The following is a 72,089-nucleotide window of genomic DNA, read 5'->3' on the forward strand; positions in this document are numbered from 1 at the left end:
GCATTGAGACTTTTTTACTATATAGTGCATTTCCCGTTTATAAAGAACTCTACTTCATAGGCTGTATCAAAGACAGATATCCAGGTGACCATCACATATAGATGAATAACATTTGAGCTCATTTTTTATCATGACTAGACAAATCCAGAATTTTAATTATTTCTCCAAATAGGGAATAGGGTTCTTCTCAATGTGACTGATTAACTTTCAGATTATGTCAGTGTGAGTTTATTGACTATGAGTGGATATTTTTTATTAGTGCCTCAAAACAAAACTTGATGTTTTGCATCTTGCTGCTTAATTTGTACCTACTTCATGTCTGAGAACACCTGCATCCTGGAAAAAATATTAAGTTGCTGAATGTTGTTTTAAAATTTCTTCTCTACCCACCTCCTCTCCCTTTCAAGTTTCCTCGTCTCTGCAATTTTCCAGCCATTTGATGATTTTACAATTGCTGACAAAAATAAATAGCAGAGTGTACTCTCAGCTAGAAACATTTGCTAAGAGTATCTTCACTGTCTCTTTGTGGTAAGGACTGGGGTTTCCATAGAGTTGCTTCTGGTTGTCCTAAACTCCTTGTTGTCATTCATTCCTTGCAATTTGTCACAATCCCAAGAGATGCAGATGTGGAGAAGAAAGAGAGAAAACCTCAAGTTTTCCTGCGAAGGCAGCAGAAATGCCCTCTGGAAAACTGACTGTCTCCAATCTATCTATGGATTACTTACTAACATGACTCAGGTCTTCATAAGAAAAAGTAATCTAAAACATTCCTTGAGTTTGTCCAACATCATTATAAACATGTTTTTTAAAATGGGTGAAAGTCAGAGGCAACAAGCCAGCTCATGGGATTTCTGTTTTGTGACTATTGGGTTGATTGTTCATTACTGAGTCACAGGATCCTTTCAGTTGGAAGAGACCCTCAGGATCAATGAGTCCAAACATAACCTAACTCTAGCACTAAACCATGCCCCTAAGAACTTTGTCTAAATGCCTTTTAAACCCCTCCAAGGATAATATATGCAGAGTCAAATAATTTCCTGGATGCTCCCTCCAGTTTGCTTCTGTGCTGCATTGTGGCCAAGAAGGACTTTAGCCCAAGTATCATAGAATTATTTCTGTTGCAAAAGACCCTTGGGATCATCGAGTTCAAACATAAACTAACTCTAGCACTAAACCATGCCCCTAAGAACTTTGTCTAAATGCCTTTTAAACGCCTCCAGGGATGGTGACTCCACCACTGCCCTGGGCAGCCTGTTCCAATGCTTCACAACCCTTTCCTTGAAGAATTTTTCCTAAACTCCAATCTCAACCTCTCCTGGAACAGCTTGAGGCCATTTCCTCTTGTCCTATTACTTGCTACTTGGGAGAAGAGACCAACACCCTCCATGCTACAACTTCCTTTCAGGTAGTTGTGGAAAGCGAGAAGGTCTCTCCTCAGCCTCCTTTTCTCCAGGCTGAACAGCCCCAGATCCCTCAACTGCTCTTCATCAGGCTTGTGCTCCAGACTCCTCACCATCTTTGTCACCTCCTCTGCACTCTCTTTAGTACCTCAGCATCCTTCTTATAATGAGGGACCCAAAACTGAACACAGTATTCAGGGTGTAGCCTCACCAGTGCCGAGTACAGTGGCATGACCTTGGTCCAGACCTGCTTCTTTACTGAATCTCTTTTCTGTCCTGCATTGCTCCCTTTTAATCATCAGTCCTTATCACACAATTAATTGAAAGAAAACTGATCACATCCTAGAGGCATGAACATCAGGAGGATGCTTGGCTGACAGAAAAATAAAAGGGATCAACGTTGCAGCAGCAAGAACAACATTCAGCAAAGTTGCCCATTATTTCAAAACAACTTATTCCCTGTAGGATCTCTTGTGCAAATGAAGGGTGATGCTTGTTTGATCAGCCCTTTTCTCCAGGCTGAATAGCTCCAGTTCCCTCAACTTCTCTTCATAAGACTTGTGCTTCAGGCCCCTCACCAGCTTTGTCACCTCCTTTGCACTCTCTCTAGTACCTCAATGTCCTTCTTATGATGAGGGGCCCAAAACTGAACACAATATTCAAGGTGGGGCCTCACCAGTGTCGAGTACAGTGGCACAGTCACTCCCCTGGGCCTGCTGGCCACACTATTCCTGGTACAAGCCAGGATGCTGTTGGCCTTTTTGGCCACCTGGGCGCACTGTTTGCTCATATTCAGCCAGCTGTCATTAAACACCCCAGATTCCTCTCTGCCAGGCAGCTTTCCAGCCACTCTTCCCCAAGCCTGTAGCTGTGATCCAAGAGCAGGACCGGGCACTTGGCCTTGTTAAATCTCATACAATTGGCCTCAGGCCAACGATCCAGCTGGTCCACATCCCTCTGTATGGCCATCCTACCCTCCAGCAGATCAACACTCCCACCCAATTTGGTGTCATCTGCAAACTTACTAAGGGTGCACTCAATCCCCTCATCCAGATCATTGATAAAGAGATTAAACGGAACTAGACCCAGTACCGAGGCCTGGGGAACATCACTGGTGACTGGTCACCAACTAGATTTGACTCTGTTCGCCACAATTCTTTAGGCCTGGCCCTCCAGCCAGTTCCTTATCCATTGCAGAGTCCACGCATCTAGGCCATGAGCTGCCAGATTCTCCAGGAGAATGCTGTGGGATACGGTGTCAAAGGCTTCACTGAAGTCTGAGTACACAACATCCACAGCCTCACCTACTAGACAGGTCACCTTGTCATAGAAGGAGATCAAGTTGGTCAAACAGGACCTGCCTTCCACAAACCCATGTTGACTGGGCTTGATGGTTTGTTTTTTTCGTATGTACCATATGATGCAACTCTGCTCCATGACCTTCCCTGGCACTGAGGTTAGACTGACAGATTAGTAGTTCCCCAGATCCTCCTTCTGGCCCAGATAAGTGTCAGGTTTGCCAGCTTTCAGTCAATTAGGACCTCCACAGTTAGCCAGGATTGCTGATAGATAAGGGAAAGTGGTTTAGTGATCACATTCACCAGTTCCCTCAACACCCTTGGGTGTTTCCCATCTGGTCCCATAGACTCGTGGGTGTCCAAGTGGTGTAGCAGATCCCCTTGAATTATTTGGGCTTCATTCTGCTCTTCACCCCTGTCTTCTGGATCAGGGGTCTGGGTACCTGGAGCACAATGGGTCTGACTGAGGCAAAGAATGCATTTAGTAGCTCAGCCTTTCCTTCATCCTCTGCCACTATATTTCCCTGCACATCAATCAGGGGATGGAGATTCTCCTTAGCCCTCCTCTTGTTGCTGATATATTTATGGAAACATTTCCTGTTACCTTTTACAGCAGTAGATAGGCTCACCTATAGTTGGGCCCTTCTAATTTTGTCCCTGCTTAACTTCATGGCATTTTTGTATTCATCATGAGCAGCCTGTCCCTCTTTCCAAAGGTTATAAATTCTCTTTTTTTTTCCTGATTCCCAGCTGCAGCTCTCTATTCAGCCAGGCTGGACTTCTTTCTGTCAGCCTGCCTTTCGGCACATGTGGACAGCCCACTCCTGTGCCTCTGAGTTTACCTTGTTGAAGAGAGACCAGTCTCCCTGGACTTCTTTGTCTTTAAGGACTGTCTCCCAAGGAACTCTGCCAACCAGCCTCCTAAACAGATCAAAGTCTGCCATTTGGAAGTCCAAAGTAGCAGTTCTGCTGACCACCCTTCTAACTTAAAGAGGTCATAGAATCATAGAATCAATTCCCTGAGTTGGAAGGGACCTACAAGGATCATCGAATCCACCTCCTGTCCCTGCATATGCCAAACCCACAATTCACACCATGTGTCTGAGGGTGTTGTTCAATCACTTCTTGAATGTCAGGCTGATGCAGAGCTTTTTTACTCTCTTCCTCTTGTATAAATGGTCAGGAATCACAGGGAAGACTCTGCTAGAATTCAGAAAGATATTTCTCTCCCTTCTTTTCACAGGTGGATAGTGCTGATGGTTGAAATGGTCACACCAACCCTTTCTAGCCTGCCTGCTCCTACACACAGTCATTAGGGTGTTTCAAAGCCCTTTTCAGGGAAGAAATTTCAGATTGAGTTACTGTCTCTGCCCTGTCCTTTCTGGCTGCAAGCAGTGGTATAAGAAGATTGGCAGCCCTAGGGCAGCAGGATGTGAGTCCCGATGCCCAGGGGTGACTCCTTCACCCTGATCCCAGCTTTGGGAACATCCTCAAAGGGACTGTGGCAAAGGGTGTCCCCAGGGAGGTCACCACTGATGGGAAAGCCCACAGTCTCTTCCGCACAAGATTATTAAACATGATAAACTGCTTGGGCCTCTCCATGGGGGCTTAATACAGTGTTTGAGCTTGCCTGACTTGCTACAAACTACTCCTAGCATCTGAGAGAGGAAGTAGCAGTGAGAGGGTTTGGTGACATCCCTCCATAAAGAATGATCACTAATAGTTTTGGGAAAATGTAAAATGATGAGGACAGATATTTTAGCAGGGCCTGTAGTGATAGAACAAGGGGTGATGGTTTTAAAGAGAACGAAAGTAGAATCAGACCAGATATAAGGAAGATATTTTTTTACAATGGGGTTGGTGAAACACTGGCCCAGGTTGCCCAGAAAGGTGGTGGATGCCCCATTCCTGGAGACATTCAAGGTCAGGTTAGATGAGGCTATGAGCAACCTGATCTGTTTGAAGATGTCCCTGCTCATGACAGGCTGTTGGACTAGGTGACCTCTGAAGGTCCTTTCCTTTATGATGAAGGTCCTTTCCTTTTATGATTCTGTGAAAAACTCTGGTTATGTCTACAAATCTAGTTTCCACTAGGTTTACCAGCAAACAATATAGGAAGTTGGATTTATTTTGAGATAAGTCTTGGTATTATTCACAAAGAAAAGGTATAAAATGCACACCAAAGTAATGATTAATGTAAATTTATGATTAAGCAGGCAGTAAATTTTAAGCTACATTTTTAGATACCTGGAATGTTATAAGAATTATTCCTCCTCGTACATTAAGTTGCTGTCATGGTTAAACCCAAGCTAGCAATACAACCACGATAACTGCTCATGCACCCCCCTCCCCAACTCCCCAAATAAGAGAGAGAATCGAGTGGGAAGGGGGAAACTTGGATTGAGATAAATGCAGTTTAATAAAATAACAAAATACTAATACACTACTAGTAAATATATATAAAAAATAGAAGTAGAATATAAAATAAAAGATACTGAAGGAAGTTCCTCACCAACTCCATCCACACAAAGCAGCCAGTCCCAGGAAGCAGCACCTGGTCCCAGACAGCTGATACCAAAGAGAGAAAAAAGAAAAAAAGGCAGAAAGGCTCAGAGGCCTCTGCAAAATGGCAAAAGGCCAAATTAAACATCCCAAACAGAACTCCCCCAAGTAGGTTCTCTGAGAGCAAAGGGAAGAGCCAGGGAAAGAGAGATCAGAATATCCTGACTCTCCTGAAATATAAAGCATGAAGCTAATGGGATGGAATACTCCTACTGATCAGTCTGGATGACAGTCAAGCTCTGCCCCATCTCTGCCCTCCTTCCTCAATGTCTCACACCTGTGGGCAGAGTGCTCAGAACCTCCTTGGTTCTCAGACCAGAGCAATTAAAAACATTAACTCTGTCCCGAGGTGTTATCTCTTGTTCTCAAACTATGTCCAAATAATGACTATGCTAGCTATGAAAAATAAAGGTTTCTAATTGCTTGAAGAAAATTAACTCATTTTCAGTCAAACCAGCACAGTTGCAAAGAAACTTTTTAATAAAAATACTGAATCCTGAAACACACGTGAGAACATATGGAAAATACAGTGTTGGGAAAAAAGAAAAGGAGATAGTTTGCAAGAAAAAGTACCAAACACGTCCAAAAAGACTGGACTTCGGGTTAGAATTGTCAGAAATCTGCCTTCACATGTGAGCCTGCAGCGAGCAGCAGAGGGCGCTGAGATAAACTGATTTATTTTAGACGCTGGCCAATAACACGGATTTGCTGGGAGCTGGATATAGAGGCGGTATCTACTTTACGATAGAGACTCAAGCTGAATTTCAAAGGCAGTACAGGACTGAAAGTCCTGTTCTGAAACAGAAGCTTGACTAAGAGCAGGCAAACTTAGAAATAAATAAATAAGGAACCTGAGACATCACATGAAATGAGAGGAGAATAACTTGTTGAGATCGTGGGGGGGGGTTTCTGACTTCTCACCAAAATGGTCATGACGGCGTTGTAGGTCCTCTCCCTCCCAAGTCCATTAACTGACATCTCGTTGAGATTATTTGAATACTTGACCTAGGTTACACACTGCATTTAAAAGTGGGGGATAAAAGATTTATTCCAATTATAAGGTAGAGGTTCAAAGACCGAACGGTCTGTTTAAAAAAAAAAAAAACAAAAAAACAACGGTGTGAATAAGAACCTGTAGCTTTACCCTCGCAGAAAAAACACTGCTATCAGCATAATTTCTAGCAGAGGGAACATTTGGCTGTATGGAACTCCTAGCGATGGGTATGACCGGTATTGGGCGGAGGGAGAAGCAGCATCTTTCGGAGGGGAACCCCCATCAGAGGGCGCCGCTGCCCCGCTCAACGCGGCTCCGCAGCGCCCGATTCTCCGCGGCCGTGGGGCCGCTGCGATTGGAACGGAGAAGGGGGGGGTTCCTCCGGCACAGGCAGTGCTGTGTGTAAAGGTATCCTTTTTTTTCCTTAAAGCCAAAAAAATAACATATATTCCTTTGCAATTACAGCTGCCAGGCTGAGGCTGCAGTGCCCTTGCTCAGCTCACCGCTGGAAAAAACGGAGCTTTCGTTCGAAGAGATTGTAAAAAAAAAACATGACCCAAAACTGCCGAAAAAACGTCTGGTTCCACCCCCGCCCCCACCCCTTTTTTTTTTTTTTAGGTTTGAAACTGCAGCTTGTAATGGTCAGTTCTGAGTACGCGTCTTGCGTTTTGGACCCGTGATTTGTTGCACGTTTCGGGTATAAATTGATGCAAGTCTTACCATTTGAAAACGCTTAAAGACGCTGCGGGGATGGGAGGTGCAAAACAAGCACAAAAAAAAAAAAAACAAAAAAACAAAAAACACGAAGTACCTTTGTTCAATTTAATTTTCTAAATTATCACTTCAGACACTTTTGTCATGTTTTGCAAGTGCAAGCGAAATGTAATAGTAGTGGGACTTGAAAGTAAGAATTTAGTCTATACCATTCTGATAGCAGAAAGCCAGTGGTCGTCAAATCTATTTTAGTTTCTTCTTTTTTTTTTTTTTCTCCCCTCCTCTCCCCTCCCCCAGCATATTTAATTCAGAGTGCCACGAAACTGTAAAGCATTAGCTGACAGGAAGAACATTCGCTCTGCCCTGTGCCAGCCTTCCAGGACATGACTCAAAGACTTTAATAAAAGTGATGGCAAACTATCCCTTTATGAGCCTGGTATTTTTCTAAGAGGGTCATTCAGATCTATAGGTGCATAAGGGGGTGGCTGCACGGGTATCTCCGCACATCCACATGCAAATCTCATCCATCCTTTCTCCTTTTTAAGCATTTTTTAACACTATCGCTTCGGTTGAAATGATATGTCCAACTCCCTCAAAGATGTGCCCTTTTCTCCTCTTCCTCCATGCAGCCGTGTCTGTGCTGAGAAAAAAAAAAAAAAAGACTCATCTCTGCTTTAGCAACTTCCATCGTTGTCCAGCTCCTGTTATAATATCTGTCTGCTACTTTTCTCTTGCCTTTTGAGGGCTGAGTTTTCACAAGATGTACACTTTGAAACAGGGGGGTGGGGGGAACGACAGCTTTAGAGACTGTGGGAAAAAGGGATGATTTTATACTTTCTGCTTTAATTTGAGGCCACAATGAAGAAAAAAAACAAGAGCCCACCCTTCCCACCAGCCAACAAAACACCACCAGAAGTGTGTCCTGATGAAGTTCTCCTTGTTTCCTAGATTATATATATAAAAGCATCTTTACCTGTAAGAACTTTGGAAGTACAAAGGACATTAAGCACTTTCCTATAGGATCCCATGCAGAATAACAAAGATTTGTAGGAACCGTATAAAGCTTGACATTTCCAGAGACAGGACCTTGTATTTAGGAGCACCTTCTTTTTCTCTGTCTCTCTGCCTCTGTGTCTTTCTTTTTCTCCCCCTTTTTGCCTCCCCTCCTGCTGCACCAGCCCATTGCAAAGCTCAATTGTTTCCTTTCAAAGGCAGAGATGGGCTCTGCTTGCCTGCAGGTCGCCTCTTTGCGGTACAACGTGTCAAAAAAAAAAAAAAAAAAAAAAAAAAAAAGTCGGACAATGAGAACGAAGGGTTGCCTGGGAAAAAAAAATAAAAAATTAAAGGTTAAAAATGGTCCAACTCCTCCTCTCTTCTTCCAAACCAAGAGCTACCCGGGAAAGGCACAAATCCAACTCTGTTTTTTACTCTCTTTCAGAAAGTAGCTAAGCGCTATTCAAACGTGTGCAGAGGAGGGGTTGCTAGACTGATTTTTATTTTTCCCCGGAAAAAAGTGTTTCCAAGTTATAAAATATACAGCCCAAGTCTGAAGTGTAAGGCTTTCAAACGGAAAGCATTGATCTAAATTCAGTCCTTTTAGATTTGCTTGAATGTGCTTGATGAGACGCTGTTTTGGTGTTTTACTGCATATGAGGGGATAATTTCTGGACATGTAAATAAAAGCGCTTTGCATGGGGGGAAAAGCATAATATCTCGTTGTAGATGATGAATCACCTAGTGCAGAGGCAACCTATTCTTTATTTTAATATAAATAGGATCGAAAAAAAAATCATTCATTTATCCATTATTTCTCTTCATCTGTTTGTCTGTCTGTCTGTCTATCTATCTATCTATCTATCTATCTATCTATCTATCTATCCATCTACTAAAATAGCGGATATATGCACTACGTAATACATATATTTGATCACTGTATATCCACATATATACGTGCAGATGTATAAATATATACGCAAATATGCATTTATATACACTCCTATATAAATTGACCAGGTTTGTATGTATACATGCATATTTAACGTGTAATATACATGTGCCTACGTATGCAAGAATATATATAATCTACATATATAAATGTACCAATCTATGTATGTCTGTACATAGAAAAAGTTTTGTGTTCTGAGGTATATGTGTGCATATGTGCATGTATATGTACATCTGTGCAACTGTGTATATGTATATATCTTTATATGCCTGTGCATAAGTCTAAGTCTATATATGTGTGTATATGTATATATAGTCACATATATGTCTGTAGGTATATGTAACTATGTAACAGATAATGTTTTTTACTGTCCTATTGAGGCAGACTTCTGCAGCCTATTGTTTCAGACAACAGATATAAGTTGCGATGGAAGAGGAACGTCGGATTTGGTGTCTGTCCCCCATTTCCAATTATAGATGGATCATTACAGACAGAGAAGTACTGAGAATCCAGACATCTGCTCTTCACATGAATGCACTCACCTCCTAGAGAACAGCCTGCCATCATGCTCTGGAAACTGGTTGAAAATGTCAAGTATGAAGATATCTATGAGGTGAGTATATTATATGCATATGAGTAAGAGAGTATATGTATATTTAAATATACATCTACTATATAGATGTAGGCATGACTATATAATACAGATATAGCTCTGCATATACATACAGGCAGATATAGAGACGCATACACCAACAAATATATAGAGACGGGAAACCAAGAGTAAATGCTTAAATGCTTATTTATTTGCATATTTGTATTCAGCATGCCAGATCCTAAACTTTTTTTTTTTTTTTCCATGGAAAAGCTGTTTGATGCGATTTAAAACATCAAAGAAATGATCTGGGGGTTGGAATGAGGCAACTTAAAGGCAAGAGTTTAATTGTTTAGACCTCGAATTAAATATAATTCGATTAAATATGGACAAATGTCGAGGAAAAAAAAAAACTGAAGATAGAAGAGAAACACAATCTAGTATTCAGGGACTGGATACATTTCTTTCTTTCCTTCTTTTATTTTTATTTTGCATCCATTCCAAGCTCAACGTGAATGTATAGGGGTTTTTTTTCTTTTTATTGTTTTCACAATCGGTTACGTTTTTTACCACTTTTTATACTTACATACCAATGATGTGCATGCGTATATATACTCACATTAACTAAGCGGCACATACATTCTTGCACTTATGTGAGTACACGCACTCGAATTGATACATTCAAAGGCAGCTCCGCATAGACCTCAGACACGAAAAGTTGCGCGCTTTATTCAGACCTCCTCGTTATTTCCGAGGTCAAAAAAGCACACCAAGAGAAAAAAAAAAAAAAATCACAGCGTAAACACCACAAAACCTTTCTTAATTTCACACGGTTTCCCGACCCGGATCTTTCCCAAACGGGCCTCGCGAATTTATTTCTTGTAAGTTGACTAGCGTGTTGAATTTGCTTTGAAACGGGAAAGAAAAGGGGGTGGGGGGGGGAAGGTGTAAGGAAAGGCGCTTTGCAAAATTATACTTTCCTTTTTTTAATTTTAATTTGTGAATTTGGGGGAGACATTTGCGGCGGGGGGAGGGAGGAGATTTTCAGAAGCGCGCAATCCGCCGCCACCAACGCGGGGGTTGAGCCGTGGGGAGGCGGCCGGGCAGGGGCTGAGGACCGGGCTGGGAGGGGGCAGGGGCTGGGGACCGGGCAGGGAACGGGAGCGCACCCCGGGGAAGCGCCGTCGGGGCCGCACCGACCCCAAGCTCCGTCGCGTCTCCCGCATCCCTCCCCTCCGGGAGCGCGTTCGCACTTAGAGCGGGGAAACTCCCGAGGAAAAAAAAAAAAGGGGGGGGGGAAAAAAACAGAGGAAGAGACAGAGGGGAGGGCACAGCTCCGGCTTTTCGTGGCCGGAGGAAGGACGGGACGAAGGGAAGCGGGGGAAAAAAGGTTCGACCAACCGCACGGGAGAAATGTCTTCGCTCCTCAAAGCTGCCGTCAGGCTAATTATCAACTGGCAAAGCCCAGCACATGCAGAATGAGCACAGCCCGGCGTGTGCGTGTCTGTGTGTGTCCCGCCGGCGATCAGCCCGCTGAGCCCTCATTGCTTTTCCCTCCCCGTCCCCAGGCACAGCCCGGTCATTGTCTCTGCCCGCAGCAGCAGGCGACAAAACATCTCTCCTTCCTAGCCAGCGAGGCCGGGGAATGCCGGGGATTTGGGGTTTTGGTTTGTGTTCTTTTTTCTTTTTTCTTTTTTTTTTTTTTCTTTCCCACCCTCATTTTGAAGAGGATTTTTAAGCCGCTGTGTGTTTTAGGGACACTCGTGTTTCCAGGTTGCCGTGGGAGAGAGACAGAGGTGGGGGAGAGGTTGGGTGAGCTTTGGGGGTCTACCCTAACTTGGGGGTGCGCTCCAAAACAGTAACAGTAACGTGTAGCCTAAAAATAAAAATTAAAAAAAAAAAGGAAAGAAAAATTGGGTTTTTTGTTGTGTTTTTTTAAGAGCTGAAGCCTTCCAGATTTATCTCAAAATAGATATGTATAATGTTTCTCTCTCTTTTTCCAATTTATAATTAACAACATGATGGTAGGGGCGTCTCAGCCACTTAATCTGTTCTTAAACCAAAAGTGTGTGTATGTGTGTGCGGGGAGGGGGGGGGAGGTGCTGCTCTGGGAAGTGTGAGTCTATTTAGGAAGGAACGTAAGTTGAACTTTAACAGAAATGGCAGACAGTCCAGTTGAACGGGTTCCTGCAACATCAAAAAGGTTTTATATCGCCCCTGGCTTTGCCTCAAAACTATAAATTTACTGTCCCTTAAAATTAACTGCATACATTTACTTTTGGGTGAAAACCGAGAGATATATGTGTGTATATATATATATATATATATATATATTTTTCATATCGGGTGGGAGGAACAGAATTCAGAAAAGAAGTGGAACCCAACTTCATGCAGATTCAAGTATTTATTTGGCTATTGCGAATAAGTACGATCTGTAACATGCACCAGAAGGGCTTAATCTCCGCTGAAAATGTTAAAGGGACCGCACATTAAAAAAAGAAAGAAAGGGAAAAAAAGACTCTTTTTCCTTTTTATTTGTTAAAAAGGAAAAACATAAGCACAAAAACCTACAAGAACAAAAGCACCAAAGGCAATCAATTCCTCGTATTAAGAATGTATAATTAAGTGGTATAAAAAAAAATAAATATAGGAAATATGTTTTTTTCTTCTTCGCCTCTAGCATTGCTTCCTCTCACTTCCTTGCTCCAGCTCAGCAGTGTCTACTTTCCTCATCTTCCTCCGCTCGAGTTAATTGAAGTTATGCCTCTGCCTTGCTAAACTTTTTCCCTCCTCTCCCTCTCCCCAAACTCTGCCTCTGCCAGCCCCCCTCGTCTGATTACATCTAGTAATTCTCCACTGAATGAACGTCATTTACAATAGTAGGGGAGCTCTCGAGCTGGCTGCCAGCTTCACGCTCCATTTGGTCCTGCATTCTCCCTTTAAAGTAGTCGTGTAATATTAATAGTCATGAATATCAATTATTATGAGGCGGTGTAGAGTAGGAAAGGGAGGAAGGGGTAGCGGAGCAGTCTGAGCCTAGCCTTGGGTTGAAGAGGATTGTATCTGCGAGCTCAAAGGAAAAAAAAAAAACAAAAACAAAAAAAGAAAAAAAAAAAGAAAAAAGAAAGAAGGAAAAAAAAAAAAAAGAAAGAGAGGGAGGGGTAAATCATATATGTAGATAGAGGTTTCCAGGCTCGGTTTTGGGGGCATTCGTCTTTTTTTTTTTTTTCCTCTTTTTTTTTTTTTTGATGGATACACTTCGAAATATCTCAAGCTGTTCTCCTGTGTCCAACACGTCCCTTTGCAGATCTCCTTGATATTTTTCCCTCCAGTTATTAGTATTATCAACATTATTTTCTTTTTAGCTATTACAAGACTTTTTTTATTTCCAGATGTTAGTCCACACCTATTCCGCCATGGTGAGTTTGGATCCATGTTGTACTAGAATTGCATGTTCTCTCTCGATCTGTTGTCTCTCTCTCTCTCCCTCTCTCTCTCTTTTTAAACGCCTTTGGCTTGGTAATTTAGCACAATAATTGGAGGAGGCTTGCAGCTGCTTCTCCCTTTTTGCATTGTGTGTTCTCGATTTGAGCTAGGGGAGTTTGAGGGGGGAGAACGGGGGGGGGGAAACTTTTTTCCTGTTTTGTTTTTTTTTTTTTTTTTTAAAACCATGTGTGCCATTGCTTGTGGGGGTTTGAGCTGCACTTTGTGGAACAGATATTTTTTCTTGTTTACTTTAGCCTCGCAGCTTCAGCGCGGTGGAGTTGGACAAAACTCCTCTCCCACCTTTTCTCTGAAGCCTCCACACACTACCCCCCCACACACGTCCCCCCACACACCCCAAAGACTTTTCATTACAATTAACCCCCACCCCATTCTCCGGAATATCATATTGGAAAAGGAGACAAAAGACACTGGAAGTTGCTGCAGAAATCATAGCGACTGGATTTGTTCAATACCGAAGTTTCAGTTTTGCTTTTTTTAATTTTATTTTTTTAGAGGTGAACTCTCTTTATACGAAGAGCCCCCGTGATTTTTATGTTATTTTTTTCAAGTCCTTTTTCGCAGAACTTCTTACCTCGGAGTCCTCCGAGAAGTGCAACTTTCCTTTTGGTCTTTTCCACGTGAAGATGAGTTGGTGATTTTGAGTTTTAGGACTTCAGCAAAGGGAATAAACATATGTTTGGAAACTTTAGGCAAGACAAGGGGTGGGTTGTTTGGAAGGATGAGTGGTTTGGGGGTTCTTTATTATTATTATTATTATTTTTTAATCTTTGTTTTTATTTGGGGGCTGCTGGAGGGGGAATCGTGTTCCTGAACTGATGTTACAGATCATGCTCGCATATGGAGCACTAGACCTGCATTTTTAATTTTGACATTTAGCATTTCTCTCTCACACGCCCCCCTTGCCCCTTCTTGATAGTTATTGGGAATAGACACGATGTGAGTGTGAAAACACCGGAATATTTCTAATCTGCGGCTGTGGAGTGGGACAGATCAGAGTGTTAGTTTACAACTGTTTACGTGTTTATTTTGGGGTGGGTTTGTTGTCCTTTTATGTATTGTTTTTTTAAAGGTCCTCTTTTTTGTTGTTGTTGTCGTTTTTCTTTCATTCTGCTTGTAGGACCGGCATGATGGAGTGCCCAGCCACAGTTCCAGGCTGTCCCAGCTGGGATCCGTTTCCCAGGGACCCTACTCCAGCGCTCCTCCGCTCTCTCATACCCCATCCTCGGATTTCCAGCCGCCTTATTTCCCACCCCCTTACCAGCCTCTTCCTTACCACCAAAGCCAGGACCCTTACTCCCATGTCAATGACCCCTACTCCCTAAACCCCTTGCATCAACCCCAGCAACACCCCTGGGGACAGAGGCAGAGGCAAGAGGTGGGATCAGAAACCGGGTCGCTGCTGCCACAGCCTCGGGCCGCCCTGCCCCAGCTTTCGGGACTGGACCCCAGGCGGGACTACCACTCAGTAAGGAGGCCAGATGTCCTTCTACATTCAGCTCACCATGGCCTTGACTCTGGCATGGGGGACAGCCTTTCTCTGCATGGCATCGGACACCCAGGGATGGAGGAAGTCCAGGTAAGCTACCGCGGTTCTTTCTCCTTGGGCAATGCAAGATGCCTTCCAGGCTCCATCCCTCGGCTAGAAATCATCCGTGAGGGTTCTACAGCAATACTGCTGTGGGTTACCATGCTTTTTTTTCCTCACTGGGATTATAATTGCGATACTCCCCCTTCTCGACTGTTTTTTTTTAAAGAGAATTTATCTCATTGCTGTCACGCACAGGCTCTGCTCTGCAAACCCTCCCCTACATGGCAAGCCAGCAGAGTGCAGGGGGGAAGGCAGACACACTACTCTAAATATTCCACGTGTTTCAGAAGCTGGCGAAGTTTAAGCCTGGCTTTTCAAATTCCAGTTATTTCCCATGCAATCCCAACCCTCCCCCCGCCCCTCCCTCCCCCCCCCCACCCCGCCAATTTCCTGCAGTTCAGTCATTTTGATGAAACTGTCAAATTGTTACATTTTTCATCCGTGAGTAAGAGAAAATATAAACAAAACCCAAACCAAAAGCAATAACCGGTGACCAGGAACAAGCCAACCTCTCTTCTTTTTTTTGGGGGGGGGTGTAGTTGGTAGGGTAGCACTGATTGTAAATAGTTTTATTCCCTCTTTTGGGTAACAAAGTAGTTTCACCGGGCTCATAGCATGCTATTGCCCAGCCTTCTCTCATCCCACGCGAAACTCATCATCACGTGTTATTTCCTAAAAACAGAAAGAAGGCCCTTAACAGCTTCGGTGCTGGGGTGTTTGCACCTTGCTGGAGCAAGGCATGGCCAACCGGTGGGGATCTCCAGGGACCAAGTCCTGCATTAGGTTTTACTAATCGGGATTTAGGGGTTACCCTCGATTTTTTTTTTTTTCCAAAATTTGTATATCATGTATGCCATGAATATATATATTTAAACTTGGAATAGATAAAGATATGAACGGCTGGATGAAATACGGACTTCCAAGTTACAAAGGGAAAAAACGAGAGACGAGAAGGCTAAGAAGGAAAAAAAATAGCCTTGGAAAAGGATCCTGCTGAACATTACAGGAATCAGCGGCAGAGAAGCGGGGGGGTGTCATTGCATTGGCTTGAGGTTCGTTTTAGGGCTTCACAGGAAAATCTCCGAGCTTTGCTGGGGCTAGTTGCTTTAGGAACAGAAAGGTTTTTCTGGTTGGAGACTCCGAGCTGAGTGGCCGCCGGGTCTCTGGTTTCTGCGGGTTTCCAAGCTGGTTTTGAGACCTGGGGGCAGCCCCTGACCCCCAACGGGCGCGATGCGCAGGTCTGGTCTCGCATTCCCGGCTCAGACAAACTGGCTTGCGGGTCAAGGCGAGTTTTACCTCCGCGAATGCAGAAAGGGGATCTCTTTCCCTCTTTCTCTCTACAACCGATAGACGTTAACTACTGTTTATGCTTTGGTACTTACACTTTTCCCCAAAAGCCGGTAATTGCTCTTGTAAGAAAGAAAAAGAGAGAAACGCGAATGAAAGGTAAAAAAAAAAAAAAAAAAAAGATGAAGATAACAGAGAGAAAGAACAAAAGGAAGAGTGAAAAGAAGAGGTAGAGAGAAGGAAAGGAGTGAAAAAAGAGAAGGAAGAAAAAGATGGGGAGATAAAGAAAAGGAGAAAGAGAGAGAAAGAAAGAAAGAGAGAAGGAGGGAGAGAAAAAAGGAGAAAAAAAGGGGAAAGAAAAGAAAGATAAGAGAAGAAAGAAAAAAAGAAGGAAAAAAGATAAATAAAAGAAAGGAAAGAAAAAAGGAAAGAAAAAAGAAAGAAAAGGAGAAAGAAAAAAAGAAAAAGAAAGAAAAGGGGAAAGAAAAAAGAAAGACAAGGAAGGAAATAGAAAAAGAAAGGGGAAAAGAAAGAAAAGGAAAGAAGAGTCCTGTTCAGCTCAAATAAAGCAGCTCTCCCTTACGTTTCCAATAAAACATCCCTTTTGCGGTCAGGGCACAGCACCCACGGAAGTGGCTCCCCCCGACATCTCCGAGCGCAGCGCTGAGCCCCCGGTCACCGGCCACCCGCTCGTCCGGGGATGGCGAAGGGGATGGGCCGGGGCAAACGAGGTTGTGGGCCAGCAAGTCTGGAGTTCTCGTTTTGGGCTGCTGAGGCCACTTGGAAATGAAACGGGCCTTTTATTTCTAAAAGTTTTGGTCTCAGGCTGGGGAAGGAGGTGGGGAGGGAAAGGAGGGTATCCCAAGGAGAAACACGTGCAGGAAGAAGTGTCCAACTGCAAGTTAGCACAGGCAGGAGGGAAAACAGCCCAGTACTCACTCCTACCGTTCAGCATTTTCTATTCTTGTTCCCTCACTAGTGACAGATGAGGCTGGGCAGTTTTCCACTCTGATTTTTAATACGAAATTATTCTAGATACAAGGATTCCTTTCTAGCTACAGGGATTCCTATTTAGGCGACATATACTTATTATCCACCAATGTAATTTGGACTTTTTTTAGTCCAAAAAGTTGAAGCAGTATCTAGGTATATAGTTGGATAAAGACATGTCTCTTTGCTTTAGCTCATGCATGTCTGATCAAATACGTGCCACGAGAATGGGTTGGGCTGACAAGGGAGAACGAGACAGAGGAAAAGAGTGCGTGACAGAAAGAAACAGTGGTTATTTTATAAACATCAAATCCAGGCCATGTGTGAGCCGTTGTCCAGGGGTAGAATTAAGTGATTGTAACACGATAGCGCCCTGTTATTGTAAACAGGACGTATTGTATTGCTATTGCTGCCCCTTTCGAGAGGAATTTTCAATCTGCGATTTACAGCCCTCAGACAGGGAACAGAGAAGCCAAGACGTACTTATTGAAAACAAATTTGCATCATCTAATAGGGACTCTGAAAGCATTACAACCCCGGGTTTTGTTTTTTGTTTTTGGTTTTTTGTGTGTTTTGGGTTTTGAGTTTTGTTTTTTTTTTTTTCTTTGATTTGGTTGGTTTGTTTTTTCCACGGCGAGGCAAAAATAGGGTTGTACTAGTCAAAGACAGAATAAAGAGCATATAAAGGGGGAAATCTAGATTCTTTAGCCTCTTTAAAGGAAACCAAAAAGATAAATCTTCAGAGTTTTTCCTCGGATATATAACTAGCTGTTAGATAAATTGTATATATACGGTTTACGGGAAGCTCTGTGCTATCAGATTACTGGAGGAGTGGTGGGAGGGGAATCTTCCTCTTTAAATTTTCTAAGTATATCTGAAAACTCATCACCTTTCCCCTCCCCGCACACACACCTCCACTCCTCCTCCTCACTCACACTGCCGTCCCAGCTCCTATGTGCTAGTGAGAGGCACGGAAAGTTAAGTTACACCAAAACACCCAAGTCTCTTATAAAGTAACCCCTGGTATCACTTTTAACTAAAGAAGTCTAGTAATTAAAAGTCTGAGTTGTTTTTCCACGTTTCCGCATGCAGTCCTAATTAAATCTTTACGATCCTCTCTGTGACTATTAACTGCCAGCATGCTGAGCGAATATCCTGTACAAAAACCCAGCAGGAGGGCGTAATTAGATAGAAAATCAGACAGGAGTCTTCTCATTAACTACAACAACTAACCCACGTTGCTGATGGAGCGAGCGGAGGGCACGCACACACATAAAGTGTGTGCGCAGCTATAGACTCCAGAGATAAGGTGAGATAAGAAGGGGAACAAAATGTATATAAAAAAGAGAAAGGGAAAGATGGCGTTTCATATTTACCTCCAATTTTGTGCCATCGAGGAGCACCACGATGCACCCCAGCTGGCTGCAGGATTTACTCATCATCCCTCTTTGGGAGCCGCTCAGGGAAAGGAGGGAAGACTTTGTAATTTTATTTTGTGCCCTTTAGGTATGAAGCCTATTGATTATGAGAGAGAGGCACAGCCACGCACAAACACACGGCATAAGGAACCGCTGTGTGTGCGCTGGTTTGAGTGGGTATTCGAGGAAAATGAAAGGAAAGACCTCAAGAAAATATTGTTCCGTCACATTTTTGGGAGATGTAATTTTCTCCTAAACCATATTCCATCTTGAACGTCTCCGCTGAGTCGATAGAAAGACGGAGATAAGGGCTGGATCCGGATAAGTACAGCCTCTCCGTGTAGCAAAGATAAAGTTAAAATAATAAGGGGGGGGAAAAAATCTTTGCTGTGAAGATGTTTTCCTTATCATGGAAAAAATGTGACAACTCCCCAAATACGCAATAACCCTGAGAAACCCAAACCCTAAATAGTAATGAGAAAAGTAAAATAACAAACCCAAGAAACCCACAGGTCCTCCCTCTCTCGGAAACCCACATTTTTCTCTGAAATGGAACCTGTCATAATTCTTATGACACTTCTCTTTGGGAGACTCTTTTACTGTGCGGACCGCAGATTCAGCGGTAATTTCTGTTTGTTTTGTTGACTTTGTGTATCCCACTTTCGGGTTGAGAAACGAAACCCAGCATTTGCTCTGTCCTCCGTGCCTTTGTTCTCTCCCCTGCTGAAGAAGTTAATGCCATAATAACAGGTGTGCTCCTAAGCTGGCTGGTAAAATAAAAGAAAAAAAAAAAAAAAAGTATGGAGCAGAAGGCTTTGAAAATGAGATCGGGGGACTTTTTCTAGGCGATCAATTTAATAGTTCATACTTTTGATAATGTATATTCCCACTTCCTCCTCTCTGTCCCCACTCAGTCAGACCATGGAAGCAACCTCGGGAGCTGTAAATCTCTTTCTGCTTGTACCCTGTACGATGTGGGCGTTGCACCGCACTCCGAATTGCTCAGGCTTTAATTAAAAGTCCATAATGTAAACTATTATATATAAAAAGTAAATGGCCCTTGAATTATTAAGATGTAGCAGGGTTAAACAGACAAACAAAACAAAGCAAAAAAAAAAAAAAAAAAAAAAAGGAGTGGGAGGAGGAGAGGAAAGGAGAGGGAGAATTGAAGTTGTCCTTAATCGTCTTCATTTATGTCACGCAATAGATCTTGCAGATGTTGCCAGATTGCCAGATTTTCAAAGAAAGAAATATAAAGCTTTATCGAATGCAAAGAAGTCTATGTGATATCTGTGTTTTATAAGATAAAACCAGTATTGCACCCCACGTTTCACACCTTCTTTCTTTCTTTTTTTTTTTTTTATTTTTAAATTAGAAGATTATATAATTTGTAAGAATTTCATTTCCTTGTCGATTTGGGGGAATAATAATAACAATAATAATAATATAATCCCTCCTCCCCTAGTGAATTAATATAAATGGAAATAACAGAAACTTCAGTTTGAAATGACATGATTTATGTGCGCGATTCTTTAATATCCAGTCAATTTGAATAGTGATGTTTTTATATCCACAGTCAGTTGAAGATGCCAATAACAGCGGTATGAACTTATTGGACCAGTCTGTCATTAAAAAAGGTATGGATTATTCCAACGAGCTAGACAAACTTTTACTGTATAGCAATATCTTCATGATATATTTTTACTTTGAGGCAATTAATTTACGCGGGAAGCAGACGTACATGGCAGCAAGATGAATAGTTGATTGGATCGGCAGATAGAAGGAAGGGGAAAGGAAAGAGATGCGAAAGTGAGAGTGGATATTCCCCCCTCCCCCGTCCTTCAAAGGGTTTAATTACACAAATGCTCTCAGATGGAGCACCCCACGCTCAAATGCAGTTTCCACGCCCCCCCCCCCCCCTTCCTCGCCTCGCCCCCCGATAGTCCTCGGTGGGGACCCTTTGGCTTTTAATGGGGGAAGGGGGGTGGTTCTCTTTGGGCCTTAAATGCATTTCCCAGGCGAATCAAACATGAAGGGGAGAGAAAGAAATGCCGGTGGAAAGGCAGCCCCGACCTCCTTCCCCCCTTGCCCCAAGAATCCCCCCTTCCTCGTGCCCATTTTTTAAATCTTCCTACATATGCGCACATGATTTAGTGTAACTGCAGAATCACCCCATACTGTTAAAGGGAATGTGATATTAACAAATGTTTGCAGTCTCTTGTACAGCTGTAAGCAAAATAATTAACTAATTAAACTAATTAAATGTAATTACAATAACTCATTTTGGGCGTATTGCAGCTGCTTAATTTTTTTACATTTCTCTGACAGTCACTCGAAGATGCTTGGCGATTAGTGTTGTGTTATGCTGATAGACATTAAACAGATCACACACTGCAAACGTAGGGAAAGCTATCTTTAATTATCTAAGGAGTTTCTATTTCTAGATTCAATTTTAAGTACCAGTGATGAGGCTTAGAAATGCTGTCCCTTATGCTTCCTATCAACAGCACTTATCTCCAGGACCTTATTATTTGTCAAATGTGCACAAATACTTTAATAGAGATCTTCTACAATGTAAAGCAAAGTAACAGGGAGGGTGTTTATTTAAAACGTGTTCAAGGCAGCATGAGGTCCTTCAGTGTATTTATTTTCTTTTAGTTTAAATCCTCATGTACAGTCTCGCACACGTACACTATCAAGTTCTACTTATTTGAGGGAGGACAGATGAAAACTTGAAGACCATTTGGCAGAATCATTGATGACCACCGGCTGAAAAGTCAAAACTGTTTTAGAGAAACAGAAAATTACTTACCTTAAAAGAAAAAAAAATGTTGTTTCTCTTGTTTTAGTTCAGTTTGAATGTTTGGCGGGTTTTGCTCTCAGGGTCTGTAACCTGATCGGTTTTGGTTGTATTTTTCTCTCTCTTTTTTTTTTTCTCACTTATCTCCCCTCCCCATCCCCGCTTGACACCTCGTACACGATGTTTTCTCTTGGGTGTATTTCATTAATTGGTTCTTGATTTGTGGTTGAGTCATTTCTTTCTAACGTTGCTCCGTGCTCTCATTTGCCTTTCGCAATGTTTTTTTCTTTTTTCACAGAACCTTTTCTGTTGATCGTCTAGTCTAAAATATTACCTTTTACCCCCTCTTTCTCTCTTTGTGTCTTTCCCTCCTTCAAATGACGAGGACAGGAGGGACATTGAATGTGAATGCTGAGTGGTGCAGACAGATAATGAGTAGCACTAAAATGTGAATAATTATATGTATTAGGTATAGATTTAGGTGTGCTTATTGTGTATGGGCATGGCAACGGCCACAGGTCGAGCAGCTGCCGCCTAAAGAGACACAGTCCCATATAGGTGGGATTACATGTGCCTATTTGCAGCCATAGGAAGAGATACCCTGAGCTTAATCCATGATGAACAGGATACATATGCACTTTGGAAATTAGGTTACTAAAAAAGAACCTGAGATTCGTCTGCAGCTGTTTTAAAGCCACTGTAGCAGGATTTTCTTCCTTAGAAGTAATGCTGAGCTCTAAGTGACTTTCCAGCATAAAGGAATATTGTGAGCTCAGTTTCTTTTTTGCACAGAGAGTTGCCCGGGTGCAGAGGGAGAAAAATGGGTAATAAATAGTAGGTCACATTTGTGGCAGACAATATTTAATCAGGACGAGAGAAGGAGCAACACAGAGAGGGTTCAGTATCAATTTCGCTTTGTTCCCTGCAGCTTGTCGCTGTGAGGATGTACTTTCAAGTAAGAATAAGTTATTTAAACTCTGTAAATCGTCATTGCAGACGGATGGCATAGACAGACAGACAGATAGGTATTGACTGATTTTTGTACAGTGGAGCACTCCCCATGATATGTATTTGCTAGACGAGGATTGGAGGGAGTCTATTTCACCAAGCCCTAGTTTAGTGTTTAAAATGCTTTAATCACAATATAGTGGAAAAAAGTATGGTGCAGACTTGAAGTCTAAACTTGATAATATCAAACAGACTGCAAGTGTCTGCTTCTTTATGGTCTCTGAGACCTGCAGAGGGAATGATCTATCTATGCAAAAGGATTGCCAAAAATATTAAGGAAATTATATAGGGATTCATACGCGGCTATCGATTGATCTCGCGTATCGATCTCGCACAATAGGTTACATATCCACAGTCTCCTGTTATGTTTGCTATCTGAGCTTACTTGACATTTCTGAAGTAATTTAGTTAAGAGGAAATGAGTTGTTCCCAGTAGAGAGAGCAAACGAGTGGAGTGAAGGTAGCCAGCGTGATAAATGGCTCTTTCATTTGGAGATCTCCAGAGCTCGTTTAAGGCTAATTTTCTGTATTAGCCCCCTTTGAGCTATTAATGCAATAGGCAGGGACCGTGGCCCCTCGTCTCTTAGCTGCCCCATTAGAGCGAGCATTAAGCTACCAAGCCTGAACTCTACTGTGGTGGTGGTGGTGGAATAATGAAAGGTGCTTTTTAAACTCTCCTAATCTAAAGTGGCAGAGGGTGGTTAATACGATTTGAAGGGGGCTGGTCAATGAACAATCAATAAACTAATAATGAGGAGGATGCGGTACATTAACAGTCTAAAAAATCCAACGAGACATTAAAAAATCATCGTTAACTCCTAGTTCCATTAAGATTTGGGTGGTGGAAGTGGGAGGGAGCCAGATAAATCATCAAGATGATAATAATCACCAAGAGCATCAATACCAGATTTATCTCGGCTTTGAGAGCTTACCGGCTGCACGTTTTGAGGCCTTTCAGCAGAAATGGAGGGAGGGTTTTCCGTGTGTCAGGAATAAAAGATCGTGTTCCCTTGTCAGCTGCTCATCTGAAATTTCCTTGGCATCGTCTATGGCACAAGAAGTTGTCCTCTTGCAAAATCTTGCGTGGCCCAAGTCCCAAGTTAATTTTTTGTGACTCTGGGGCACAGTCAGTGACCTTAAAATTATCCTGATGTATTTATTTACTTTCAGCTGTTTCTGACGATCGTGTGCACACTCACATCTGATTTAGCATGACAGGCCATTTTAGCCCTAACACCTTCACTCATTGTCTCGTTGCAAACGCTCTCTATTGTTCATAATATTCTAAAGAAACATATGAAAAGAGGTGGCTTAACATTTTTTGAACTCCTAATAATACAGTATAAGATTCCTCCCCACCTCTTCTTGAAGTATCCGGATAAATGTTTAACTGAAAACCACTTTGGCCTCAGCTTTTCAGGTGATAGATCAGGGAATCGGAGATGGTTGCTTCATTACCACTCAGTTTCGTGCTTTTTCCTGGATTACCTGTGGAACCTTAGGATCGCCTTTAATTGAATGCAAAACAATTTCGAGGGAATACATTTCACTTTGAAATTTAGCCCCCGTTTTCAGGGGAAAGGGACTGCGGTGGAGCAAAGGGAGGGGAGGAGGCAAGAGGGACATGAGGGAAGGGAACATGAGCACTCACTTTCTGTGTTTATTCATTAAAATTAAAATAGGAACGGGGTCTTCTAGTGGCAATGGATAAGACGTTGTCCCTGGACTTTGGGTTTGGTTGCCATGTCAGACCAAATAACCAATAATACCAAAGTCCTGTTGTTATAATGGACAACAAAAAACTTTTTACTCATTTCAGGCCCAGTAGGTACATTAAAAAAAAAAAGGGGGGGGGGGGCGTTTGATAGCTCACTAGTAATAAGTTTCTTCATCACGTTTGTTAGTAATAATCAGAAAAAAACTATTTATTCTAATTAACTGATTGATTGCCTAATCAATTATCATTCACCAGGGGTTTTGCAACGGTATTCCTAGCTTACAGCCTTGTTATTCAGCTATTTTCAAGGCATAATTCTATATATTTTTTTAATTATTATTTAATTAGTTAGTTCTAGTGCTGCTGAAATGCACTTTTATTCCCATTTTCTCTTGTCCGTGTGCACTTTTGCGCCTCTTCACGCGTTTGTGGAGAGCAACCCAACAGAGAACCACCACCACCACGAAAAAAAACAACAAACCACAACCTAAGACTTAATGTATGCACAGAAAATTGTAAACATGTAAAGAACTGAAAGCTTCACGCTGAGTTTCGCCATGCTCCATTTCCCCACCATTTCCTGCTGTCGTTTTAAAGCGATCTCACTCATCTAGAGATCCCGTTTGCGGGAACAGTATGCTTATAATTACTAACAAATCAAGCGGCTACTGTTGCTCTCCCGGTTTATTGATAAGCTGAAGAGAAATGGAAGGGGGGGAAACGACAAAGGGGTTGGAAGTAACCACAGAAGAGAAAGAAGGAAAGAGAAAAGGAGAGAAAAAATAATAGAGGAAGGAGAGAGAAGTAAAGAAAGAGAGAATGAGAAATTCTGGAGGGGGGGAATATGTATTTGTGAGTGCTCAATGCACACAGCAAAACCAATTTAGGAGAGAAAGAAAATCGAATAGTTTCTGCTGGAGACAACAAGAAGTAAATAGGATAAAGTTAGAGCAGAAGTGATGGAGACGCTGCATATATCCATGTGTGTTATTCAGAGTTATTTCAGCAGTTCTGGCAATCTCTAACCAACTGGGAAAGTTGACATCAACTAAAAATGTACTGTGCATTACAGTTTATTTACATACACTCAGGGATTTGACACATGCAGCTACACACACGGACGTGTCTATCTCTTCACCCACATTATATTATCTCCGGTAATGCCTGGGCTATATCTGAAAGCTATAGCTATGATAAACATATAGATATGATATAGATAGAGATAATTCATTCCATGGCAAACACTTTTTTGAGGCAGCATTAGGTAATTTACAGAAGATATAGAGTCTAGATAGAATACATCTCTCTGAAGCTATGAAATCGCAATAGATATGCTTACACCGCCTGGTAAGCCTCTAAAATGGGTTTAGAGTTATTAGACTCCAATTGATGGGAATGTTCCTACGGTCCTTTTCGAGGAGGCAGTGGCAGGAACAAAAGCTAAGGAGCTCTCAGCATAGCTGGGAAGGGAGCCAGTCAGCTTCCCAAAAGCAATTTGCAAGGAAAAAAAAAATCAGCACGTGAAAATCCATATTTCAAAGGTTAACTAATGTAATGAGTGCTCCAAAAGGCCAAAGCGAGTGGGGTGAGGTACATTTAAGCGTTGCGCGGATCCCTCTCTCTTTAGTGAGTTTGGACTAAGATCAGATGGTCGTGGAATTGCTGCCTCTTGTTTAATTTCTCAGTTCACTGGACAGTGACCTGATAAACTGGTCACTAAATATAGCCACTGCAAACATGTACTCGAACCGCTGAGCCCGTGTGTTTGTCCGAAGAAAAAAATGTCACTCATGAAAATCTGTCTGGTGGCACTGCTTTAATATAACTTTTCTTTTTTTTTTTTTTTCTTTTAACTTTTTCTTGATATTTCCATCGAATGACGTTGCAGAACATCTTGCATTAAATATCATATACCTATGTACGATTGGGGGAAGCTATATATATTTCCAATACATCTGATACCCCAAAAGAGTCTTTTCCTATAGTATCAATGGCAAAAATCCTATTAATAGCAAGGAAAGCAGGAGCGAGCCTCTAACTATTTTATAACTGTTTCTATGCTGTTCTCAAACTATTTGAAACCTCCTTTATGAGCTGCATAAAGTGCCTAACTAAAAATAATAGAGAAATAGGAATCCATTTCACTTTCCGATTCCCTGGAGTAAAACCACTCAAAATAATTTGTTTATACTGGAGACTATATACAAGGCATATGAAGCAATATGTATATCTAAACCCGACATGCCTTTTGGTTTTTAGCTGTTATAGAGCTTTTATTGTGGGGGTCTGGTCTGGCAGTAGGAAATGATCTGTAATAAAAACAGTCAAACACGGTTGTGTCTATTCCATACACTGAGGTTATAAAATTGGCAATTGCCCAGTAGTTAGCACTTGGTAATATATTAGGATACCCGATCTTATTGTTTAGCAGCTCCAGACGATTTAAATATCCCCTCAACCCTAATGGTTTGATTCTCCAGATATGTTGCAAATAAACAGGGTTTTTATGGCTTAACTGACATGTATTATAACTACCTAAATAGCTGGCATATGTGCATAATAGAACCCTATTATTTGCCGAATTGGTTTTGCAATTGATTGAGTGGAAATGGGAGACTGTGAAGTAGTATCTGCTCGACGAGGGTGTGTAATCAATTAGTCTTCTCCTCTGAAACATGCCCGCTGGACTGTCAGGGCTCTACCACCAGCAAACCTCCCAATTTCGGACTATATTTTCTATAAGGAAACGCGTGTTGCCACGATTTCGAGAGGAAGCAGCAGTAGCAGCTGTCAGCTCTTATTAACTCTTGCATAAAACATACCTTAAGTACGGTGTGTTATCAATTACTTGCAGAAATGAAACAACTGGGAAAATGCAGCGAGGCTCCCTGTAAATTAAAGTGATTGGTTGATTGATTAGAGCACCTGCTGTAAATCATAACAGTTACACACAATTATTGAAGTTCATTTGTAAACAAAAGTCACGTCACGGGGTAATTATTCTCATTCTTAGTTTAGCCGGGTTTTTTTTTGTTTATTTCCGAGTGTGTCTGGTTGTTATTATAGGAATTTGTTCGTTATAATCCCCTTGGTTACTCTTAAAATAACCTCACTAGTTTCTCAGAGACAATACATATTGCATTTTATCGTGGTTTTATTTTGTTTAATTTCACTTTATTGTACTGTTTTTACCCCTCCCCCACCCCCGTAACTACCTTCAAATATGTGTTACAGTAACTAGATCAACTAAATTTAGGGATGGGAGAATTCTTATTACTTCACGGACAGCACAGTATGATCAGGGTGGCAAATGCCACGGTTAGAACAGATTCTTTTTTTCTTTTCTGGTGTTAGTTTTTCTGAAGAAAATGACTTATTTTATTTCGTAAACCAGATTTAACAAAAACAAAACAAAAAATACCAAACAAAGCAATAACAGGGCTGTCTTCTGGTTGTTGTATCCTCCAGCCTTATACTTATTTAAGACAGCAATTCCCTTCCTCTGGTGAATTTAATCCTGGCTCAGCTTAGCACTAATGGAAACATTAGGGAAAAACAAAAGGTGGTAAATTTTCATTTTTATTTTTTTTTTCCCCTCCAGAAAGGCGCTGTCCGTTGTACAAAAGGCATCGGGGGGCTCTGGTTGAGACACAGGCTCAAACCCGAAAGTTGCCAGGTGCTTGCCAATATGTATTTTATTTCCCAATGATCAAACCCCGCATAGAGGCTGTACTGCACCACCTTTCTCTCCATCCATCATTCATGGAGCAGTTTCCTAGAGGTTGGGGGAACAGCACCCTTTAGGTTGCTGGAGGTAGTCAGAGATTCAAAATTCCCTTTCATTTTGCTGTTTTGTGCATGTCAGAGAGACTGTGGTTAATCTCTACTCCTTCGTGCCATAATGGTTTCTCTCTCCCCTCTTTCCCTTTTCTTTCTCCAGTTCCGGTTCCTCCAAAATCTGTTACTTCTTTGATGATGAATAAAGATGGCTTCCTGGGTGGAATCTCAGTCAATACTGGAGAGGTGTTTTGCTCTGTACCTGGCCGCTTGTCTTTGCTTAGTTCAACTTCAAAGTATAAAGTAACTGTGGGAGAAGTTCAAAGACGCCTTTCTCCTCCCGAGTGTCTCAATGCATCCCTCCTAGGAGGAGTACTTAGAAGGTAAGAAGCTGGGGTGGGTGTGTGAACATGCCCCTGTGTGGGCATCCGTGCACCAGAAAAATTTGATCAGCGTAAAGAATATTGCAAATATGCATTGATCTTGTGTGTGTAATGTTCAGGATAAGGTGAAATTATGCTGTATTCAGGTATTGAGATTATTGTGTAGAGACTAGAGTAAGATTAGGCCTTGTGCGGTTTCTGTCAAAGAATCCCCAAATGAAGGAACTGAGAAAAGGAAATTTTCATTTACACACGCACATACTTTCTATCTTTTCTCCTTCTCCTCACACTTTTCTCCTAGAAAATGGACAAAAATAAAATGCCATGATGGGCATGTTGCAGTTAAATGTTGCAGGACGAACTGGATGTATTTCAGGACCTGATGTATTTCTAGGCATTTCCTTGAAAAATTGATGAGGCTTCCTCTACATGGTAATAATGATAAGGCATTATTGACAAGACATTATTGAAATTGGCAGGGGATTAATAGGCAACCTGTAAGGTAGGTAAGTACCTGACTAAAGAAAAGCCATTAACAGATAGCTTTGAAAGTCAGAAACTGAGTGCTTCATCTAGATAAGGTAGCTGGACGAATTAGTCACAGTTGGTCTTCAGGCCTTTGCTCTTTAATATTTGTGCAAATCAACCACTAATGTCCTCGTGGATTTTTGCTGAAGACCTTCAAAATAGTTGACACTATTAATACCGAGGAAAAAAGAAGACGAAGGGGTAACCTGGAGGTCTTGTTGCCTCTCCATCTTATCAAGTGAGAGATCGTGCATTTAGGTACCAGAAACAAGGATTTAAGCTCCGACGTCATCGTCTGGAAAGACTAACAGGAGAAGGCTTTTATCTTCTTGATAAGTCCTTGTTGACTTGTCTGTAAGAAAGGTGAGCTAAGGCTCTATCTCCAGTCAGAACAGGGAAGAAGTAGTGATATGGTACGAGCTACCAGTTCACTCAAGCCGATGGAAAGCTGAGAGGGGATAAGACTTTATTTTCTACATGTGAGGTATACGCCAGACTGGAAGGCAAAGCATAACTTCAAGACAGAAATACATTTAATTAATTTGTCCCTGAATAAGATTCAGGTCATGTTTAAAAGCTGCTACTCTTAGAGGGGGGAAATACATTGCCAGGTCCTGCATAAAAAATGGGGCTACGTTGACTTTAAGATGTTTTATAATGAAGTTGGTTTGGGGGGGGTTAATTTTTTTTTCACATGCAAAAAAAACCAACCCTGTGACGATGTCAGGGACTCCAGCCCCGCGTCTGGAGAGGAGAGGGCAAGTCCTGCTACATGCAGTCAGTCACCCAAAAATGCACGTGAGAATTAGGGTCTCCCAAAATAGATGTTGTTCCACGTGAATGTCTGTAATCATTGCTCAGCTGTGATCCTTGCCAGGGAGAGCAGCAGAGATTTTTTACTTACAGATGCTAACCTGCCTGCTCATTCTGTACAACTACAAATGGAGTAGGGAGAACATCTGAGAGATACACGATAGAAAATGTGATTATCAAGGTAAAGAAACACAATTATTGAACTTCAGTGGATTTCTGGAGATGGCTCAAGCCATAATCATTGGCTGCTGCTGACTTCAGTTCCTATCTTTAATCTAAATTTTAGACAAGCTTTTGCTTCAGAGCAGATGAAATATAGAAAGCCGCTCTCTTGCAATTCTGCCATCTCGCCCTATTTACTTTAATATAAAATAGTGGGAAGCCAGTCTGACTTCTTTGTCGTTTCTGGTTTCCTTACTCTAAGTGTGACTGCTAACTCTTATACAAATCTCAAGTCAGAACTAAGAGATGTTTAGGATGAGCTTCAATCTTGGTGCTCACACTCCCTGATTTCGCACGTGGCAAGGTTTTATCCCCGAGGGTTTACATATGTATAAGCGTCGGAACAATAGCTCTTTATTTCCCACCTATAGCTCACTCATCCTTTTATTGTCCTTATCAGCAACCTCCGACAGATATTCAAATCTTCCTTCAGGCGCTCACTTCCCCCTGTATAACGCTCCCTGCCTTTGGGCTGGCTCTTCCTCCCAGCATCGCCTTTTTGCTTAAGAACACATTCATACACACTCAAGAAAGGGTTCCTGAAGTTTCATAAGTATTTTTCCCCTTTTCTATTTATCCACAGGCACATACATTCTTCCTTCGAGCCTCTCAGATTTTCTTTTTCTTGTTCTTCTTCCCATTCTGGCTCTTTCCTGGAATAACTGAAGATTTAATTTTCCTTCTCTATCTTTCTGCCTGTCTCCCCACTCCATCCTAATACTAGTTAGTGTCATACAGTAGAAACCCCCTAGCTCTCTAGATCAGAACCCTATCCATTAATTATTGCTATCTGGCATTATTTGATTTCCCTGGATAAAACAGGCAGAAAAGGGGGTTCATTCCCACTCTCACCCCTGCGAGAAATTAAACAAATCTCAGCAAACTCGAGCAGAAACCAACACACCCAAATCACGTCGAGTGAAAACCCTCCCAGGCTCCACTGACTACACAGACTAAATGTTTCTTCCAGAAACACTTGCGGGGTTAATCACGATGTTAATTTCTTTGCCATTCTAGAGCCAAATCGAAAAACGGGGGGAGATCTTTGCGAGAAAGGCTAGAAAAAATCGGTTTGAATTTACCAGCCGGCAGGCGTAAGGCCGCAAATGTCACTTTACTCACCTCCCTGGTGGAAGGTAAGCCGAGGGTCGCAGCTCCCTTCACACCCTTGACTGCTCTGAACTCGTGTCTGACATTTTACCAACCAAAATAAAAAATCAAACCCCCAAACTGTAGGGATCAGGTGGGAAAACCTTGCAGAGGTGAAATTCAGGGCGGATTAAGATGAAAACCGGCAAGGTTAAGGATCCCATTCCCCAAAATGAAATCATCATTGATTCCTCTTGGTGGCAAGAATGCGGTTGTGTGAGTGTGTATATGTATGTATATATGTGTGTATATGTGTGTGATTCTGCATGGCTGTCCCATTCCTCATTGCTATTGATTTCCAGTCTGTGCTCTCCGACTTCATGTCTATTCCATCCTCCCGCTAATTCGCTCCTCCCGAGCTTATTTTTGGCCACTACGGGACGCTCAGCCAGGAAAAATAATACAGATTATAAATATATAGACAGAAATCAGAGCAATTAAAGAGTCGCAGAGCACGGTTTACCTTAAGGTGGCTAGAACTGAATGAAGAGACAAGCTATTCCTGAAGAAGGAGAGAGGGAAGGGGAGAGTGAAGTTTCACCTCATTTCGAGTCAACTAATGTCATTTTGGTGCTCGGCGTGTTTCTTTGATCTATCGTTCACGTAGTGAAAAGTAAAATGTAGAGCCACTAATATGTTTAGGATATGTGTGTGCTTATGCTAAGAGAAGTTGGACCTTTTCCAAAAAACACATAACCAAAATAGTATGGGTGCATTTATGAATTTTATGTATCTACATTACACATACACACCGAGAGGCGTATAAATAATCCACTTATCTCTTCTGCATATAAGCATGCATAAACATTTGTGCTAGATATTAACTTTTCAACTCTTTTGATTGAGTTGTGTGAGTGATAAGACCTTACCGCATGCAGAGCTGAAGACAGGTTGGTAAAAAGACGGGGGCTGGTATTAACGAGCTGCTCCTGGTACCCGCTTGTAGGTTATGCTGAGTGTGCAAAGCACAGCGCAGGTTATGAATTAAGGTCGCGCTATAGGAGACGTGTGTGAGAACAGCCCTTTAACACCCGGTTTCGTGCACATATGTAAAAACAAGAGCATCCTACTCACAGAAAAATCATCCCTTCCTCGAAGCTGGTTTGAGGTTCCAAAGCTTGCGCGGTTGTGTAGTGAGCTAAAATCTATGTCAAGTGTGTAGTAAGGTGTACATTACCCTCCTCTCCCCTGACTTCCTTACAAATCAACAGTTTACCTCCAGAGAGCTCTCTATTTTGGAAGCAGCTGCACCTGCTGGAGATTTATCTTTCTTCCCTGCCACCAGCCAGGCTTTAGCGTCGCTGCAATTGTATCGCCGAGAGCAGAAACGCTCCGGCCGGGATTACCCGAGCGGTGCCCGGGGGGACCCTGCCCGGGGCGGTGGGGCCGTGGCGGGGACTCCCCGAGCTCCGCCGGCTGCCCTCGCTTTCATTAAACGGTTTGGTGATTAGCAAGAAGCTTTGGAGAGCAGAAGACGACGTTGGAAAGCAACTCTCGATCGTTAAAAATAACGTGGTCCTGGAGTTATTAGGCATATCTGTTTTGAGGGTTGGAAATCTTCCCCCCCCGGTCCCTCAGGCGGTGCTTTAAAGGGTTTAACGCTTTATTCCAGAGGGGCTGAGCTATAATCTGGTGGAATCCCCCTTGAGCCTGGGTTTCCCTTCCATCCCCTCCCCTTCCTATTTTCCTCTTTTCTGAAGCTACTGTCTTCTTCTCGTGGCATAAAGTATATCTGTAGGAGTTGGATGACACGAACCTCTGAAGGCAAGAAATCTGAAAGCAGACAGGCAGGAAAAGTGACAATTAGAATAATTATTATTTTTCACAGAAAATGTTGCCATTAGTTGCTATCTTTCCACCGGGTAGACAGGAGTTCCTAGTGCATGATGGTCAGTTAAGAAAGAAGATTAATAATTTCTATCGGGTGAAAGTCAGTTATTTTCAGTAATTTACAGATGTGGCAATAATTGTGATAGGGATGCAAGTGCTCTGTGTACAAACAATGTGTATATAAGCATACACACAAAGAACTGACATTAATATTAACATTATGTCAACGTCTGTAAAATTTTGGACAGTGTTCTGGTGTATTGAAACGGGAACTATTTCTCTGCTGTAAGAGAAGTTTGGATCTTTCTGTCTTTCGGGATTTGAGTTTCCCCCTGCTTTTTTTTTTTTGGTCCCAGTTCATTTGAAAGTGTGTGTGTGTGTGTGTGTATGTATGTGTGCACACTTCTCCCACAGTTCTGCACAATCAGCTCCATGTGTACGTACCATCACAAGTGCATTGTAGCAAAGTCAAACCCCATCCGCTGAAAATCTGTCCCGTAAACTAACTTCTACCCCCAAAACAGGGCTTGTGGAGGGAAAAAACCTATACCCGGAGCTTGTCCCTAAGATGTAAGGGATGGTATAAGTTTTCTATAGACGGCCCGAAGGAGCTGGTCTCTCCTGGAGGGAGCGGTGGGCAACAGCCCCGCTGCACCCCCCGGGTGCTCGGCAGGTCGGACCAGCCCAGCCGGGGGCCGGCGGTGCCCGGAGGTGCTAATGTCCTTGTCGTTCTCCTCCAGGTGAGGCCGTACATTTAGCTCGGGATTTTGGGTACATCTGCGAAACGGAATTCCCAGCCAAAGCTGTTTCTGAGTACCTGAACAGACAGCACACGGACCCCAGCGACCTCCACTCCCGGAAAAATATGCTGCTTGCTACAAAGTGAGTAAAGAGGAAATTCTCCTGGTCTTTAAACCCTCCCTCTGGGCTCGTTTTGAAAGCCGACGGATTTTTCCGGTCCCCAAATTATACCGGCCCCATGGGGAGAAAAGTTGTTCGTAACCTCCTATGGGCTGGGGAGACCCTATCATGACCCTCTGCAATGGATTTTCTGCCCACACACACTGTCCTTATAGAGGATGTAGATGACTGTCCCCTAGCTATCATATATCGCTTCCAAGCCCCTCCCCAGTTCAAAAATCTTTATGGAAAGGGGACCAAAAATCTATATTTTGCCTCCACAGCATGTCTGTCTGTCCCTCCTGCTGCTCACACATACCTGTTTGTCTAATACCAAACTGCAATGTCTTTACCATAGGGTTTAAAAAAAATAAAAGTAACAATAAAGAAACACCCTCTACCACCACCATGTACTTGTACTGATGCTCGGTTTGGTCCTCCCAGCTAATCTTTCTCTCTCGGGACTTTCTCGGTGGAAGTGCTGTATCAGATGATTTACACTTGGCTCTGCCTCCCAGGCTATTAACTGGGTGCTTCATGATTTGCTTGAGTCCTAGATGGTGGGTGCTCTGTGTCTCCACATATCTCTGTCTATCTGGAAGAAATTTTTTAAAAAGCTTAAAAAAAAAAAAAAAAGAAAAAGGAAAAAAAATACCAGTCCAAGCAACTCTCATTTATTTCATACTCTGGAATGTGGCTTGCTTCAGATGATAGTGTAATTTAAAGAGATATATGGAGGGTTGAAAAATCATTTGCTCAAATTTGTCCAGATGTTTTTTAGACGTGATTGGAATTTGATTGCCCTTTTCCGCAGGGTCAGAAGATATTAATGTCCCAGAACTTTAATTGCTCACAGACCCTGCTTTGCTCTTTGAAGATGTAAAATGTTGGACTCATTACTGTTTGTTCTCCAAATTCAAAGTTTCCTCTCTTGCACTTTCTTAATGGATAATACACATAGAAGTAGACCTTTATCTTTCCCCACCCTCTGAAACCTTTAAACCACTGGGAATTTCAGAGATTTCAGAGAATTTCAGTGGATGGGAGATGAACGTTTTTTTAAAGTGGTTGTGTTTTTTTTTTTTTTTTTTTTTAATTCCAGCCCTTTTCTCTCCAGTCCCTGGGTAGGCATCTGCCTCAAAGTAACTATTCTTTTGGGAACCCCACCAGCCCTCAGGGTTTGTATGTTGCTCAGGCACCCGTTGACTTAAAGGCCTTTTGGACCAGAGCAATGCAAAAGAAAGTGGTGGTGAGGGAATTAATTATAAAAATGAAATCTGAGTTTTCAAAGGTGCGGGCAAACAAACAAGAGCCAGAGGTCAACTCTGATGTGTTAATTGGATGTCACTCCCCAAAATAAAATAGGAGGTGTTTGCTTTGCTCCTTATGCAATGAAGAAGCCAGCATGGAGTCCCAAAGTTCTGATCTTTCTCAATCAGGTGGCTCAGCCTGAGCAATCTCAGAGGATGCTCCATTTTGGTCCTTCCCTGCACCCTGTCTCTGTGTCACCCAGTAGCTCTCAGCACACGGTTGTGCTTTCCTCCAGTAATAGCATTGGTGGGAGCTGCTTTGAGCCAGGGTCAAGCCTCCAGGAAGATGGGCAGCTAAAAGACCCATGGAACATCTCATAGAATCACAGAATGTCCTGAGTTGGAAGGCACCCACAAGGATCATTGATCTTTGTTATTTCTAGAGACACCAAGCAGGGCTGGGTTTTCATAGTGCTTCAGAATCATAGAATCATAGAATAGTTTGGGTTGGAAGAGACCTTCAAAGGTCATCTAGTCCAACCCCCCCTGCAATGAGCAGGGACAATGGACATCCTTGTGGCTGCTGGAAAGATTTTGATCTCCAGACCTGCTGTTATCCTGCAATCGCAGAAACCTCTCTCCTGAAGAACATCATCCTGAGCAGGGAGCTGCTGGCTTGTCATGGTCAGTTCCCAAGCATTGCTGAAGGAAAGGAAGGTGGAAAATCTGATCTAGCTAAAGATGTCCCTTCTCATTGTAGGGGGGTGGTTGAACTAGATGAGTTTTGAAGGTTCCTTCCAACCCAAACCGTCTATGAAAAAGGTCCCATCCTGGGGCTTGAGATCACCTTTGACTTGAATCTACCTCTTTCTTCAGCCTTCAGCCTTGGTTATCTTGGAAAAGTGTGGGATGAGCCTAACCATTGCTTTTCTCTCTCTCTTGTCTTCTCTTTGCCTTTCTTTCTTCTGTGCAGGCAACTTTGTAAAGAATTTACAGATCTCTTGGCCCAGGACAGGACACCCATTGGAAACAGCCGGCCCACCCCTATTTTGGAACCGGGCATTCAGAGCTGCTTGACTCACTTCAGCCTCATCACTCACGGCTTTGGGGCCCCCGCTATCTGTGCTGCCCTCACAGCCCTTCAAAACTACCTGACTGAAGCTCTCAAAGGCATGGACAAGATGTTCTTGAACAACAACACTGCTAACAGGCACACATCTGGCGAAGGACCAGGTAGTAAAACTGGAGACAAGGAAGAGAAACACAGAAAATGAGAGAAAGAGAGAGAGAGAGAGGGAAAAAAAAAAAAAAAAGGAAAAGAAAAAGTTAAATAAAAGGAGAAAAGAGAGAGATAATCTTTTTAAACAAAACCGTCTTAATTTTAGCTTTAAAAATATTGGATTGGGCTTTGGAAGAATTCTATTAGGTAGGACAAAATAATAATAATAATAAAAATAATAATAAAAGAAAGACAATAATTTAAGATCAGAGGAGCACAAAGGCGCAAGATCAGTGGTTAAGAGTCTCTTGCCAGGAATATTTGAAGACAACCACCAGGATTTTTTTCCCGCTTCTGTTCTTTCACATTTTTTAAATAATGATTGGGGGGATGGCGGGAGGGGAATATAATAATAATAATTAATAATAATAATAATAAAAGAAAGAAATGAATAACTTATTGGAAGAAATCGGAGAAACATTTTTGGTGTCAGTGCTTTGATTTATTGAGCTGCACGGTCTGTCTTGCTTTTTTTCTTGGTTTTTTTTTTTTTGAATGACGTCCTGTCTCCACTCCTCTAGCTAAAATGATCTTCCAGAGCATTCCTTTCTGAGCAACCCCATCACATCATTCCCCCCCGCAACTCTTCCCATCTCATCTCACCACCCTGGCTCTGTCTAGACTAGGAAAGGAGCCGAAGTCACCAACACCAGCCAGTTCATGCTGCGTTCATGGCAGCATCTCATGTTAATGCCATTAGACGGCAAGTTTCAAGTCACTGTAGCTCAGCTGAATTAACTGACTGTACTTTTTAAGAACTTTTTTTTGTTTTTCCTGGTCTAGACAGACCTTCTGTTTAGATTTCCAGCGTTTACAGGCGTGTATGGGTGTGTGTGTACTTATGTGTGTGCATATGTGTATGCACATACATAACTTGATGGGGTGCGTGTGCATCCTGTGTATGTTTGTATATATATGTATGTATATAAATATATACATATATATTTCATATGTGTGCATAGCCACACATATTTATGCATGCAAACATACCTTTGTAATTTAGTACTTGCCTTTGACGGTAAAATGCCTTGTCTATAATGGGTTGCAAAATTTCAAAGTAGGGTCTGGTAAAATGTCAGTGCTACCTGAATTCTTAATTTTCTGAGATCTCCTCTTTTTCTCTAGGGAGTTTTATATTCCTAACTATGCCAATGTTTCAGTCCTTAATTTCCTTGACTAGTGTGTGTGAGAGATATCTTCCCCCATTTTTAAAGAACTGTTAACAACAACAAAAAATGAGTGATATGAGTATGTAATTCTTTCTCAGGAGTATGCACTATTTTATTTTCTTCTGTTTCCTAAAGCTTTGCCCGCTTGGCTTATGAGCTTCTTCAAAGAGGACTAGAGATCCCTACACAATATATCAGGTACAGAGAAAAAAAATCCACAATTCTGATATTCTGATACTTTTTTTTTCTTTTTCAAATCAAAGCCAGTTGTTTCCGAATTCTGTAGGTGCACTTCTTTAAAGAAGCTCAAAGGGAATAATTTGAATGAGATAAAAAAATATAAGTTGAAACTGAGGTGTAATGCTGCAAAGAAAATAAGAGCTGTGTTGAATGTTATGCATTTGCTTGGCACTAGGGTTTTGTACCCAGGGAGGAAAGGGTTGCCATGTGAGCTGGCTCCTCGTGACGGGAGTGGGGAGGGCTTGCAAGGGAATATCCTGATTTCTAAGCTCAGTCTGAGGAAATCTGTTTCTCTTAGAAAGCTTTTTTTAAAAAAAGACCTGTCTTGTGACTCTTGCTTTAGAACAAGTCAATGTAGGGGGGAGAATCCTTCTTAACTTAATGTTTTGCTTGGTGGTTTGGTGTGTGACAGGATGTCTTATGCATATGATTTGGGGGGGTGCAGGGGGAGTCTGATTTCTTTCCTTCTTTTTTTTTTTTTTTTTTTTTTTATAACATACATTTCTTTGTCTTCTCTTGTATAAATAATGCTGAAGTGTAAGGATGTGAATTCCTAGTTGGATTCTGCTGTATTAGGTAATTGCCTGTGTTTCTCAGTGGGGCAGAGTTCATGCACTAGCACATCTTTTTGTTTATGTCAGAAGAGTTACTGGGTGCGGGTAAATCTCCTGGAGTCACTGGCAAAACTCCAGGGGGCTCAGGCATCCCCTGGGATCCCTGTTAAAGCTTCAGCAATCCCACCCACCTAAGCAGGCACACCTGAAGCCAGAGAAAAAAAAAAAAGAGAAGCTTTAGTCTTGTTTTAGTTTCTCGATACCTTCCAAAGTGGATGGTGAGGGAGAAATAATTCAGCACTACACTACATATCCCCTGACAAAATTCTCTTGAAAAAAGCAAATGAGCCCCTTGATTGTCACCCTTAGTGTCATTAGCTGTCTGAGAAATGGCTACATCTAAGGCCCCACTCTGCTCTTCAAATCTTTGTGCAGCAAGTGAAGGTCTTGGTTCTTGTTTCCTACTTCTGAGATGGAAATGTGTATGTCAATAGAAATCCAGGAATCACCCAACCCTAAGGAGCACTGACCCCTTTGGAGCTGCTCCTCACCTTTGGTTCTTCTGGGGCAGAGTACTGTGGGGAATGTCATGTAAGAAAAGGGGGAAACTGAGACAGACAACCTTCTCCATGGGCTGCTGGGGTGAGTTGGAGGTGCTCTTTGACCCTGGCAGTGGATTTGGTGATTGACATGCCCCTGTGGATGTCACCAGAGGAAGTGTGGATCCCTGGGTGATGTAAATCTCATGAATCCCACATCAGTAGGCTGAGGACCCCCAGATTGAAGAGCAGCCTCCCACTGGTCCTCCAAAGCCCACTCTTTGCCAGTTGTCTACAATTTCAGCAGGACCTGGAGAAGGACAATTCAAGCTCCATCGCAGGGAATGTCCCAGCAGTGATACATAAGAAAAGGAAGGGCTGCATGTGTGTGTGTCTGGGGAGGAATGAATGGCACCGCCTGAAAGCTTATCTCCTGATGAGACTATTCTGTTTGTTGGAGCTGAACACAAATGTGTTGCTTTGCCCACCCTCTGCAAATAGCCTTTGTGATGAGCCCATGGGTCCAACCCTCCTCCATAATTCAGCCCTGTGTAGGCAGACCCCAAGTTAACTCACAGTCTTCCACCTCCCCACCTACAGACGTAGGGACCTGATCCTTGTCATCCCAGAGCTTCCAGCTGAAGGCTTTGGTGGGATGTTGGAAATGGTCCTTCCTTGTCTTTGGAGAGACATTGGGGATGCTCCTTTTAACTGCAGAAGACAGTACCACACCACCACTGTTGGTTAATGAGGATGACCTCTTGCAGCTTCTTGGGGAAGGACCTGCACACACATGTGCACATGCACACACGTGTGAGGGTCTGATCCAGCTGCTGAAATCTCCCTTAGGCACAGGTTTAGTCACCTGGACCAGGACGTAAACCTTGAGAAGGTTGAGTGAAGAATTTCAGTTGGCAACTCCTGGCAACTTTGAATCTGCCCCTCGTGCCTTCTACTTGGAGTAGGCAGACAAAAGCCAGGCTGTGCTTTGCTCAGGTAAAATAAAGGCAAATGTAAAATTCCCATTGATTTTGGTGGGAAGCTCCTTGTTTGCTCTCCGAAGCAGGGAGACAAAATCCACCAGTTTTCTGATTGAAACACGACACAGGAGCATACCCATCTCTGTTTTTCTCCCAGCCTAGTACTGGTCCCAGAGAGAAATGTTCATTTATCAGTGGCTCCTATCAATGCTTAGGACTGAGGTCCCCCAAAAACTACACTCAGTCTCCCCTGGAAGGCATTTCCCTGCTCCCCTGCACTTTCGCAACCCAACTAGTTGTGTTGGCGAGGCACCTCAGATGCTTATCTGATAATCGAGTTATTAAAAGATTTAGTTTCCTCGGGATCATAAATCAATAAAGGATTAACACGGCAGCTTTGCTTTTTATCTCAAGGGAAAAGTTGGAGGAGAGACGGTGAAAAGTTTGTTTTCAAAACAAACAGGTGGGTTGCTGTAAATTTAATTTCATTCTTAGTCTCTCTCTCTCTCTCTTTTTTTTTAATAACAACTCTTTATTTTCCATGGGCAAATTCTTTGTTTTCGTATGCTCCCTGACTTTTTAAAATTATTTTCCCCTGGTTGTTGTTCACACAAGGTGTGAAGGAAACAAGAAGCCCATTTTATGGGAATCCTTTTCCAACCCGATGATTTCTTTAAAATCGGGTCGTGTCTTGTCCCACCTAATAGAAATTCTCTGTGAGAAGCTGTTTCAAGTCCCTTTGCATCCCAGATCAACCTCCCCTAAAATCCCCAAATTTGCATTTGGGGCTGGGTGGGAGGGGAGAGGGAGGATGGTTTTAAGACCTTTAGCTGTGCCCAGAGGGCTTATTCCCTTCCCCTGCTCATCTCTTTCTGACCGGTTTATCACGCAGACCTATTCGGCTTTGTTTTAATATGTTTCTCGGAGAATATGGTGCTCGTTTCAGCTGCCGTAGGCATTGCCAGATCGATCCAGCCAAACTCACCCCTCCCCTCCGGCTTCCCTATGTAAGAGAGACCGTAGGCTTTTTACAAATAGTATATTTTCTTATAGAAAGGGAAAAGAAAAAAAAAGTAAAAGAAAATATCCCCAAACACACTGGCAAGAGTTTGAATAATTCGTGAGAAACAAAATATTGTGTGCCAGCAAGGAGTAAAGCAAAAAGCAATCCCAAATGCAAAGCTCTGAAAAGCTAATGAAAAACTGGAAAGATGGAAGAAAAAAACAAGAGAAACTCTCCTTTTATATCCCAAACCATCCCTTTCACCTCCTCTTCTTGAAAAATCTGACCATGCAGTGAGAAATATCAGTTTATTGACTCTTCCTGAGAAGAAATGCGGAGAGGCATTCAGTATTGAGTTTGTATATATTTATTTATGCTTAATTTAACGGGAATGTGTAAATATGGCGAGCAAGTAGTTTTTGGGTTATTTATCTGTGAATCTATACCTCTGTGAATGGGCGAGGGAATTTAAAAGCAAAAAGTAAAAAAAAAAAAAAAAAAAAAGAAAAAAAAAGCAAACAAAAAAGAAAAAAACAAAACCGACAAAAAAAATCCCGCTTGACTAGATAGTATCCTATCTGAATCTTTTCTGTTCTTTATAGACAAGCTGTTATGGTAATGGGTAGAAATTGGTTTCTTGTCCAGTGATGACCTGATTTACATAAATAATAAGAATAAGAATAAAAAAAAAAGAGATTGTTGTGTTTTGTTGTATTTTCCTCTTCAGTTTTTTTGAATGTTGGTGCTGCTTCGGTTCTGCAGACGGATTTACTTATAACACCAGGAAGTCTATTTTCCCAGTCTAGGTTTTGGGGAAATTCAGGACATGTCTCTACATTAAAGAAAAAAAAAAAAGAAAAAAAAAAAGACAATAAATATTGCTTCTCAGAAATGTTGGTATTTTATTTCTGTCTGATTCAAAAGTGTCCATATTTTTACCACTCTTACCTCTTCATTCTAAGCAGACCTATAATAAACCTCATGTCATGTTAATGTGAGCTTTCGTTTCATTTTGCTTTTACCAGCTGAATTAGGAGTAAATCTTTTTTCCTTTTCAAAGTAGTAGCCATTAAAAGAAAATGTTATGTAAGTCTTCAATATCAGGAATCTATTCCCCCCCCACTGCTGTGTTACTGTTACTGTACGTTTCATTTATGTATACGTGGATGTGAGTGTGTATATGTACATAGATACTCTTATATACAGATCGGGAGTGATCGTATCCACAACGCGGGATTATTTTCTATCTTTAGGTCTTCAGTTGCAGCACCACTAATTAGCAAAAGGAAATATTCGAACCAAAACAACTTCTTCCTCCACCTCCACCCTCCCTCTCCTCCATTCCCAAGTCGGTTTTATTTCGGTTTGTAACCGACACTCATTAAGAAGAGACAAGGGGAAATCCGGATCTCCAGGGCTAACTCGGAGCCACTCTGGAGTGACTCGGAGTTTACCCTGTGCTTGGGTGAAAGAGGAGGGCGTCAGGACTTCTCTTGTTTTGTTTTGTTTTAGATATTATCATGAAAAGCACCATATCACGAAAAGCACTTTTTATTTATACATTTATTTATTTATTCATTTATTTCTCCTGTAAGTCAGAGGCTGGAAAGGACCGTCAATTTAACCCTCCCGCACAGTCACCCTGAAAACAAACACAAACGTGTGCTCAAACAGGGAGCCCCGAGGGTGGAAACCGGTTTAAAGCATCGCTTTTACTGCGGTGACCTGTTGTAGTTAAATACCGGCTCTGAAGATTTGTCTGGGCTGGGTTTTATCTGTTGTTTTTTAGGGAGAGCGGTAGTTTAAGAAGGCAGATGGAGAGATACAGGAGCCATAACAGGCGGTGGATCGGCTTTTGCAATTTAATATTTATCTCGAGGGGTGTGGGGTGGGGGAATAGCAAAAAATAAATCCATGTCCACCTGAACCTCCCAAACTACCTCCCTTCTCCCTCTCCTTCCAGCTTGGACTACAGGAGCCGACTCAGCTGATCGCCCAAGGTGTCCAAAATAAATAATCATCATCGTAATAATAAAAAAAAAAAAAAAAAAAAGAAAGAAAAAAAAAAAAGACATTGCAAATGACGACCCCAAAGTCTGTTTTATGGGGAAGCTTTCGAGGCCCGGCTGCCTCGGCTTCAGCCAGGCTTGGACTCAGCCGTGACCTACTTTCTCTCCTCGGTGTGATGGCAAAATCGCCCGGAGCAAGTTTGGGGGACCCGGGATGGAGGCAGCAGGTTGGGGGAGGCGGGACGACGGGGACACAGCAGCGCCAGGGGTCCGGGCAGGGGAAAAAAGAGGTGGGGAGAGCAAAAGAGAAAAGGGAATCCCACTTAGCCCCCCGCTTTTCCTCCTTTTCACCGGGGGTTCGCAGGGCGATGAGTAGGGACACCCCAAACCTCCCCAGCCCCTGCGGGCAGGTGTGGGGTGAAGGATGCCAGTGGGCAGAGAGAACTGGGAAGACCAGTGACACTGGAGCAGATTTCCAAAAGCCAGGCTGCATGCCATGCTTTTGTAGTTTGTTTTCTTTTGTTTAAATCGCACCGATGATATTATTTTTAGTAAAGCATATGTTTTACATGAAGCCTTTCAAAACAGCTCTCGCAGTTCCCAGAGGAGTCTGGGAGGGTTGTTTGGGGGACGAGGCAATCAGGAAGTTCCTCTGTTGCCCAAGAACTGTGCAACAGTTATGTAAAAAGTGGATTAAAAAAAATGCACCAAGGAAAGCTCTTTTATAACTCAGCAGAAACAGCCGCTTGTGGAAACCGGGAGGTCCCTTTAAAATGGGACCCAACGAGATGAGGAAGGGCTCACCCCGAGTTTCCGAGGCTCCCGGCGACAGTGTCGAGGTCGCAAATTCAAACCATGTATATGTATACATTTACAATAAAGTACAGTGAGCTGCTCCGGGAGGCTGCCGGTGCGCCCTGCATCCCCGGACCGGGTTCTGCCCCCGCTCCCCCCGGTTTGGAGCCCGCGGTGCTGGAGAGGCTGGGGACACCGAGGGTCTGGTGTCAGCAGAGAAGGAATATTCCTGCTGATCTCTGTTCCACTGCATTTTCCTAATGGTCTTCAACAAGATAAGATCATTTTCTTTCTTTTCCTTCCTTCCTTCCTTCCTTCCTTCCTTCCTTCCTTCCTTCCTTCCTTCCTTCCTTCCTTCCTTCCTTCCTTCCTTCCTTCCTTCCTTCCTTCCTTCCTTCCTTCCTTCCTTCCTTCCTTCCTTCCTTCCTTCCTTCCTTCCTTCCTTCCTTCCTTCCTTCCTTCCTTCCTTCCTTCCTTCCTTCCTCCCTCCCTTCCTCCCTCCCTTCCTCCTTTCCTTCCTCCCTCCCTCCCTCCCTCCCTCCCTCCCTCCCTCCCTCCCTCCCTCCCTCCCTCCCTCTCCCTCTCCCTCTCCCTTCCTCCCTTCCTCCCTCCCTCCCTTCCTCCCTCCCTCCCTTCCTCCCTCCCTCCCTCCCTCCCTTCCTCCCTCCCTTCCTCCCTCCCTCCCTTCCTCCCTTCCTTCCTTCCTTCCTTCCTTCCTTCCTTCCTTCCTTCCTTCCTTCCTTCCTTCCTTCCTTCCTTCCTTCCTTCCTTCCTTCCTTCCTTCCTTCCTTCCTTCCTTCCTTCCTCTCTCTTTCCCTCTCTCTCTTTCTTTCTCTCTTTCTCTCTTTCTTTCGCTCTCTTTCTCTCTTTCTCTCCCTCTCCCTCTCCCTCTCCCTCTCCCTCTCCCTTTCTCTTTCTTTCTTTCCCTTCCTTCCTCTCTTCCTTTCTCTCTTCCTCTCTTCCTTTCTCTCTTCCTCTCTTCCTTCCTCTCTTTTTCCCTCTTTCTTTCTCTCTCTCTTTCCCTATTTCCTGCTCTTTCTTTATTTCTATCTTGCTTTCTCTCTCTCCTTTTCCCTTTCTCTCTCATTCTTTTTCCTCTAGTTTCTCTCTTTCTCTCTTCCCTCTCTCTCTTTCTCTCTTCTCTCTCCCTTACGCCCCGGTCTTTTTTCATCTCCTAGCTTCTCCCCCCAGCTAAGGTTAAAAATAAATGTATAGCAGCACTAATACAGCTCATCAAAACTTCCCCTCCCCACTAGTCTGATGTTATAATCTGCTTTCCCACTCATCACCAGCGGGGACTTTCTCTCCGTCTCTCCTTTCTTGCCTCAGTCTCTTTTTAAAGCTCTAGGTAGTTCTAGTTTCCATTACAAAACTTCACCTTGATTTATATAGTCATAAACATCATTTTTGTCTTTCATCCCTTTGGGGTGAACTCCTTTCTTTTCTTCCTTCCTTTTGCCGTTTTTTTTTTTTTTTTTCCTCCTTTCCCTCCCCACCTGCATGGTATGGCCCACATTTATACGAGACCTCATAAATAACATCTGGTGTCCCTATGATGGAACTAGTCAAATGTCTTAAATAACCCCCAGTACCAATATATTTACTGAATTCCTTTGGTTTTTTTCTGTCGCTCTCGTAAACAGGCATCCACACGTATTTTTTTTCCCTCGTAGCTGGACGTGTGTCTGTGTATGTGCACAGTTGTACCAGAATATCGTGTTACACGTCGTGTCACAACTGCGTGTAGCTCCACTTTGTCGTGCAGAGCCGGTCCCATTCGTGCACCACTACTGACTTTTATGAGTTAAGGGAGGTGGAAAAATTACGTTCCTCGTATTTGCCTTCGGAATTAAACCCTTGTCATAGACTCCAGCCGGTGCAAAGGGTCTTTCCTCCCGCCACGGGCCAGGGCTCTGATTTCCCCGCACCCCACGGCCCTGGGGGCCCGATCCGGTGGCCCGGGGCAGCGAGGAAAGCGCTTCCCTGATTTCCCTTCCAGCAAGTCGTTCCTCTGCCTGTGAACGCTTTCTGGTCGCGGGGGAGAAGGAAATCTCCGGGGATTTACGAGTTAAGAGTGTTTTTATACGTTCTCCTTAATACGGAGCTAGGCAAAAACCCAGAATCTCACGCAATTACGAAATCACCGCAATTACTTTGGAGCTTCCTCCAAACAACACTGAAATTAAAGGAGTGTGTGTGTGTTTGCATGTGCGTTTCTCACCCGAATATCCAGAGACAATAATCCTTTTAGTCCCCTCCCTTGCCCCGGATCTGCGCCGGACGGGGCAAATGGAAAAATCCCCATAGCCCAAAAAAAAAAAAAAAAAAAGAAGACAAAACCACAAGCCGCACAAAAAAACCTCAAACAAACAAAACCAACCAACAAATAAAAACTCAAAAGAGAAAAAAAAAAAAAAGGGTTTAGCACTTGGCAAGGTGTTTTTAAAGCAAAGACAAGCAGGATCCTGAGTGCTACCCGGTGCAGTGTGACCTCCCGGGTTCCCCGGCGTGGGGAGGTGCTGTGCCGGTGATTATTAGTGCTATTAAATAAATAAACAGCGACGTGCGCGAAATACCCGTCATCTTCTGACAACATTTGAGGAGGAACATTTTCTTTAAAACAGAAATTAGTGAGCGTTGAGATTTACAAAGAGCTTTGGGTACAGTTGCAATTGTAGCCAGTTTTACTCGCTTAAGACGCCAAGATGAATGGAGTGCTTGTGGACATTTCTTTGTAAAAATACATTAAAGCACCAGGAAGGATCTTTTGCCCCATGAAACCAGCATTAACAATAGTTTATCTCGCTCTTGGTGCACAGAGCATCACCCGACAGTCTTCGCTCCTGAAAAACTCCCAGTGACTTAGCCGAAAACTCCTGTTGCCTGCAAAGCAAAAAAAAAAAAACCAACCCAGAGGTTGCAGGAGCAGTTCCTCCCAAAAGCTGTGAGAAACGACTGGGGCGAGAGTAAGTCCCGGTCTCCTCTATACTCTATTTATTTCAGTACAGAGTGGATCCTGTTTTAGCTGGTTAAAAAAGGGAGCCTGTTTCCAGCTCTGTATGGAAAACCACAGTACAATAACTGGTAACAATGGGAAGAGGTGGTGGTGTAAGAAGTGCAAATGGGGCTAGAAAGCATTTTTGGATAAATGCTTTTCACGCAAATAGGCTGGATTTAAAAATCTATTTCAAATTGAAAGGAAGGAGGCGAAATATTTTAAAACGAAAAGTTCTGCATTTTAATATTAACATTCGGCAGTGAATGCGGGAGATGCTTTTGTTTGACAAGTAAAATAAACACCGGCTTTAACCTGCTCCAAAGAGCCGCCTGTTCATCCTTACGGTCACAGAACACTCTGCAGACAGGTGAGTGAAGAAAGCTGAGAAAATGAAGGAGACGACCATTTAAACCCCTCCAGTCTCACTTTCCTGGGTCTTTGCCATTGCAGCCGGAGCCTGGAGCTTTTCCTTGCACCCGGCAGCTGCCGGGGGAGAACGGGGGCGACGGCCGAGGCGTAGCAGGGACCTCCTTCTTCGCCACGCTTCAAAGGTTTCTTTAAACTTTAACTTAGGAGTGACATGAGACGAGTGAAAGTAACTCAGCCCCGACCTGTAAACAGCATTTTTTTTTTCTCCGCCCTCTCTTTTTTTTCTCTTCTACCCCCTCTCTTTGCTCTGGCTTGGCTTGGGAAGTTGGGGCTTGTTTAGAAAGTTTAGAAAGAATAATCATTAAAAAGAAGAAAAAAAAAAAAAGGAGGGAGAATTAGTTACAGAGAATTTCCCTACTGGATAAAAGGTGATAATTATAGCGGTTTTCTCGCCACTGTGGAGCAAAACTCCTGCCCCAAACACACAGATGGGGCTGGGGAGCTGTGCAATTTTGGAGGGTGGATGTGAAAAGTCAAGAAGGGCTTTTCCCCCTCCTCTAGCTGTAGAAATCGTGCGTGTGTGTTTGTGTATATTTATGGACTTGTGCTACAGACCCGCGGGAAATATTTTACAGCTACTTATCTCTCCCGGTGCAGAAAATGAAGGCTACAGGGCTGTTTTTTTCCTTGCTGCAATGCTTTCTCCATCTCACCCTGTTTATATTCGGTTGCCCCAACCCCGTGCAGGCAGCCTTTCACATTCTCCTTTATTTGCCAAAAAACACCTGACACACTGCTCCGGGAGGCTCTTTTCTGCAGTCTGGGGCTACAACCCCTGCCAGGAGGGATGGACCCCGCTCAGAAACACGCTCGGACAAGGCTGATACAAAGCAAGAACTGACAGCTTGATGCGCGGGTGGAAGGGGAAAGAAAAGTTGGGTTAACCCCAGTGATAGCCAAGGTCAAGGTAATCTGCTAAAGTTGGGAGAGAAGAAGGTCTAGGAGGGAGCTCATCCTTCCCCCAGCCTCATACCGAGCTCCTTCACCTTCGCAACCCTCCCCGCTTCTAGTGGGGTCTGCACGGCCCCAAACCGGCCCCTTCTCCCCTCCGTGAAGGGTGATAAGGGGATCGCCCTGCTCGCTTTGCTTCCCCCGACCTCCCCCCTTCCCCTCGCCCCCTTCCCAACATCCTGTCAAGCAATAGGCTGTAAAATAGTTATCCAGCCAGCACACAGGCAAGTGCCGTTTGAGAGTAATTTCTGCCCCGGGCGTTTGGCCGGGGGCAAAGCAAGCGTGCTCTCTAACTGATCAACCTGGATATTTCATTATTCATTAATTTACTGTTTAACCAAATCCCACTCATTATCAGAGGCAACGCTTGGCAGAGCCCAGCGAACAGTAGCAGTTGGTGTCAGGCGTGGAGAATTGGCCCATTTGATCCTGGGCTGTTTTATTATTCAACACCACTGACTGAGAAAAAGGCCCATGAATAATAAAGAGCCAAAGCGTGTTTGAACTGAGAAGCATGACACAGCCTTACAAAACAGCAGTTAGGAAATTAAAGGCGAGGTGGCCCAGGCTTTGCATTTTTTATTCTCACTGTGGGCACAGGCATTGGGATCCCACATTTTCATTGCTCCTGTGTTTATTGTTGTCATTATTACTATTTCCCCACAAGCCGTTTGAGAGGTGTAAACCCAAAATCTTAGCTGGGACCTTTAAACTGCAAACTTTCTCTCTGCTTCATCCTGATTATAATTTTGATTTTAACAGTAACACAGATTGTTCTCCTCGCTTTTTATCCTTTACTCCATAGGAAATTAGCCCACTATAATAATCCAATCTGGATCATTTTGGGTGCAAATCCACAAAAATGCTCACAAGAGAAGGTTAACTGAGCACTGGGTGCCACGGAAGCTCTACTGAGATCCTGAAGGACCCTCTGGGCTGGGACTAGTCCATCAAGATCAAGTCTCCAGAAAACTGCTATTCTGAAGGCATTTTTCATATTTTGACACCATCTTCATCTCTAGGCACTGACTGATCATCTGCTGAAAAGAATACATGTCCTAGACAGTGACACAATTTATTTTTTTTAATTTTTCATATTAGTAGCAAGTTATCTAATAGTAATCCTTATTGTCATCATCATGTTTTTCACTCTTCTGAACCCAGATCTTTGATTTTTTGCCCTAACCCTTCCCTTATATAAGCAGAAACTCACAGGTGTTATTTCAGTCACATCAAGATCAAATTGCATTTTCCAAAATGCTTCCATTTTTGTGGGATACATAAGACAGTCTTATCAAGTAGTAACATTTAACATTCCTTTTGAAGAAAGGTTTTCTTTTCTAAGGCAGCTAAAATATGGGGTTCTGAAAAGGAATGAAGAGCAAGCAGTCCACAGGAGCTTTGAAAAATGTTGACCAAAGGTCTCTGACTTATAAAAATCATCCAAGAACAGCAGAGCAAAGTAACTTATCATCTGTAGCTACAATAATCACGAGTGAACCGGGAGTGTTCACAGCACCTTAACCCTAATCTCATCCTCTTCAAATGGGAGAGTTTTTCCTGTCTTTTGGTCAAAATATTATTTCTCTGTTGCCCTTTTGATCTTTGTTGATTTTGACAACTGCTGTTGTGAAATACCATCTGATTTCTTTATATTGCATTATAATTTATGTTAGAAACAGCATGTTTAATGTCATCAGGTTGTGGCAAATATTTGCTTTTTAATCTTCCTGTGAACAAATGTCAGGATGTGTTTTGCCCTTCTTAGTTTTTTTAACCCACTTCTGTCGACTTCGCCAGGAGTTATGGTAGGAACAGTCATAGTATTTCAGTCCTCCTTGTATGCAATGCTGGGCACGATGCTGAGGATGTCACCCCCATAACACTGAGACTTGTCCTCCCTGGCTTTGCCACTTGTGTCTGTTCAGACTTAGACACTGCTTAAGACAGACAATGAAAATAGATTGTTCCTCCTGTTTATGTCCCTTCCTATCTTCTCACTCATCTTCTCCCCTGCCTCCCTGAGATACACAGAAGTGGGATTTCTGATGGGTGGTAGCCGTGCAGGGAATGATAATTATAAGACCAAGTGCAAGTTATCTACACATATTAGTTCTGGTCAGGATCAACAAAGACACCCTAAATGATTTAGAGTTACTTGATTTGGATCAATTGCTTATTTAATTAAAAAGTGGCCAATTCAACCCCAAACCACGTCTTTTTTTTCTTTTTTTTTCTTTTCTTAATTTGTGGCCTGACTCCCTGTTAAGGTATTTTTGAACAGGCCATGTGTACCCTATTGTGGTGGCAGGCACTTATCCATAGGCTCTATCTCATCCTGCAGGGTGTTTTTTAGCTTTTTTTTTTGTGTTTTCTACTTCTTTTTTTTCCCTTTATTTTTCTCTCTCCCCCCCCCCCCGCCCCGCCCCCCGCCCCTGCTGTTACTTCCATAACAACCAGTGTGAAATTCACTGGGATTTTAATGTCTTGATTAAAAAAATAACCCAAGTCCAAGTCTCTGTGAGCAATATGCAATTGGAAATTTGGTTTCTTAGTCAGAGCTTTATCTTATCTTTCTAAATCAAAGCCTGCTTTAGCAATCACTCCAGATTATATGAGCTTCCTCTTAAGTCTGATTCAGACTGGCTATGGGTTTTGAACTTTGGAAAAAATAATAAGGTATCTGTGCCTGTGGGTGTACATGGGCGACTATGGATGATGTTGCTGGAATGAAATGTATCCAGTGAAAACAGTCCCATAGCAGCCCTCATTTCTTGTTAGTATTTTTGTGTGGTCTTCACACACCTCTCAGGTGGGTCTTATCACTAGGAAGACCTGATGAGTCTAAGGGCAAGGTCCATGATCACTGAAATAACCTTTTTGCTGAATTCAGGAGAAGAAGGATTTCATCTGCATGTCACCATTACCAAAATGCAAAAGATGGCCATGAAGTCAGGCAGAAAGGACTGTATACACAGATAGTCTCAGACGATGGCAAACTGCTTGGGCATCCAGTCACCACGGCGGTGAATGGTTGGCCATGTGTTAGGGAACATCAGTAATTTGCTTTTATAACATTTCCATAGATGCAACAGGGTATTGGGTCAGTGACCTTCACATTTCTTCATAAGAAACTCCATCCCTTTCTCCAGCTGAAATATTGATCTCTTTAGGGTAGGAACTGTCTTTTGTTTGAAGTGCCCAGCATTTTATGAAATGACACCTTGACTTTCATTCCCATTACATACTAAAATAAAAACAACCACAGCATATATTCTTCAGGAGGTATAAAATAAAGATTCAAGGTGATTTCCTGGGAAGGCAACATTCTACAGGAACTGCAGGTCTGTCTCCTCCTTGGTAAAAAGTGGGTGCTCTTTGTGTTGCTGAAAGAAAAACTAAAAAACACCCTGCTGTCAGGATGAAAGAAGAAAACTGGTGTTTCCATGCATGCATGAATGTGACGAGCAGACGTGCATCCCAGTGAAGGCTGTTGAGCATAAGTGGATGCGAATGCCAGTGAAGGATTATACTGTAGGTGCAGAATTGCAGGTTTAATCACATGTGATTATAATTGAGTGTGGGGGGAGGTGGGCAGCACTGGTGGTGTAACTGAATGGGGAGTGTGAGGGTGTGATTGTAATTAAGTGTGGGTGTAGCATGCTGAACATAAACGAATGTGAGTGCCAGGAACTGGGTATATAACCAAATGTGAAAGTGTCTGAGTGAGTTCATGTTAATGGAGGGAAGAGGCCGTGATTGAAGCTGAAGGTGAATGTGGATGCGATGGAGCTGGTGTGTGATCCAAGGACTCTCAGAAACCAGGGTGGCAGCAGTAGTACCTCAAGAAATGGGCTGAAATACTGTTTCTGGAGCAAGGGGTGGGAGAGGTGAAGCATGGGGATTGTAATCAAAATGCAGCTTGGGTTTTCTAAACTGCAGTGTTAGCTGGGACAACCCTTCCACGGGTGTGCTCAAAGTCACAAGCAATCTCATTGACTTTACTGTAGCTGAACATGCATGAATAAGTACCAGGAACAAGGACTACAAAATCAGTGGATGTAATTAATGAACCTAATAGTGAATAGTGCTGGGCTACTCTACAAAACATTGACTACTTGCTCACAGAAAATACTATACATATTTTTTCCTGTGTTTGTGCTCCCAGTGCATTTATATATATATATATATATATATATATACACATACTTTAGCTTGTAAGTTTACTGCAGGAAATTTTGTACAAATGAGGAATTTCCAATGACTGTTAGAGGATATTTGTGGCAGAGGTATTTTTCAAATACTTTTTTCACATGTAACACGTGTTTCTAAGAACTAAATTAATCCAATCAAGGCAAAGAGCTAACACATCATAAACTATGCATCTAATCAAAACTAATTAGCGCAGCTTGATTTTCATATATCAAACATATACAATGAACAGCTCATAGAATTGCGACCAAGGTGCCTCAGATAAATTATTTGGAATGTGAATTCAAATAATGAATAAGTTGTAACCTTTAATACCATGTGTGAATCTAAAAAGAAGTTGAATTAACTTAATTCTTTTTTGCCCCCCTCTAAACTAGTTGTGCAGCTCTAGTTGTTTGTGTGCCAGAATGATTGAAAATGATGCTACCAGCAACATTCTCATCGCCATTTACCAATGTACGCAAGTTTCCTATTATTTTCACCTTCCTTTTAACAGCTTCTCATTGAGACAGGCACACACTTCTCTTCACATGCCTTAGGGCTTCTTCACAGTTCAGAATTTACCAGAATAGCTATTCCAGAATTCTGGAATAAAATTGGCTACATGGGGGCTTTAATTAAACAACTACTCGGGAATCATTATCCAGAAATAGTACATTTCCAGGAGTAGAAAACCTTTAGAGGAACAATGAGGCTCAGTGAGTATAGACATGGCAGGGGAAAAAAAGAAAAAACACAGTGTTTTTTCAGACTTACTGGAACAGCTGCTTTGTCTCATTTTAAAAATATACATAAATTGGGATAAAGAGGCATATTCTGGTTGTTTACTAAAGAACTGAAGTTAATCTCACTAGATTTTACTTGTCCGTAAGGTAGGCAGCTGTTTAAGTTGCAGAAGTTGCCTCTGTACAGATAGAGCTTCATCCAGCACCTGCGTGATTCTATCCCGACATGAGTATCTACATAGGCTGGATGAACATCATCTGTAAGTTTTTGTTTCTCAAAGGACTTGACAGGGACTCAGAAGACTCAAAGGAGATGGCATGAGTTAATGCACTAAGATGCCACATCTGATACGGTTGCTAAATTAGGTACAGATAAATGGTAAAAAGATGATTGTTACTGCTTACTTTATGCTAAGAAGCCCTTTGAGTTATAAAGAATTGCACTTCCCCAGAAATCTCATTGCTACTGCAGACTTTCCTCTTTCCTTGTCCTGTGTCTTTGCATAAGTGGATTTAACTTGCAGAATGTAGGGGAGATTTCCTCAGTTTGACCTAGGAGGATTCAGTGTCTGTGGCTTAAAGGGTAAAACATCAGTTCAACTTTCACAGTATCTTTAGGGTCATAGATGTGCTCATCACATCCACTTTGCTCTGACACCTTCTTAGCTGCTTGGTCTTGCTCTGGTTTCATTTGTAGGCTTTGATGGGAGGAATACATATTTTCTACTGATAGCAGAGGATTTTTGAATGTAGCCTCCACATTCAACACTTGCCACCATTTGTAATATAGCGGCAAGTCTAGGATGCAAAATAGCTATCCAAAGGGAAATTATCTTCCCTTTTGTTTCCTCACTTCTGGTTTTACAGTGGCTTAGTCACAGCATGAGGGAGTGAGATTCTTTTTTTTTTTTCAAAAGTAACCTGGTGGTTTAAGGGACTTTGTTGGGATACAGGGGCCTGAAATATTTCAAGAGGAGCAGGACACTGACCCCAGTCACCCTCTTCTTGGGCAAACGCAGCTCTTAGTTCAGCTTTGAATAGAAGTAGGCATGAACTGTGACACCACCTGTTATTCACCCACCCTGCTCAGATCAGAGCACACATGTGGGACTGGGACACTTGGGGTCATTAGATACACCCCACTTGTGAGTCTCAGGCAGGTGGCACATCAGCTCAGCTCAGGATGGTGGAATCAGGATAGTTCTCTGATTCGTTACCTGTTGTAGACATGAACTCTTGGATCATGCTCCCAGCCTGGCCTGGGATGCTTCTCACTGAGCATCAAGCCTATGGTGTCTGATTCAACACCCATCTGTCACTGCTAAACCTTTCAGTGACATCAGTGGCCCAAGACTGGGGCCTTCAAGTGTAAATTTTAAGGAATGAATCACAGCACACTTCTATAAAGGTTCCTGCTGGAAATGACTTGATTAAAAATAACACACTTAGGAGAGGTGTTTCAGCTGCAGCCAGACCTCATTAACAGAATCACTCTTGATGTTCTCCTTGGCAAGCCTGGCGTTAGGTCTGCTTCAAACCTGTTTATGAGGTTGTTTGAGGTTTGTGCAGCACACAAGATCTACAGTTGGAAAAGTGTCATTGCATGAGGCTGTAATCCTTGCTGTGGTCAATGTGTTGAGAGTTTTATATTTCCTGACTGCAGGATCTTTCCATAAAGTGAAAGGGGGAGGCGTATTATTGTGATTAACCAGCTGGTTATTAAAACTTCTGGAAGCCATGGTGAAGCTTTAATGAGATTATTGTGTCCATAAACTGCAAAGTTTCTTCTGCTCTTTCTTATTATGGAGAAATGAGATGAACTGCCCAGGCCTTTCTCAGGCCACGTGAAAGGTTGTTAGAGACCATAACTCTGGGTGTGAATGGTGGCAGTGAGACAGGGAGAGGCCTTCCTGATGCACTCAGCAGCTGAAAATTTGTGAGGTGTTTTTTCCCCATGGTGTCCAGAGGTGTAAACTGCAGCAAGAGTTTTTGGCAGCTGCACTAGAAACAGGGGCAGGATTCCCTCCTTCCTTCAAATCTCCCTGGTTAACCCACAGGCTGAAACATGAGCAAATTTTCCACAGGCTGGCCATGACCCATGGTTTGAAACCACACGTGATATTTATAGTCCATGCTTTGGCAGAATCCTTAAACACCTACACAACATGTGTGACATCAGCCTGACCGCTCAGCCTATGTCCCCATAAAATCATAGAATACCCTTAGTTGGAAGGGACCCACAAGGATTTTCGAGTCCAACGCCTGTCCCTGCACAGGACAACCCCACAGTTCACACCGTGTGTCTGAGGGCATTGTCCAGTCTCTTCTTGAATACTTGAATACCCAGAGCCATGCCAGGCTCCTTTTCTATCTTGTAAGATTGACAGAGCAGCAGTTTTCACATGATAACAACAACATTTAGCATTTGTATAGAACAACACCTATTTGTCTTGTTTTCCAACATAAACAAATTCATTGCTCTCCCAGGTAGCAGAATAACATGAAGTGGTGCACAAGGAAGAGGTTGAGTGTGGCTGGATCTAAGAAAAAAGAGTCATAACATCAGTCATAAGAATTTCTTGGCCTTTCTGTCTTGATTCCTCCATTTCTTGTACTAACTTGAAATGAAACATAAAAAATAATTATAGGCCATCCTAGCAATTTCCTAATATTCTCCCTGTTTGTTAATTATATTATTCTATATCTTAATTTCCTCTTTTTCATTGCTCTTCCATATTTTTTTTCTTTCCTCCACTTTATTTTTTCTTTGCTTTTGTAGACTATTTAAAAAACCCACAAGATGGCATTTAGCCAACTGTCATTTTGCTTGGAGATGTGAAAAAGACATTAGAAAAGCTTCACATGAAAGTAGAAAAGTATGTCACGTTGTGTCCCTTCTGGTGATCTTTTCTGGACATCATTAAAAGAAAGACCAAAAACCAGTAGGAAACTCAAATGATATTTATAGCATAAGGAGTTATAAGTCCATCCTCCACAGCAGACAGCTTGGAGTTATGAGGCCCCACTTACTTGGCACCAAGCCCAAATGGCACAATCTAGTCATATCAGTATCCATATGGGGCAGATTATTCTTCATTTGGGTGACTTTGATGCAAAAAAACAGCCAATATCACACCTTCTGGTGTCAGGCTGGCAGTACACAGTGCCTCCAGTACCCAATTCTTTGTAATCGTACCAGAAATTGTATTTTTTCAAACAGATCAGGAGTGAGCCTCTTCAGTAGACACCCTCCGTACATCCTAAGGTGCTACAGGTCCTAGGAGTCATGCAAATGTTTTTAAAGCCCAGATTAAACATTTCTAGGAGAAACTGGTGTGTGGTCTGTTTTATAATGAGTGCAATAAAAATTACCGGATCCAATTTATCCCTAACAAATGCAAAGCCAGAGGTGAATCCTAGTTTTCAGTTGATACTGTAGCAAATATTTTTTTTTTTTTTCCCTTTTTAGGCATCAGCTCAACAATTTCTGTTTATTTGGAGTATAAATGAAGGAGAAAGGATGTTGTTAAATGAATAAGCCATTTAAACACAGACATAATAAAAACACAGAGTTGGCTATTAAAGTACTCAGAAAAGTAGTTATGAAGTCTGATTCAGCTTTCATTTCAGTCAGTAGCAAAATTCTAATTGATTTCTGTAGGAAGAGGGCCTGGCCTTAATTTCTTCAGTCCTGTCCACTGTGAATTAATTGATTCACATTGCTGCCCTCTTGAAGCAGCACAGCCTGTTACTTAAATTTTCGTAGAGGAGGACCCACCCTTGTCATTTGGGATGGACCAGAATCAGTGTGTCATAAGACCTCTTTCAAATATGTAATTTTATTATCCCCACGTGTGAATAACTTTCATTGTAGAATATGTATGGAAAAACAGGACTTTTTTTGGAAGTAATCAAGTCAAGTTCTGGTTATAACCACATAGGGTCAATGAATTAGTTAGCAGAAACCTCATCACTGTAGGCTGTGCTGGAAACACCCACAGGTGGACATCTTTCAGTTAGGGAGGGCTAATGGGCAGGAGTCTTTCATCCTTCCTGCTTTGACATATTTGCAGTCATCAAATTTATATTGCACATGGTCTTCAACATCCTCAGTCCATTGCAGGAGTAAACCTACTTAATTATACACTGTTCATTATCCAAAAAACTACAGAGTTCCCCCATCTCTTATCCAACCATATCCAGAGAAACGGCTCATTTCAAGCATTCTGGGCCTGGGACATAAGTGATTTGACTGTCAGACACTGGTGACAGGGTACTTTACATTAAGAAGGATCTCGTACAGTAACATTTGATAATTTCTATTGTTCATTTGTATTGGCCGTGAGTTGACATCAAACATTATGTTTACTCATTCTTCTGACACCAAATCTCCATGCAAAGCTAGATCCCTTGTGCTTTGCATGTATATGGTATAAGTGGTCTATAAGGAGTCTGTACTGGAGCCATTAACGAGGATAAGAAACATCCCATGCTTATGGCAGCTCTACTTGTAACCTGCTGTAGACATAGCCCTGCTTTGAGAGGTGGCTTCATCACCCCTGAGCCTGAGATGTGATGAATGGACCTTTTATATTGGGTGAGATAATCCTTTACATTTTTGTTTGGCCAAAAGGCCAGTAATCACTTTTCCAAAGGGAACTCTGGCCTCATATCCAGCCACAGGGTCTGATGAGGAAAACCACATTGTTTTGTTTGCAAAAAGTGCCATAGGGGTTCTTTGTTTACAGAGATATTGCAGGACTTGTCTGGTTCACAAATTGTAAATATATCTCAAAAGTGGAAGAGTTCTTCAGTTTTGCTCCATCCTCTCCTTAGCTTGGCCTCATGTGTTCATCTGCAAAAGACCCGAGCAGCCAGTGTTCTTATCAGTTCTACAAACCCAAGTAGCTTGGGTGCAGATGAGTAAATAAGTGTGTTAGAAACCTTCAAGAATAAGACATGAGGTGGTGATGACCTTAAATCACAAAGTTCAATCTGCTGGTAAGGGAATGGGGAGTCTGAGATGTTTTAAGAGGAAGGTTCTCACAGAATCACAGAATGTTAGGGATTGGAAGGGACCTCGAAAGATCATCTAGTCCAATCCCTCTGCCGGAGCAGGAACACCTAGATGAGGTTACACAAGAAGGCATCAAGGCAGGTTTTGAATGTCTCCAGAGTAGGAGACTCCACAACCCCCCTGGGCAGCCTGTTCCAGTGTTCTGTTACCCTTATTGAGAACAAATTTCTTTTCAAATTTAAGTGAAACCTCTTGTGTTCCAGCTTGATCCCATTACCCCTTGTCCTGTCATTGGTTGACACAGAGGAGAGCCTGGCTCCATCCTCCTGACACTCTCCCTTAATATATTTGTAAACATTAATGAGGTCACCCCTCAGTCTCCTCCAAGCTAAAGAGACCCAGCTCCCTCAGCCTTTCCTCATAAGGGAGATGCTCCACTCCCTTGATTATCTTTGTTGCCCTGCGCTGGACTCTATCCAGCAGTTCCCTGTTCTTCTTGAACTGAGGGGCACAACAGGAGCTGTAGATGGCCCAAAGATAATCCTCTTCATCTCACTGTCTTCTGGAGCCACATGACATTGGGGGTGCCTGCCATTGCAGACCCTGTGTTTCAGGTGATGTTAAAGGAGCGTGTTTTTTTTTTTTTTTTTCCCCACAGCCCTGAGGCTTCCAGGGAAGTTCTGTGTGTGGACACTAATATGCTGCCAAAGATAATTATATTATCTCTAAATTCTCAGGGCATTTTTGGTGCGTGAATAAAATCTGTGCCTCAGATTTCCTATAATACTGCATTGTTCTATTAAACCACTATGGCAGCGATGGTTGTCCCACAACAGAAAACATCTTCATGAGGAAAAGGTGTTTTAATTGATGTATATAGGGTATGAATACCTTCCACGCAACAAAATCATTGGTCACTCTATGGGACTGGCTGTTTTAGTTCATTATCTACATACAATATATGTTAAAGCCCATCAGCCCCATCCCTTCCTCCATGTCTAACAGCACAAAATTATTCTACAGGTTTCTCTTTTTGTTAATTGGCAGTAGCTCTGTAATTATGAGATAACCGCTCCAAATGAAATATTTGGGATTGGGTTTGAAATATTGTCTCTTCCTGCTTGCCTGAGGGATTTATGCAAATACAGAAAAAAATGTACCCTAAGTCAGAAGATTCTGTGGTCTTATCCACCTCTTCCAGGACTTTATGAGCAGGAAGGAAGGTTAGAGCAGTTTTTCATTTCCTATGTGAATGTCAGAGCTTGGAACAATAATGGGGTCTGGAATTGCTCTTCATAAAAACTATGTTGAAATTATCAGTAGAATGGAAGGGAAATGCACCAGGTGAGATAAGAGATCGAAAAATAATTTTCCTGTTACAAAGCAGTTTTCTTCCTTTAAATGGCATGAAGGGCTAATCTGTTTAGTATCCAAGCAAGCTATTTATCTGGTAATTTATTTTCCTGCAAATAAGCCCATCTGATATTATTAGGGTATATACAGACTATATATGCATTGTTTTATTTTCTTTTTTATTTTTTTCCCCCCTTCTTCTGGTTTCAAATGCTGAAAAAAAGCTGATTATTTCAGCTGTGCAGCTGACAGTCACTGACTGTAGGTCAGACCGCAGGCTATAGATTAGGACCTTTATAGGACTCAACAGTGAAGAGGTTAATTTTAAGTGTGAACTTTAGAAGCCCCAGCTGACTAAGTTTGGAAGAAAAGATGAGATGAGTTCAAAGGTTAACATGACTTAAGTATCCCAGGACAAGGTAACTACAGCACCTGGGAGACTGTGGTTTTAAAATAACCCCTAAGCATGTGAAATTAATAATAATTTGGTTGGGCTTTTAAGCTCCAGAAGTTTCCCATAGTCAACAGCTAACACAAAAAGTGTGCTGTGCCTAGGATTCAGATGCAGAAACTTTGACTTTGTAAGATTTCCCCATTTTCTGTTAATAAGAAACCAAACAAAACCAAATGCCATAAAAAGCATGCATGGTACATTACAGATGCAGATAGAATTTGTTCATATATATACTATGTATACGCATATATTAATACATAAATACATGTGTTTAAGCAGAGGAAGAGGAAAATGACAATGAATCATTGTTGAAGAAAAAGAAGTATACTAGCAAATCAAAACTTACTTCTGGGAAGCATAAATATGAAAAAGCAGTATTTATTACTGCAACAAAACTCATGAGATTTCTAAAGAGATACCAAGTATATGGTGGGTAGGTTAATCTCATGTAATGTTAAATGTCTAGGCAGTAGGTACCTAATCCAAGCTAGTTGTCTGAGCTGTTGATCATCTCTCAATAGTCAATAGAAGCAAACAGAATCCTCCAGAGAGTGGTTTATCTCACTTATATTAGGATGGATTAGGCCATTTCTAGAGATTTGCATCTGTCTTCACTGACTTGAAGAGGAATTGATTTAATAGTGTAGACAGATGTCTAGGTTTCTGATGGCTAAAGTTAGGTGAGGTGACTTCGCTCTTCCTGTGCTTCCAGGTTAACAGCTCCAATACAAATAACTGCTTTAGTGTTTGAGGTGCATTATCTTAGATTGCTAATCTAAATATTAGAAAGCCAAGGGCTTTGAACTACTCAAGCTTTTGTACACCTCCAGTCTTTTTGCATTAATTACATTGCTATAGTATTCTTCTTCATCTGTCCTTTATCTGTCCTTCATCTGCCACCATTAGCCAAATTCATGATGCAGGAGGCCCCATTCACACCACTTGGATAATACTTAAATCCTATGCCTAAACTTAGGCACTGCCTACAGTCCAGTAACAGATGAAACCAAGCATGCAGATATATAAAGTATCATTCAGAGATAAAGAGAGGTGGGATTTAGCTAGAGGTTAACGCACTTCAATGTTGTTTCCAGCATGCAGGTACCTATGGGCTCTGCAAACATCAAACATCCACTATGGCAAGTCGCTGACACTGTCACTGGAGCATAGAGAGGGTGTCAGCTCACACTTACATTCATTTTTCATCTGATAATACAGAAACTCAAAATGAGAGATCAAATGTAGGTTACTTTGTCCCACTCCTGACCCTGCAAAATCCTGTGCATACAACATTGTAGCCAAGTTTGTGTAGCTCCTACTAGTTATCTGCTGCCCACCTCTCATTTTTCTCTAAATAATACCCGGAGTTATGTGTGTCGCTGCCGAGTTAACTACCTGTCTTACTCATGGTGTCAGGTCCTCAAAAGCTGGACTTACACAGACTGTTCCTAACTCTGCCAGAGTGAGTCTAGCTAAAACATCGTGACCCTGAAGAAGATTTTGATCCCCCTGCCCAGAGGGTATTTTCAACCTAAAGAACTATTATGTAACCTGAGATTTGGTGTGAAGGAGGAAAAAGAAGGAAATAGGGACTTATCTTCTGCTCCTGCCACCAGGCACAGGCAGTTCTGCAGGGAGGAATACAAAATTTATTGTACCAGAGGAACAAAATGGAAAAAAAGCTGGTTTGTGCACTGGGATGGAAGACTTCTGCTCCTGTCACCATGTACGCGCTGTGCACCGAAAAGTCATAGCATAAAACATGCACATAGTCCCTGGAATGCTCTTTATCAGTCCTGATGGTGCCTGCTACCTTGCCGGGTAACCTAAATATCGTCTGGATCACCCTGCCGAGTGAGTACCTGCTGCTTTTCGTGATGCTTCTTTGAGGTGTTTGTAGTAAATGATCTGTATAAGGTTCTAAGATCTGGATCTAAGTGCAGAGCAGCACAGGATCTATGAAGCCCTTATGGACCTGAAGTGAAGTGGTTAATCATGTTTAAAAACAGAATAATTAGTGCACTTCAGAAAAATGCACCTAAGCTTTATGTATTTGTATTCAGAAGCAGCTAAACTGAAATCAGCAAAGTGGCACTGGTATAACAGCAACACAAGCAAGATCAGAAACAGTCACCAAATCTGTTTTTTAAGCTCCACTGAGCCTTTATGATAATTCCCATGCAAATCGTCCAGGATACCTTGCTTCTAACAGGCTTTCTCTGAAGCTGCAACATTCTGCAGTCTATTTCTCCCAGGCCTTGGGTTTTCTGGCGGTGCACACATGCTCACTGTTAATAAAAGCAAATGGCTACAGGGGATTCTGAATCTTAAATTTAATAACGGGTAAGAGGTAAAGTAAACAGTGACTTTGCACCAGTGTGGAGGATTTTCCAATTGACATGCCGATGGTGAAGTGCAGCTGAGCACAGACCTGTGCGTTACCTGATCATTACCTGATTTGTGTGTAATGGTAGAGAAGGGGAAATAGCTTTTCTCTCTCACCCCCTTCTCTTCCTCACTTCAGCCTCTCACTTATTGCACCTGTGAAGTCTCAGACTGCCTTTTTTATCCCCTTTTCTTTCTTTCTTTTTCAACTCTCCAGCTACTGATGAAAAGGGCATTTCCAAAGCATCCAGGATCCCAAGAGCACTATGCTAGGAATAAAAAGCACAATGACTAGTCATTCCATGGCAAATATCACTCAGTAGGAAGCAGGAAAACTGATGCAGTAAATATGCCAGTAATTCTAATCAATATGCCCCCTTCGCATGTCAGGCTACAAATGCAGAACAAAGTTGGTTAAAATGCACGTCCTGGGACATTTTAACATCTGGAACTTTTTATGTATTCATGAAGACTGTGAGTCAGATTCAAAAAGCTGTTTAAACAAGTGTGTTGATACACATAAGGTTTACTGTATATATAGAAAAAAAGCATCATTGTTAACATGTTTTTTTGTATCCCTGCCAACCTCCTGCCAACTGGGGATAGAGTGTAGGTTGTTGGCATGCATTCCTAAAGCTCTCATTGGAATGGAAACTTCCCAGTGCTGGTTCAAAGGTTAGCTGGGTGTTTGATTTAAGCCAAACAGCCTTAGAAAACAGGGATTTATTTTTTCATCAAAATGAGCGTTTATGTTGGTAATTCTCACGTTTGGTTTTGGTTGTTACTAGAGATGTTTATTTGGGCTTGAAACAAGTGGTCTGGTCAACTTGGTACTAAAAGAGACTAATTTAATTTGAGTAAGACTTGCATTATAGCAGTAGCTGACTGTTTATGAAGGGATTAAGCTGACTTCAGGTTGGTTGTCTATAGGTTAGACACCTAGTCCTGGTTAATCAACCATCAACCTGTTTTAGGACTGAATGAATCAGTGTCTGGAGGTTCCTATCTCTTTTGCACTGAACTTAAACACAGAAGTTGGATGATGGGTGCCTAACGCAGACTTAAGTGTGACTAGTGCCACTAGTAATAGGTATTAATGTATAGTAATATGAGCTTCGTGTGTGCTTCAGAAATATAAACACCTATTGAGAAATTCCTCGTTCTTTAAGAAATGAAATTTAAGTTTGTCTCCAGATTACTTTCAGCTTTAATAAATGGGAGTGAAGCATCTATTTATTTTAAAACCACGTACTTTGTGGAATGCAAAGCTACTCTTCATTTCGTGAACCCTTCCACCAGCGGCCATGGTGACATGCAGCCTTACATATCCACACGTTACTGGTCAAATGGGTTGGGACAAAAAAACTGTAGCCTGACCCCTGTGGTGCACTATGTGTCTTCTTGGGGGTAAAGCAGGAGGCAAAAAGATTTAATTTTTCCACCCACTTGTTCTCTAACCATAAGGGACTCTGTGCCTCAGGGAATCCATCGGGTAGTTTTCTATCCAAGAGAATGAGTTTGAGCTGTAATTAATTAATTAATCACTGTAAAGCACTCTGAGATTTTGTAAGAGTTAGAGGCAAAAATGCTAATACTCAGGTATATAGCAATAATAAAGATAATGCACACGTAAAAAGAAATATTTTTTTTTATGAATGTGTTTACAGTATCCTCATTTAATATCCATTTGATTTGATTGCCCTTAAAAAAAACTCCTTAGTCAGAATGCTATGTTTTGTTAGCTCCTTGCAGACTCATAATATGTAAAATGTAATGCATTTGTTCTTAAAATCGCCTTTTTTTTTTTTTTCTAAAAAGAGTAGTTTTTAATCAACAAATCTTATTGTAAACATTCTGCTGGAAGATGTTTGCATCCAGCTTTCTGGTTAGAGTTAAAAATGTTAAATTATGATTCAGTGCTTTTTTAGGGTGGAATTTAGGTGTCTACAAGTTAGAAGATTAAATCCAAGGAAATCGTTTTGGATTCCCTTTGTATGCAGTGGAGAAGACAAGTAATCCCTGAGATAAAGAGGCCTAAACTAAGAATTTAACACAGTTGAGATGAAAGACTCCCTGGAAGTGCCTATTTTTCTCTCTTAGTTAGGGAACTTGGAATTATTACTGCAGGTGATCACTATACCTTTAAGCATGTTGGTATGACTTAAGTCACCAAGATTTTAAACACGCTCAGGTAAGATGAATCTCACATATGGGTCCAATTTTTTAAATGAGGCAATACAATGGATTTCTCTATTTGACCATGTTTGATTTGAAATAGTTATGTATGACTTCTTACCACAGAAAGTGGACAATCTTCAGTGTAGTTGTCTTTGCAACTAGATGTTGCTGATAGCCATAAAACACTTAAATTATCTGGAAATTAAAGCATATTAAGGATTCAGGACCCACATCCTATTTAAGATCACAAAGAAAGGCAGTGATACATGAGAGGGTTGGGTCTTGGTCTCTTCTCGACTCCACTTATATTATAATCATTACCGTTCTTTCTCCCCGCTGTCTGAGGAACTTTTCAAAGCTGCTGAGCATCAATTAAATCATGCTAAAATCCAGTGGGATAGCAAAGTACTGCTGTCAGAGATTATACTCCGAATGAATGATGGGATTTTCAGAGGACTGCAAAAGCCCATTGACTTTTCTTGAAAGCTACATCTCCCACTGTCTTGAGGCACCTTGATTTTTTTTTCCATGACTTGAATATTGTTGTAGGCCCTCATTTTAAAGGTAACTAATGAAAGGCTCATGATTAAAAAAAAAGGCTGAATACCAGTACTTTAAACTATGGGTCTCATTTAATCTATTTTCAGTTGGGCTGGTAAAATCCATTTATTAATACACTGAGGACCTGAGTTAGTGTCTTATGTGTTGGTCATGATACCTCTGAGATGCTTCAGGATATTTCAAATGACTGGAGTTGTTGGTTATGACACAAGGCACATTTTCAACAGAGGTTTTTTGGAGTGGAGGATGGAGACACCTGCTTGTTGAAGTCTTGTGCTTGAATTGTGCAAAAAAGGTCTGATATTCCTGTGAGAAGATCATGTCTTCAGAAATGTCTTCAACATCTGCTTCTCATCCCATCACAAATGCCATCTGTCTTTGGGACGCTTTGGCATTTCCAATTCCAGTCCCAGCTTGCAACCAGCAGTAGAAGAACATTAGATGAACTTGATGAAGTCTGGTTTGAGTTTAGGTGTAAAAATGGCTGAAGCTCATCTGCTTTATATCTGCTATGAATTGCTGGCTGGTCCTTTTCAGTCAAGATGTTCAAATGAAGATTATGTACATTTTTAAGTAGATTGTGTAGGGGCCTAGAATAGGGGCTAAGTTAAAAGAACCAGGAGTTACTTCTCCCTGTGACTCTTCTATAAATCTCTCATTATCAAAATAGTGCCTCATTTGTGGTCTTGGATGGCTCTGCCTTGAATGAGTCATATTTCTTTTGATACAGATGACTCATATCACTTCTAGTACAGCCCAGGCTTGATCTGTAGAAAAGCTTAAGAGCAAAAAAGCTGCAGCTAACAGGCCATGCACATGCTCTGAGTTTCTGATAATCAGACTTTATTTAATTAAGCTTCATATCTTTCTTATGAGGTAATTATTATTATTGTAAAAGTTATACCATATTACAGAAAAGAAAGAAAAAACAGAGGTATTAAGAGATTGATGAAAGTGATGGAGGTGTTATTGTGAAGATTTGGATTCAGAAGTGTCTGCCTCACTATTTCTTGAAAACACACAATATGCTTTCCTAATGCAAGTTGTAGATATATATTCAACACATCCAAGAAGGGTCTTCATTTAGCTTCTGTCACACACTATGTCCTGATGCAAGGACCACAGGGTGCTGTGTGCCTGGCTTTGGTGATAAAACAGTTTATATGTGCCTTTTTCACAGACAGTGATCAGGAAGCAGAGATATGTGGCTTGGTGAGGTTTTGCAAGTAGAGACAATGAATAATGCACTTTTTTTTCAACCTCTGTTCCCCCTGCTATCAAACTTAATGACTGTAGTTTCTTAGCCTGCATCCTTCATATGATAATTCTTTTCCTCTGCCAGCAAACAGGATTGTCCTGCATTTATGCTGGGAAGGAAGGAACGTTTTTTGATTTAGACCTCATGGTTTCTGCACTCTTACTGCATAGGGCTAAGATCAAGTATGATTTCTGCACATGAAGAAACTGCCAATATTGCAGTTTAACTGGACACAACCTTCAAGAGATGTAAATATACTTCAGGTGAAAGAAGCTGCGAATGAATCTCAGATGAGGGAATGTAGAGTCAAGTAGTGTTTTGGGATGGTTTGATAATGTGACTCTCTTTGCTGATGTAGAACCACAAGGGAAGATGGTCTTCACAGCTGAACCTGGCAATTAAAAATGCATGTTCTCTTCAACTTTTTGTGTTTCACTGTGGACCTGAAATCAAACACCAGAAACAAGTTTACCTCAAAAAACCAAAACAAAAAAACCCAACAAAAACAACACAAAAAGACCTGATCCTGTATTTATCATGACCCTGTGTAAAAATAGTCAGTATCACATACACCTGAAAAAGACCTACACCTTTCATCATTAAGGAATCACATATTTTTGTTTTCTTCTTCAAGTGTTTTTTACATAATTGAAACAAAAATTAGCCTGAGAAGCCTAACAGCATTTGACTTAATGATTGCTCTGATGTACCAGCCATTGTGATCCAATATCAGATTTCATCCCATTTACTCCAGATTAATTATGAGGACACCTTCAGAGATAAAAGTCAAAAATACATTAGTTTTAAATAAGAACAAGATACATAAATGATGTTGTCATAACATCATAGAAAGAGAAAACATCTTATTGAATAGCAAGCTGTGATCACCTGCTGGATCACGTGGACTAAGTTGGCTTTCCCAGTCCAGTTCCTTGCTTACCAACAGGCGCATCACAAACGCAGTCATTAGACTCCCTCACATTGTGGAATATATTGTCATTCTGATTCTAATGAAACAGATGCAAAGCCCTTTTTCTTCTATCTGTGGTTCACCGAAACATCTCAGAAGGAGCAGGCAGACTGGAAATTTGTAGAGAGGTTGTATCTGTTCGCATGGATAAGCAGAGATTAATTTTCCAGGTCAGCATCCTTTTGCAAAACATGTAATCTTATTGAAAAAAAAACAACAAACAAACAGAACAAACTTCTGAGGGCCTTGAAACAAAACATCTTTTAGGCAAGAAAAATACATCCTAAAATCAAGCTATAAGTTAAATATCTAAGGAGATACAACTGTAATTAATTCAATTATAAAGATGTAATCAATACGTTGACACTTTCTGATTTGACAAGGATGATTACTGGATCACCATTTATCTTCCAGGTTTCCCAATAGTCGATGCCTCTAATAAAAAGTCCTCTTTGACTCCTTCCCATTTGGTGTTTTAGTTTGTTTGAATTATTAGCTCTAATTTTGTCAGACTGGAATGTTACAGACTGGGCTGCTAGGATACTGCAAGATTCATGGGTTTTGGATATTGTATCACAGTAAAACAGCTGGAGGGGAGGGGAGAACCGGTATGGTGAGTAATGGCAAATGCATCCATCACAACAAAGAAACTTCTATCAGCCCCACTGGCGAAACAGTGAGTTACTGAACTATCAAGGATATCAGGCTGAGGATTTTGAAAGATAGCTAAATATACTTTCCCCTTAGAGGAGTGATCTTGCTTTGGACTGATTATGCTCGTTGCTATCAATGATGACAATGAACAGCTGTGCTCGGTGGTAGCTGCTTGTAATTTCTTTGCTAAACATATCCGCTCACAGGACAAATAGATGTGTTTTGAGATGAGCAATAAAAAAGGACAAAAAAAAGCAAGATGTACAGACATATCATACTGTCCAGCCATCTTTGAAAGAGGTAGCTACTTTTTGACTGACCTAGTAGCATCACTGAGTCTATTTATACTGTCTTCTAAATTTTGTTGTCAAGATTTTTAGCAGTGAGGTACAATATTCCCATAGGTTAAAAGAGCTACCACTGCACAGAACTGCCTTCTAGCATAAAGCCAAATCATGAGCTCTGTCAGCTCATAGTTTGCCACAGAATAGATACCTTTCTTCAAAAACATATCAGTGTCTCAACTGATAGAACCTGTGTCACAACTGGAGCTAATGGCAGAAGTCTCATTGACTTAAAAAAGAGCAATAATTTAATCACTTAACACATCTCTGAGGTTTCCTCCAGTTGTGGTATGTCTTTGAAAAATAGTTTTTGCAATAGTGAGCAGGGTTGAAACACCTAAAGTCTGTAAATTTAATGTTTCAAAAACTTATTTTCCATATGTTTGAACTTGGATTTGAAATGTCAGGCTAGCTTTGGTTCATAACTCATCATCTTGGTTTAATCCTTTTGTCATCATCATTACAATGCTTGATAGGTCTGGGGAAGGCTATCATAAATGGTCATGTTAGTCACATAACATTTAGATGCATATGTAAAGTCAGACTGGAGAACTGTAAGGATTTCTTATTGTCTCAAAAATTATATATTTAAGATTGTAAGTCACATCTATTATTCTCTTTTTTTTGTTTTCCATTTCAGTTTCTTAACTGAGAGTAATAAAGATTGCAAAATGAGGGAAAAATATAAACATGATGGAAACACAATGGAAACAGTAACGAACACATCTCAGAACGTGGAAAAAAAATAACTAAAGAAGATGTGCACTAAAAAGTGTGCACCGAATATCTCATGCTTGAACTCTGGTGTCCGGGGAGTAGTTAAAACACAGTATTGAAAATGGAGCAGTAATTATGAGAATTGAGCTAATAAAGGGTAAGTATATAAAAATACAGACTGCAAAGAACTAGTCCAAATAAACCAGGGAATGAAACCGCTTAATGCATCAAGGCTAGACTCAAAGATACACACAGCACAGGCCAGTAGGAATGGATGTATCTTTGTGAGGGACAATTGGCCTTTAGTTAGAATGACTTAGAACCCCTGAAACCTGTTCCCTCTTGGCTTTTGCAGTGACTAGAATAATCTTCAATCCTATGCCTTTAATGACCTGAATCAAGGTTTTAAACTACATTGAGATCAACAGTACCTTGTTGGTTTGAAGTAGCCACAGTCTGTATCCAATTTGAGCACCCACTGCTGCAGGGGAAGAATGGCTGTCCTCTATGTGGGAACACAGCTGATGCCTTGTATTATTTGGATTTCATGCAACTTTGGTTCTGGACTTTTCTCCTTGATCTCTACTAATTTTAGAGCCCACACAAGATGAATGGGAACATGTTAAGATATTGTTTCCTGTGGGAATAAGCAAGGGGAGAGAGAAAAAGATGGACATATACAAATTGTCTCTTGTGGGTCTCTAATTTGGCTACAACACTTTAATTTAATATAATGATGGGTTGATTCAGGCTGTTAGTAACTCTGAAGGATCAGGTTATACTCACAACATAGCAAAAGGAAATAAACTTTTACAGTGCTGAATTGATCACTACAGCAAAGACTTCAACTTGAGTTTATTCCTACCAGCTGCATCAAGAACTGGTGTCTCATGATTGCAGATTGTATATCATCAGAAACTACTCAGCTCTGTCTTAAGCTCAGTTAATACAATATTAACAACACCTGACTGAGGCACCTGTGAGGGATCAGCTTTTTGCCCTCATCTTCTTGAGGTGGTGGAGGCAGTGGTGAGTTCAAGAATTCTATCATCCAAGTCAGGTTATTAGATATGACATAAAAGACATAAAAGAGACTTGAACTCTTTGAATGGTATATCCTACATAATCACAAGTGGCACTAGACACTTCAAGTGAATTAGCACAGACCAAATAGTTTTCCCAATAGGGAGTATGGGTCTACCCATCTCATTTTGGGTGCTAGGAGAGTGTAAATCATGCAGTTGGTCAAACTGTGCCAGGTGGCAAAATGATCCTGGCATGACTCTACTGACTGTATTGCTTATATTTGTACTGACAATGGCAGCAGAAACACCTCCTGCCTGTTTAGACATCTCTATGTAGACATCAAATTTTGGTGTCTTAATCTTGAATTGAATCCCACCTCTGGAGCAGGATGAGGGGCAGCTGGGGGCAAACTCCTGCCCAAGGCATCAGGTACCTCTGGTGGAGATGGGGTCAGGGTCAGGATCAGGCCCAGTGGAGGTAACTGGGATTAGACATAACTCTGGGATGGGCAGGCAGGGCCAAGGGCAGGTCTGCATGTACTTCAGTTCCTTTCAAGAGGAAATCAGCACTTTTTCATGATCTGTCCAGTCTGGCAGATGTTTGAATAAGATATTAATTTGTTAGAACTATGATCTCACAGTTAGTCTTAACTGATCAAACTGCTCTACTGGATTGTAGTATGATGACCCTTCACATGTACCCACATATCTTCTTCCTTTCTTTTAACATTTTGTTGTTGTTGTTGTTTTTGTTTGTTTGTTTGTTTGTTTTATTTTTTTTTTAATTGAAGAGTGATCTAAATGGTTTGCCTGAACTTGAGTTCTCCCTTTCTCCTCTTCCTCTTAAGTAAGATCAATTTGGTAATCCAGGGGCAGAGCATTATGGTCTTGGATGAAGCTGCCAATTTTTGAGAACGTATGTGCTTAGGGTGACTTAAAGCAACAGTGAGGCACAGAGTTTCAATGTAGGTTACTTACTGTGGTGGAATTTGTCTGGATTCTCTGGGTATTTAATAGTGCTTTTATTGTTGCTGGTAGTAAGGAATTATTCAAGGAAGATAAGAAAAAGGAGGAAATAAAAGCTAAAATAATTCCTACAAAGCCCCACTAGATATCCTAGGCAACAGTGAGGAAAATAATAGAAGACTAATAATATAATTTAAGCTCTGTTAATGAGAATAGGCTCTTCTTGTAATTATCTCAGCAACACCTTCTCTCTCTCTTTTTTTTTATTTCCCCCCCCCCCCCCCATTTACCCATTACCTTTTAAAGTTAAACAGCATCAGCACTAAACAGAAAAAATGGGGATATTTCCTATCTGCAGTCTCTGAGTAGCAGTGCAAATAACTGGCATACTTCTTTGGATTTTGGAGCTGGGATGTAATTGAATTTCAGAGTACAAATCTGGATCTGAATTTCAGTGGTAGCTCTAATACAGGATTCAAATCCATCTGGCATCAGAACATATAGTTTAGATGCTATGAGGAGATAACAGAAAGTATCAACTCTGAAACTCTCAATAAGCAATAATTAATGTTTAAGGCATACTAATAATCTGCTATCAAGACTACAAATTAAATTATCTATTTAGTTTACCTTTATGCTGAAAAAAGGAAGAAATTTCAATCTCCCTTCTGTGCACTAATCTCAACTCTATGGGATATTCAGAACTTACACCACAATAAGTGGGATCGCATGCCAATCCATTAATATCACTACAGTCGCTCCTGATTTATATTGGTAGTAAATGTTTTTCCACATCACTAAGGGATGCAGTTCTATTTAAGACAGATTTGTTTCACTGGACATGGAAATAAATTCCTCCTATGAATACTATATTAACAAAAAAAAAAAAAGGCTTTGCCTCCTTTCCCTTCTATTCCCTGCCCCCTCTCATTTTTGTAATGCTGAAGGTAATGAAGCAAAATTTGTTGATACAGATCTAAACATGACAATTCGGCAAGTTTTATTTCCTTAGTTCAGCTGAATTTGTTACTCTCATACAGTTCTGTAATTGCCTTTTTTTTTTTTCCTCAGCTATCAAGTTCACACAGGTAGAAGAAAGACAGCTTTAGATCTGAACTTGATGCTGGAGGTCATTGGAAAGATTATGCAATATGACTCAAAAAGCTTTACAAACTGTTCAAATAGCAGAACACTTCTAGTACAGTGCAGCAACATAAAAGTGAAACCAAACAAACCCAAAATGTTTTGCAGTTACTGACAAGATTGTGCACTGGCAGAAAACGTGAAAGAATAACAGGAGAAGAGTGGTGGAGCTTTTCTTTCTCTTTTTTAAAAATTTTCTTTCTTTTTTTTTTTTCTTCCCCTCTTTCCCCCCTTACCCCCCCTTTTCTATTTTTTATTTCTTTCCAATAAAGCAAATGCATCTCAGTTTTTTAAACAACTGAATACATGTCCACTTCCCCTGCCTTACCACTTTCCTTTGCATTGGTAACACCAGTAAAAGATAAAATAACATTAGTACCAAGTATAAATTAAATGATGGATGTTACAGTTCCCTTTTTCTGAATCTAACTCTTTAAACCTCAGTTTAGAAGCTTAAATGTGGAATGAGGGACTATGTCCTGTTTCTCCCTGCTGGGTTCATTTAGGAT

The 72,089-nt window shown here is 41.7% G+C and overlaps 1 protein-coding gene across 1 annotated transcript; it reads left to right on the forward strand.

Moving 5' to 3' along the window:
- Positions 1-9,445: 9,445 nt before the first annotated feature.
- TFAP2B (transcription factor AP-2 beta) lies at positions 9,446-35,946 on the forward strand (the record flags this gene model as incomplete). Its single annotated transcript, XM_082048443.1, has 7 exons — positions 9,446-9,526; positions 14,130-14,588; positions 19,872-19,932; positions 27,761-27,980; positions 30,561-30,679; positions 33,263-33,404; positions 35,646-35,946. 7 exons carry the CDS (start codon positions 9,446-9,448, stop codon positions 35,944-35,946), a joined length of 1,383 nt encoding a protein of 460 aa, XP_081904569.1.
- Between the last annotated feature and the right edge of the window lie 36,143 nt (positions 35,947-72,089).

This window comes from Streptopelia decaocto (genome assembly GCF_964273445.1).
Source record: "Streptopelia decaocto genome assembly, chromosome: 3".
NCBI classification, from domain to species: domain Eukaryota; kingdom Metazoa; phylum Chordata; class Aves; order Columbiformes; family Columbidae; genus Streptopelia; species Streptopelia decaocto.